Source organism: Malaya genurostris, chromosome 3 (assembly GCF_030247185.1).
Source record: "Malaya genurostris strain Urasoe2022 chromosome 3, Malgen_1.1, whole genome shotgun sequence".
Classification (NCBI taxonomy): Eukaryota; Metazoa; Arthropoda; class Insecta; order Diptera; family Culicidae; genus Malaya; species Malaya genurostris.
In genome coordinates, this window is record NC_080572.1 from 58,697,676 (window position 1) to 58,769,764 (window position 72,089).

Genomic DNA, 72,089 nt, shown 5'->3' on the forward strand with positions numbered 1-72,089 from the left:
TGCGACGAGAATGGCTGAAACGAGCCAAAAATTAACGATTTCCTGAGATCGCAACGAGGTGAAAAAGAAACATCATCGAATCGTGCACAATGTTGCGTGGCTCACTTTCAAGCATAAATGGCGTAAACGAGAGCATAAAGAACGCAATTTATGGTGACGGCAATGATGCGTAAGGTGTTAGTAGAGCGTATTACGGAACACACACACACACACATACACACACCAAGTAGCCAGTTTTCACGGTCGTGCAAGAAAAAAAGGGGGTTGTATTGTCTTTCACTTCTCCGGCCAAAATGTGCATCAAAGCAAATGGCAATTTTCACGGTAGAAATGTTTCCTACTTTATAGCATTGTGCCAACGGAGACAAAGGGGAAACTCGTTGATAGTAGCATTTTTTATGTGCCGTAAATTTCATATACCTAACGAAACTCCCGAAGAGACGATGGTCCTTCCAGAGGAGGCGAATGTCACGGAGCTCAACAACACCGGCATCAATTATCGCAAATTTCGCTTCGGGTGTGAGATCGGCACCGTGGAAGGTAGCGACTCCGGCAGAAGTTGACTCACGGCACCAGCACTGCAAGTAGAGCCCAATTTTAGATACGAGCAAACAATCCGCTTCCAAATATTTGCCGATATCTTATTGCATTAGCGTGGCCACCCCGGCACCAAGGTAAAAGGATTTTCCGCGCGGAAAATTGGATGTCTGCCGTGGTGTGGCTGTTTGGCTTCGACCCAAAATGCCAATACAGACAAGGCACTTCACTGCGATGAGAGTAAGTACCTCTGGAGCAACACTCTCGGAATCATAACTAATGCATCGTGTGAGAATCGACCTGTCTGGGGGATTTACATAATTAAATAAAAGGCCAAAGCATCACCGGCCGAACCATGCACTCAACCCGATGCATTTAGCTCTGAGGGTGAAGCGTTTTAACAGATTTGTGATTTTTTTTACAGTCATTGTATAAGTACACCGTAATGGAATTTGTAACTGAATCGAACGGAATTATTTTAATCTTGTTAAGGGTAAAATAGCCTAATCCAATGCACTTATCTAAATGTAACTGAACGCCTCTGTTGGAATATTTGCTACGGTAGTCGATTAATTCATTTTGTACCAAAAATACGGCATCAGTTTGTAACGTATCGAATGAAAATAGCATTTAAACGAATTCACTTTCTCAAAATAGAGCCTCGTCATGAATAGTTGTAATAATTTCTACTTAGGTCCTAAGGTAATGTGATAAACAGCAATACTAGATTTTTGCAGAGACGATAATGGTTGTTATTAACAACAACAAAAACAACAATAACAACAATAACAACAATAACAACAATAACAACAATAACAACAATAACAACAATAACAACAATAACAACAATAACAACAATAACAACAATAACAACAATAACAACAATAACAACAATAACAACAATAACAACAATAACAACAATAACAACAATAACAACAATAACAACAATAACAACAATAACAACAATAACAACAATAACAACAATAACAACAATAACAACAATAACAACAATAACAACAATAACAACAATAACAACAATAACAACAATAACAACAATAACAACAATAACAACAATAACAACAATAACAACAATAACAACAATAACAAAAATAACAACAATAACAACAATAACAACAATAACAACAATAACAACAATAACAACAATAACAACAATAACAACAATAACAACAATAACAACAATAACAACAATAACAACAATAACAACAATAACAACAATAACAACAATAACAACAATAACAACAATAACAACAATAACAACAATAACAACAATAACAACAATAACAACAATAACAACAATAACAACAATAACAACAATAACAACAATAACAACAATAACAACAATAACAACAATAACAACAATAACAACAATAACAACAATAACAACAATAACAACAAAAACAACAATAACAACAATAACAACAATAACAACAATAACAACAATAACAACAATAACAACAATAACAACAATAACAACAATAACAACAATAACAACAATAACAACAATAACAACAATAACAACAATAACAACAATAACAACAATAACAACAATAACAACAATAACAACAATAACAACAATAACAACAATAACAACAATAACAACAATAACAACAATAACAACAATAACAACAATAACAACAATAACAACAATAACAACAATAACAACAATAACAACAATAACAACAATAACAACAATAACAACAATAACAACAATAACAACAATAACAACAATAACAACAATAACAACAATAACAACAATAACAACAATAACAACAATAACAACAAGAACAACAATAACAACAAGAACAACAAGAACAACAAGAACAACAATAACAACAATAACAACAATAACAACAATAACAACAATAACAACAATAACAACAATAACAACAATAACAACAATAACAACAATAACAACAATAACAACAATAACAACAACAACAACAATAACAACAATAACAACATTAACAACAATAACAACAATAACAACAATAACAACAATAACAACAATAACAACAATAACAACAATAACAACAATAACAACAATAACAACAATAACAACAATAACAACAATAACAACAATAACAACAATAACAACAATAACAACAATAACAACAATAACAACAATAACAACAATAACAACAATAACAACAATAACAACAATAACAACAATAACAACAATAACAACAATAACAACAATAACAACAATAACAACAATAACAACAATAACAACAATAACAACAATAACAACAATAACAACAATAACAACAATAACAACAATAACAACAATAACAACAATAACAACAATAACAACAATAACAACAATAACAACAATAACAACAATAACAACAATAACAACAATAACAACAATAACAACAATAACAACAATAACAACAATAACAACAATAACAACAATAACAACAATAACAACAATAACAACAATAACAACAATAACAACAATAACAACAATAACAACAATAACAACAATAACAACAATAACAACAATAACAACAATAACAACAATAACAACAATAACAACAATAACAACAATAACAACAATAACAACAATAACAACAATAACAACAATAACAACAATAACAACAATAACAACAATAACAACAATAACAACAAGAACAACAATAACAACAAGAACAACAAGAACAACAAGAACAACAATAACAACAATAACAACAATAACAACAATAACAACAATAACAACAATAACAACAATAACAACAATAACAACAATAACAACAATAACAACAATAACAACAACAACAACAATAACAACAATAACAACATTAACAACAATAACAACAATAACAACAATAACAACAATAACAACAATAACAACAATAACAACAATAACAACAATAACAACAATAACAACAATAACAACAATAACAACAATAACAACAATAACAACAATAACAACAATAACAACAATAACAACAATAACAACAATAACAACAATAACAACAATAACAACAATAACAACAATAACAACAATAACAACAATAACAACAATAACAACAATAACAACAATAACAACAATAACAACAACAACAACAATAACAACAATAACAACATTAACAACAATAACAACAATAACAACAATAACAACAATAACAACAATAACAACAATAACAACAATAACAACAATAACAACAATAACAACAATAACAACAATAACAACAATAACAACAATAACAACAATAACAACAATAACAACAATAACAACAATAACAACAATAACAACAATAACAACAATAACAACAATAACAACAATAACAACAATAACAACAATAACAACAATAACAACAATAACAACAATAACAACAATAACAACAATAACAACAATAACAACAATAACAACAATAACAACAATAACAACAATAAGAACAATAACAACAATAACAACAATAACAACAATAACAACAATAACAACAATAACAACAATAACAACAATAACAACAATAACAACAATAACAACAATAACAACAATAACAACAATAACAACAATAACAACAATAACAACAATAACAACAATAATAATGCTCATCGCAAAATAAACTAAACTGAAAGTCATTAACATCCCAGATTCCAACGAAACTCAATTTGTGAGAAAATTACACCGACTACTTTATTACTCTAGTTTCCCGATATTAGCAGAACGTATCAGTGTGAGTTTGATTCTACTCGTACATACTGCGAATCGTTCTACCTGTTTCACATATAAATAGCTATGCATCGTAGAACAGATAACAGTTTATAACAAATCTCTTTCGAAACAGTTACAATACTAGAATATGGAATTCTTAAAGTGTTGTAAACCTTTTCCTAGTTTTGTGTGTTCCGGAAAATTTTTCCAATTAACAAAAACCATAATTGGAATATTAGAAGCTCAAAAGTGCAAGGTTAAATTGAATACCACGTTAAGCATTTGTGATCGCTGTCGTAGGCGGGCTTATAAGGAAATTCATACGTCGGAAACAGAAGGGCAGTCAACAACGGAACCACAACCATCCACATCGCAATTTAGAGGTAGAGGTACCTTCAGCAGCTTCAATCAACTCAGCATCTTCTGAAGCATCAGTCGCGGCGGAGTATTCAAGAGCACACAACATTGAACTCTTCAATAAGGGCATCGCAGGAATCAACGTGTTTCCGATATCAACGAAGAAACCCCGGAATGTTAATTATCCTCGAGAAAAATATGTGGATACTTCAAGAAGTATAAAAAAGCAAATATTCGGGTTCCCGGCGGATGAAGAAGATCCAGCATTACTCAAAACGAAAGCAGCAGAGTTGGATGAAGTGATTACTAAAATGATAGAGCAGTTTGCTAAGCCTAATTCCACTAGGAATGAAAAAGTGCGTTTGTTGTCAGTCTTGCCAAACTCGTGGTCAAAGGAGAAAATAGCCACCCAATTCAAGGCGAACAAATACATTGTGTCGGAGGCAAGAGAATTAACGGACGAAAAACAAAGCCAAGAAATAAACGGGACGCAGCCGGAACGAAACGATAGAAAACGAGGTGCTTCAATATTTCAACAGCGATGACGATAGCAGAGTAATGCCGGGATCACGAGATCAATTTTTTTTCAGTGTATATTTTTTTGGAGTGCCCTATTGATTCCCTACAACTTCTTCTTGGACGTCATTTTTGTACGATTAACGGTTTCCGAATTACAATGATTTGAAAAAGACAATTTTGGTGAAATGCATAAATACATACGCCCTCTTTAAAAATGCGTCGTTAGTCGAATTGCCTCTCCATCGGTTTAAAACTTATGGTTTGCCATACTGAAGCCATGTGAATAGTTTTATCCAAAACGGAGAAGGTCGATTCTGATTTTGTCACTGTTTCGTCTACTCATTCCTGGAATTGCACATGTAAAATATTAAACCTCAACGTTTTCCTTTTCGTTGTTTGTTACTTTGGGGGGTTTTTACAGCTATAAAATTAAACAATCACCAAAAGTTATAAAAATTTAAAAAAAAATCAAACAGAAACGTTTGAGTCTAGAAAAACGTCTACTCTTTATATGCTGCGTTGATTTATTGACTTCTGATTAGTCTGCGTGGACGCCGCAAATCATGATTTTTAAGATGCGTTCTCAAAAATACCTCTTCATCGACCGATTTCTCAATATTCTTCCACGAAAAAACTACAAAATGTTGTTCGAATGATGCTGTGAATTTTGCAAAACGTTTGAATTTATTTTGTTGAACGACGATGTCGAATTATACACAGAACGACCGAAATCAGCATTTTCGCGAAAAATTTAGTTGATTTGCTGATTTTAGTTAGTTATTTTTTGAGACAACTAAAGAATTCTTACTTTTGCTAATTTAGATATTTATTCTCATTCCCTTAATAATAATAAAATATTTGTTGAAATGACTATTTTTTTTAGTTGAATTCACATTTTAAACGTGCTGTCATTTCTTAGCTAAGGCACATTTCATTTCCATTCAACTAATTTTTTAGTTGAATCAAAGAAATAAAATGTTGTTTTCAACCAATATGAATGGTTGAATTGGCTTCTGCAATCTGCAGCCATATGGCGCCCTGTCAACGAAACGGTAGCACCGTAATGGCTACTAGCCACTAGATGGCACACTACTGCCGAAAAATTTTCAGACGCGGTTGTCTTTTCCATATTTCCATTTTCCGATGTTGTATTGGAGAAAAAGACATAAACGAAACATAAACATCTTTTTGAATTTTTTTTCTTCTAAATCACTTTTTTCTTCATTCTCACTGAAAACTTTGAGCACTCGGAAAACAAAAACCGAATGTAAGTAGTACACCGGACGGCGCAGCTCGGAAGGTTTGAAGATACAAAAAAACTTCATCACAATTAGAGTGAAACATTCGAAATTCACTTCACTGTTCCGCGTAAAAACATTATTACGCACAATCGCTTCAAGTGCGCACAAATTCTGAATAAATACGATTTCCACTAACAGTTTACGACATTTTTACATATCGGTTTAGAAATTTAAATAAAGATATATCGAACACATGCGAAAAACATCAAAACAATTTTCAAGCAGTTTCAATAAGACTGTCCTTTTTAGCTTTTTAATGGATTGTTTTGCTTTGGCACTTCTCATGAGTTTTTGGTTAATAAACTTGTTAATAATACCCATTTCAGTTTTGTTTTCTTTGTGCTGTCCTTCAGTAATGATGGTGATAGATAAATAGAAACAAATTTTCTGATTTTAATAACAAAATTAGTTGTCAATGAGAATTTCGTGTTGTATTGAAATATTGCTGGTTTGTGTCCAGAATATTCACCAACTAAACACATTCTCTAAAAATAAGAGTTTTTTCAGCAAAGTACATTCTCAATTTTAACTAATTTTATAGTTATTTTGGAAATTTTGTTGTTAAAATCAACTAATTCAAAAACAGTAATACGAATTAGGCGCAGAGCTAATTTCGGTCGTTCCGTGTATAAAGATGTGTTACACATCAATACTTTGATTTTTTCATTGTGTGTGAGCGTTTTCCGTCGTAATTGAATGTGTTAGTGACGGCGCAAACTTTTTTCAACTTCCATTTTGAAGAATCCGTTGCTTTTGGAAGGAAGTGAATATTATGTTCCTACCAGCTCTTTATTCTGATGTACTCACCATTTAATACTATATTCAGCAGGTGGAATATGGGTCACCAATAGGATAGGGGTTGTCGGAGAAGTCGAAAAGATCAAACTGCATGGTTCAACGTTCTAAGTAGGAATACCAGCTTCCTATCGATACTTTACTTATTGAATCTCATTTGACAGATCTCGTCCTACACTGAATGAAATCAGTATTCCAAAACTAACATTTTTTATACATTACAGTGGAGAAAACTCAACTAGTTCTTAAGGCCGTCGTCCAAGTACCATGCGGGCGGGTGGTTTTAGGAAATTTTCGATGGAAATTTTGAAAAATTGGCCAAAATCAAAAACATACAAAAGTACGACAAAGGTTGAGGTTGACGATCATTTCAAGATCAAAACATTGAAAGGCATTGAAACACGAAAGGCATTGTGGTGCGATGCGCAAAATCTTCAAAACTGGTACGATTGGTTATCAAGCTTACGTCATCGATTGTCTTTCAATACGGTTTCTACCATTCATCCAAAGGCTCACGAGTTATGTATTGTTTTGGCCTGATTTGGCGTCTTGCTATTAAAAGAAAGTGGCTCAGAAGTGGTAGACAGGAAACAACATCAATATTGTTCCAAAGGACAGCAATTCTAAGAACACCCCAGAACTTTGTCTAGTAGAAAGGTATTGGAGCATAGGAAAATAATGTGAAAACATAATGTGTGGAATCAAACGTAAAACTAAAACGTATGGATATAATTAGTTAGAATAATGATATTTTTCTGTTGATGAGTTACTTAGAAGTATAGTTACGAATAACCGGTCTACGCTAAGGGCACATAATCATTAATTAGTGCCAGCACCGTTCAGGCTCAAACTTAGATTGATTGAGGACTGCGAAGAAATATTAGTCCAACATATATTAGTACTGCACACTCTGCAAGTGTCACGACTCATCATTACTTAATATTCAAATCATGATCGATTTTGGATGCTCAGTCAACTAGAAACAGATTGAATTTCCAAATGTACTCCTCCGTAGCTTCAATAGTCTTATCCCTAAGACACTGAATGAAAGTTCAAAGGGAAATTGGAACCTTTCAAATGTGTGCTTACTCTAACAGTGTTAAAAGCTAAACGGCCAGAACTCATAAGGCTAAGAAATTTTCTTCAATCTAAAACAAACAAAAACGTGGTCCTACACAATAATATTCCATCGTGTAATGTATTTCGCTCCATCGCAATCACAAATGCTAACCGGCAATGTATTTTCGGTGGGTTGCCCTTATCCACGAGAGGCGAGGTAGCAAAAATTAAAGGTAAATTAAGCATCACAAACCAAATTAAACCGCGCGAAAACAATTCCGACTAAAAGCACAACAAGCCACACTCCACGTGGTAATGAGGGATGAAGGAAATGAAAAATGGAACGAGGGTGGAAATCGTTTCCAGGTATCTGCTCCCTCTAGAGGAGCAAATATATACACGAGACACGACAGCGAGGAAAAGTTTTCGGGGCCGAAATAAATCACTCAAGTGAACTGAAAGATAATTGAGCTTCTTATCAGCATTCGGAACAAAACGGGATGGCTCCTGCTGCTACTTTTGTCATGTCTGGCACGGATGGAGTCTCACACTTGAATCGCCCACAGGCAGTAGTCTAGGAACTGTTTCTTGGGGCCGTCACGTCGGGACCGATTCGGTTGTCAGGAGTACCAGCGAAGGACGAAGAAAGAAAGATGGAAGATCGAGTGGGACCGGTAACGGTTGGGGTAGACACTCGGTTCGAGGATGCCAACGGAAACGGGGGCACCCGAAAGCAATTTTTCATCTGCGCCCGCGTGTTTTATGAAGTGTTTCCGGCACACGATCCGTGTGCCGTATCCACTACCAGGACCAGGCTCTACAGTTTGAATCATTTTTTTTTTTGGCAAGATTATTTTTTTCTTGACTTTCCCCTCGCGTGAAATGTGACGTGAAGATAAAGTTTTCCTTTAATGGGAAACAACAGTCATCATAAAACTCGGAACCGTTTAATTTCTTTTACAAAGCAGGCTAGTTCTTATTTTTTTATTAGGACCAAGTTGGGAAGATATCCAGTTATGTCCAATGATATATAGTGCACCATTTTTGTGAGTAGGTACCTGTTGTGATATATATTCATGCAAATTATTCATGAAAATACTTTCCAAAACTCTAGTTTCCGACAAGATTAGCTCTGAATATTTATGATATATTGAATATGATTAAACGAAACTGGTTTTGCTTTTTTTATATCATATACCATTCGATTAAGTTTTTCGAGATTATTAAATCTGTGTATGTTACAAAAATATGTAGTCGCTTCTCTCGAAGTTGGCTAAAGGAATTTTTATAAACTTAGATTCAAATGTAAGATCTCTTTGTCCTATAGCCTGCTGTTGAATTTCATCTGCATCAATCTTCTCAATTTTCTCAGATACCGCTAATCCGATTAGATTTAAATGAAACTTCTATATTCTGATATTGAATTTTATCCGGATCCGACTTGTGGTTCTTGAGTAAAAGGATAAAATGCGCAAAATGTAAAAAAATAAACTCAATTTTCTCAAGAATCACTCGACCAATTTCCATAAGTTCAGGTTAAAATGGTTGATCTTACAATTCCAAAGAAAGCTATCGATCTCATCCGGACACATCTCCGGGATAACAGGCTGATAAGGATGAACAATTTAATTTCAACAACGTGTTTTTCCGTTTTTATAAACATAAAAAATTGGTATAAAATTCGCTAAAGCTTTAGAAAAATTTTCCGGGGCCTGGAGAGCTGAGTGTCATGTACCGATCGATTCAGCTTGATGAACTGAGAAAGTGTCCGTGTGTGTGTATGTGTAAGTGTGTTAACAAAGAGATCGAGATCTCAGAAAGGACTGGACCGATGTTGATCAAACTAGTCGCAAATGATATCAAACAAGCCATAGCTTGTTCGAATCCGTCCAATTTCCGTTTTCCAGCAGAAGGAATTTTTGCGCGTTGTATGATAAAGCGATGTTTGGAAATCATGACACTCTTACTTGTTTTGATTTTGACATGGTTCGTTTTTAGCAACAAAATCCTTCGAATTTGTTATATATATTAGAAAAATGGCAGTAGTTTAAAATGAAAAACAATTTATATTGACTAAAAATGCTAACAGCAATACTTGGTGAAAGAACATAACTTCTTACACCTATATACCTTTCGAATTAGTTCGTCGAGATCAGTAAATGTGTGTGATAAATAATTTCACTCAATATTCTCGGAGATGGCATAACCGAATTGCTTCATTAAAAATACAAATGAAAAGTCTTAAGATCCCTTATAAATTTCTCGTTTTTTAATCAGATTTATTCAGATTTCGGTAACGGTAAAGATGATTGGTGATTGGTGTAAAAATGTCAATTTTACATTAAATAATAAGGTTTATCGTGTTTGCAAATTTTGATAGTCGATGACCTAATAAATTTATTTCAGTTTTACCGGTATTCGGTTTTCGATCCCGGAAGGTACCCAAACATTTTATTTTGAACGCACTACGATTTTCTAAAATTTCGAATCAAATGAATTGGTTTATACAATCCCTTAGATGAAAAGATCCCGAAACTGAGTATCGGAAACTAATTTCATAAACAAATATCAAAGACTTATGGTCCCATACAAAATTGGTGAATTTTGTCCGATTACGACTTCCAATTACGGAATTACAGGGTGATGAGATTTTAAGTTCAAACCGTAGTAGCAGAAGACGATACATAAAAATCTTCAAAGCTGACAAAGTTGAAGATCGCATCATTGTATATGAAATCTGATATGTAACCAAAATGTTTTCCTTACTGCGTGAAAATGATAACCGTTAAAATAACGTAATACTTATTTTATCTGCTTTCCTTTAATTTAATAATATCAGTTTAAAGACACACTGCTTAAGCGCTAAGATGCCGAGGGATTTTATTTACTTAGTTCACTACTGATCGGAATCGATCATTGATTCAAACAATTAAAGAAATCTAAACACTCATCGAACCACAGAAAGTGCAAGAGATACAACGAAACAATTTTAAAACTGCTATACTTGTACCAGATGTGCCAGTTAAGGGCTGAGGCCAGTATGTTTTAGGGTGATTTAGAGGGCTATTTTCACGCTTCAAATCTGATTTGCTCAGAAATGGTGACGAATTTCAAAAAACCCAACTGACAATCTCTTAGAAAATTAGTTTAGATTATTTTGTGAAAATTTCAGAATGATCCATTGACTTTAGCGGTCGGGAAAGTCTTTTTCTGAAGGAAGATTTGCATAGCTGAAAACGCCGTCTTTCAACTTGTTCATTGAATATCTTGCCTTCAAAGACATGGATCAAAAATGTACCCTGACAATGTCTAGATAATTTAATTTAGATGCGATTAGTGCATAAAAACATAGGGGTTGTCACGATAAAAATGAAGTGAAAGTTATTTTTGTGAAGGTAAGTCGATTTCTATGGCGGTGCCATTGTTTTCTGCTCTTGTTTCCTAGTAACGTGACGAAACATGAGAGAGAAATGAAATCTGCTCAAAAAAGCTGCCAAACAAGCGGTAGCTTTATTGGATTTTATCTGATGTAGTCAATCTTGTAACCGAAAATATCAAAACTTTCTTGGCCAGTAGGTCGCGTTAAACCACGTGACTCGGTGTGCGTATTACATTTCTCTCCATGCTCTCTCAAATGTGCAAAATGGCTCTCGATGTGGCCGGGTGTGTGATTTTGTTAGACGTTGAAAAAGCGTTTGACAATGTCTGGCACGATGGCCTAATTCATAAAATGTATCATCAATGTTCAACTTCTGAACATGCCATTATCAGAGCGCTTTACAGCTAGAGTTAGGTTAGGTTAGTTCAGGTTAAGTAGATAAAAATATACAATTTCAAAGATATAAATCCAAACATGAAATAAAAGTCGCTAACAATGTAGGACTGAAACAATAATAAATAAAGTTAAACATAGACTAAGCAGATAATACCATAGATGTAAAGTAATGAACAGTATCATTAAAATATTGTAGCCACTGTATATAAATATTGACAAAAAATGGATAATAAATAAATATTTAATGTCAAAAAAATGGTCGCAGCTCTCATTCGCTTTTAGGACTTCGTTGCAATAAGTCGTCTCTAACTGACAGAAGTAATAGATTGATAATCGCTTTCGATTTCTTATAACTGGATTTTGGATTTAATTTTGGGTTTCGAATTTAGTTTCGGATTTCAGTTTTAGAACTTAATTCTAGAATACAGGTTTAGAATTTAGAGCCTGCATGCAGGAACTGGATTCCGGAACTGAAATCAGTTTCGAAAATATAGTTCTAGATCTAAATTGCAATTGAACTCAGAGTCTGTTCTAAGTTCTTATTTCAGTTCTTGAATTCAGGTCCAGTTCCTAATTCTTCAAATCGGTTCTTTTGATGTTGAAAACATTTTTGTTTTCTACATAAGGGAACACATTAGAACCTCAAAAAACTACAAGGATCAGCCACATGGGGTTGTTCGAGCCATTGATGTGGAACAAGGGAACCAAAATTTCTAATGATCTACAATCAAAAAGTTGAATCAATCCGAACCCACACCGAACATCATTTGTCTTGATTTGCATTTGTTTTATAACCGACGAAATTACACCATTATCCCAAATGCATACAATTATATCTTTGTACATACTTGCGATTTCGATAATTAAGCTTCTCTTCGCCAAGCTTGTGTTCAAGTTTTTTATGCAAGCAGTTTTTTTAGCGTTAAGTTTCTCTACCATTCTGCGATTTCGGTTGAAGCGATAAACTTTTTCTCATTATCAATCGAGATCATCTAATATAAATTAGAAATTATTTTTAAGCATTCAAAATTTATCCAGGGGTAGTTGTCAATTTATCATGGGGAAACGACATAACATGGAATTTCGAGCTTGCATGACACAAGATCAGAGCATACCAATTAAGGGCTGAGGCCAGTGTGTTTTAGGGCGTTTTTTTTTTTTTTTTTGGATCAAAAATCTATCCTGACAATGTCTAGATAATTTAGTTTAGATGCGATTAGTGCATAAAAACATATATGCTGTCGCGATAAAAATTAAGTGAATGTTATTTTTGTAATGGTAAATCCATTTCAATGGCGGCTCCATTTTTTTCTGCTCTTGTATTCTGGTAACGTAACGAAACATGAGAGAGAAATAAAATCGGCTCATCAAGGCTGCCAAACAAGCGGTAGCTTTATTGGATTTTATGTGATGTAGTCAAACTTGTAACCGAAAATATCAAAACTTTCTTGGCCACCCGGCCACATCGAGAGTCATTTTACACATTTACGAGAGAGCATGAAGAGAAATGTAATACGCACAGCGAGCGACACGGTTTTACGCTGACAACTGGCATCAGCCCTTAAAGCTTCAAATCGTTTTATGGCACGTTTTTGTCTTGCTGTCTAGCAGCAACCTACCTCTAGCATGCTAGGAGTAGGACTGAAACGTTAGCTTTAATTTCGCTTCTATTTATAGATTCGTGTGCTTCCAACAGCTTCGCTTTTGCATCAATTGACCAATCAGAGCGATGCTCTCTCTTTGATTCATCGCTTACTCCTTCAAAACCGTCGTCTATGGCAGGGAAATCCAGTATGCCGGAGATTTTTAGCAGACAAAATAGGACACTGCTCGCTACTATTCAAAATTTCAAATATATGTAAATGAAAATACGTGGGTTGATAAATTCAAATCGAAACGTAGAAATATTTCCTATCAAATGATGAAATAATATTAATAATTGATACACAATAGACTGTAGTTTTCATTAAGTTTCGTGTGGCTCGCTGTGCGTATTACATTACTGATTTGCACCACTATATAGAAAATAAAGATGTGTTCCACATCAAAAGTGATAACCACAGAAAAAAGATCAGATTTTGAACACTTACAGTTCAGTCAATATTGTTTCGATTTGTAAGTTTTTTTTTGGTTTCGATTATAGAGGTTTTATCCCTATGGTAATTCATCTCTTCGGGCCAGAAAATGTTCTGACCCTATGTGAGGGGATGGTAATCGAACCCAGGCGGGCTGCGTGAAAGGCATCGACTTACCCATCACGCTACTCCCGTCCCCCCCATTTGTAAAGTTATTTTACCTAATGAAAAATTTGATCAATAGCGAACAGTGTGATATTTTACCTGCTGAACATCTAAGACACAATGTTGGTTTACTGGCTTTCCCTAACGGAGACGATGGTTTTGAATGAGTAAGCGACAAATCAGTTTTTTTTATTTAAAAGATATTTTTATTCAGTCCTATTTGCGTACAAGCTTTACGTGGCTGATTGAGCTGAGTTTCTAGATATTTCTTTTGTATTGGATCTCGTTGTCACCCTTTTTCTAGGGGGAGATGAGCTTCCATTTCCATCTAACGAGGATCGAGGGTCACTTTGTCCGTGGCTTATCTCATCATCCATTGCTTCGTCGTCGGTGTTATGTAGGATTTCCGTTTTCTTTACGATTACCTTGTTGATCGTAGCGTTGGGCTCGTTGAGAGTTGCTGTAGATGCGCCTTGTTGTACATTGGTTGCAGTTGCTGGTTGGTTGGAAGGTAAGTTGTTAACTGCAGCTGGTGTACTTCGTTCTATAGGATGGTTTCGTTGAAGGTGATGCTTCATTGTTGTTGGTGGCTGTCACAGGTGTACTGGGGTTGCTTGAAGTTGGTGTGAAGGAAGCACCGTTGTTCTTTGGTGTAGTTGTCTCCTTGACCAGTTAATCACAGGGCTTACCGTAGTGAACAGCTTTATGGCAATATTGACATGTGGTCATCTGATCGTCATAGGTAACAGGTGATTTGCACGGAATTCTTGTATCCTGACCGAATGTCACATAAGAAGGTATATGCCTCTTCAAGCGCATGCGTAACAAACGTACACCATTTATAATACCGGGAAAAAGTTCTTCCACTTTTATTTTTAGATAGAGAGAATTTCTCCGTATTGGGACACGGTTTTGCGAATATAAGGATCGACGACACGTGAGGGAAGATCATGCACACGCACTTATATAGCACTATCTTCCATATATACTGGAATGTTGTACTTAATAATTTCGTGCTCCACTTTGTGCACATTGTTATTGTCTTTTGCGAATTGAATTGCAACCAACTCTTTATAATACTGGATGTAAACAACATTATTTGTCTTATTGCATTGAAGTAAATGTACATGTTTAATGTCAAAATGCATTTACTCTTTAAGCAAACCTTCACGTTCTCGTATCGAAGGTCGAATTTTGCACTGCTTGAAGTCAACAATAATTGTATTCTTTCGTGTCATCGGTAGCTTTTGTTCGTTTGGTTCACTCATTTCGAGGTCGTTCTATTGTTCACTACACAATACTGTACTTGGTTTCTTCCGTCCCGAACGTAAGCGGTTTTGTTTTATCGACTGACTTGGATGAGATGTGAAAGCGAATTGACAAATCAGTTGTGAAGCATCGCTCTGATTGGTCGTTCAATGCCAAAGCGATACTGTGAAAGCACACGAATCTAAGCGAAATCATTGGTAATGCTCCAATCTCACTCGAAACATGCCAGGAGAAGGTTAATACCAAGCAGTGAACGTCACGAGACGTAAGACAAAACGATTGCATGCTCTGGCAGGCAGGCTTGCTTTGATTAAATGTAATTCGCATGTTTGCTAAAAAGTTTGGAAATCGTATGCATTACAAAATAGCTCTTAAATGCTTACGATTAACCTTAATTAACGAAACTGTGCAAAACGGTGCGGTAGTTGGTCATGCATAACGCATAGCCATAATAGAACAGCTACTGAATGGACTGTGAAATGTGAAGCAGCAATCAAAACCGACGGCCACGTCCGATGAATCAAGGGGATGACGGCATTATGACATGCTCGTAGAAGCATAGGTCAATTCAAACCGATTTTTCAATAGTGTACTATTAAAATATTGACATGACGTTTCAAAGGTTAAATGTTTGTAACTCAATTAGCAGCTAAATTATGTAAATTCATCCACATATGCGTTCAAAATTACGACAGAAAATCTAACGCAGCTAGTTTTGAATTTTTCAAATGACACCCAGCTCCGTTTAGTGAAAAGTAAAGCAAATTTTGATACCCAATATCTTTCTGTATGGCTTTAACATAATTTCATTTTGATCATGATGTTATCATTCTCGATGACATGTTGTAAAAAAAGTTATAGTTTTTGAGTTATTTTATCATAGTAGAGTGCAACATGGTCGTCAAATGGTGAGATAACTAAGTCCTCACAAGTCCCTATCTCATGCCTCCCCGAGCGTCTATGATGACATTTGGTCAATAGAACGGCGTCGACTGGGTGCTATCGCCTTCTGCGTTAGTAGCAGAATGAGAGGGTGCGAAATGGCTTGAAGGTTGAAGCCCATCCTAAAGTGCAATGTTTATCATAGTATATTACAACATATAATTCTGTTGTTTATTACATCATGTATTATTATTATTATTTTTATTATTATTATTATTATTATTATTATTAGAAGAGCGTAACTTAAACTGCGACATTAACTGTTATATTGTATCATAGCATATTATTTCATATATTATCGTCTTACACTATTTTATGTTATTATATAATATGTTGTATGGTATTATACTGCATTGCATTATATCATATTATATTGTATTATATTATATTATATTTTATTATATATATTATATTATATTATATTGTATTCTATTATATTATGTTATATTGTATTGCATTATGTTGTATTATATTATATCATAGGGTTTATTATGAGTAGTACTACGTACCTCTGCGCAAAATATAAATTTGTTTTCCTTATAAGTTATCATTTTTAAAGTAATCTTTTAACTAAATATAAAGGTCGTCACAAGGTGAGCTTGGCCCTCACTGGTTCCTGTTTCATGCCTACACGTGTGTCTGTAGTGACAATTGGTCGATGAAATGCGTTGATGGCAGAATGAGATGATGAGAAATGACTTATAAATTCAAGTAATATAATATCATAGCATATCGCAACATATCATTTCATTCATTCTATTATTTATTATATATTTTATTGTACTATATTATATTGTTTTTTATTATTTTATTCATTACTATATTTATTGTTATTATTATTAATTTGTCATCAATAATAATAACATATATTATTTTCATAGATGTGGATATTATTATTGTTATTAGAAGAGAAATATTCTACTTCCTGCAGTATTGCGAATGTAGAAGAGCATAACTGACACTCTACATAAACTGTTATTTTATATATTGTTTTATAATATATTATATTATATTATTTTGAAATGTATTATATCATTTTATGTTATATTAATTTCATTACACTATGTTTCATTGTATTTATCAATATAAAACATTTATCACGGGGACGTAAAGGGGAGGGAGCATCAGGGCATCGGACGAATTGATGACTGGACGAGGGATTGTGGATAGCCAGCCCAAGTCACTTGAAGGAAACTAGTTTCCTTCTGAAGGTTTGAAATGAGTCTGACGCGCCCTTCTCAAACAAACCATCAGGTGGGTTCAAGCATGTATAGCGATATGCTTCATCCATGCACTGGATATTATGGTTGGAAGAGCATCTTTTATTCCCGCGGAATACGAGTAAGTGACTCTACTTACATATCCGCCCAACCCTTTTTGTTCGCTTTTCGGTAACAGCTATAGTAAGAAGGTGAATTGATGAGTCATATCGGGGCTACTGTAAGTCTACCCGCATCCACTGGCAAGTCCTTGAACTGATGGTGGCTTCACTTCACACACATCACACACATTTATCATAGTAGAGTGCAACATGCCTGGTTCACATTTAAGTTATTTCTTCCGTTTCGAATGCATTGAAATATTCGGCCAATGTTTCAAATGGTTGCAAAATCAGTAATATACACTTCTATTACAGTAGCAGTCCGAAGTTACCTTTTTTTTATTCAATATTATAATATAATTTTTAGGCACACTGCTTAAGCTCTAAGATGCCAATGGTATTTACTAATCTCAATTACGACTAACTTAAAACTAAAATAGTATCATTATGTAATGTAGTATCGGGGTAGCGGATTCTCGAGTATTCAGCTTTCAGCAGGCGACTATCCCTGTTGGCCGCATCCTTCGGTCCGTGTGGGTCCGCGAGAAACACCCCCAGGCTACGAAGGCCCGGCGGGTGGCCCGCATGCTGGTTTTCGACTGGAGCGGTCTTCCGTGGACGATGATGGTGATGTTGCGGAAGAGAATGAGAAAAAAAAGTAAATATTGTGCAAACGGGGTAAAAAGGGAATGTGGGAAAAAATGTCTGAAAACGATAGAGATCTAATTAGTTGCCATCGAGATGGTGAAGAGACAGGGAAGGGGGAACGAAAAAGTTAGTGACAAAAAAAGATCTTGTTAGTTCCAATGAAGATGGTGGACAGGGACGGGGATCGAGAGAATCGGGCGGATGTTAGTGTCGAACCTGTATGTGGAGTTCATACTTTCTGAGCGAGGAATAACACATTACACTTGTATATCAATGTGTTTAAGGTACTGGTATATGAGAAGTATATATAAACTATCCCGCCTCGCCAACACATCCCGAACCGGAACCTCAGGCGGTCTACCTCGGGCCCTAAGGGATTCCAGTAACTTCGACCTGGCGTCACAATACTCTACGCACGACCACACGACATGCTCGATGTCCTGATAACCGTCGCCACAGGTGCAGAGACCGCTCTCCGCAAGCCCAACACGCCGGAGATGTGCGTTGAAAGTGTAGTGATTTGACATGAGCCGCGACATAACACGAATGAAATCGAGACTCACGTTCATCTCCCTGAACCAAGGTTTCGTCGAATCCTTAGAGATAATGGAGTGTAGCCATCGTCCCAGTTCGCCATTGCTCCATGAAGTTTGCCAACTTTCGAGAGTTTTCTGACGAGAGATACTGAAAAATTCATTGAAGCAGATTGGTCTTTCATAAATATGACCTTCCAATGCACCCACTTTAGCCAATGAGTCTGCCTTTTCATTGCCCGGAATGGAACAATGCGAATGGACCCAGACTAACGATATTAAATAAGACCGTTCAGATAAAGTTCGCAAGTGTTCCCGTATTTTCCTCAGGAAATATGGGGGATACTTTCGTGGCTTCATTGCCCAGAGAGCTTCTATTGAGCTTAGACTATCCGTGACAATGAAGTAATGGTCTTTGGGCAAGGTTTCAATGATCTCGAGGGTGTACTGAATAGCAGCTAATTCTGCGACGTAAACTGAAGCCGGATCATTGAGTTTGTGAGAAGCGGTGATGTTTTGATTGAAGATGCCGAAGCCTGTGGACCTGTTGATGTTTGAACCTTCAGTGTAGAACACCTTTTCACAGTTGACTGTTCTAAATTTGTTATAAAAATAATTTGGGGCCACTCGAGGGCGTACGTGATCCGGAATTCCACGAATCTCTTCTTTCATGGATGTGTCGAAAAATACAGTAGAATTAGAAGTATCCAAGAAATGAGCACGGTTGGAAACAAACGAAGAAGGATTAATATTCTGAGCCATGTAATCAAAATACAAGGACATAAAACGGGTCTGAGAATTGAGCTCGACAAGCCTTTCGAATTTTTCAATCACCATCGGATTCAAGATGTCGCATCGGATTAGCAATCGATATGAGAGATCCCAGAATCGATTTTTCAACGGTAAGACGCCCGCGAGCACTTCGAGACTCATCGTATGAGTCGACTGCATGCAACCTAAGGCAATACGCAAACAACGATACTGAATTCTTTCCAGTTTAATGAAATGGGTGTTCGCGGCGGATCGGAAGCAGAAGCATCCATATTCCATTACGGACAATATCGTTGTTTGGTAAAGCCTGATCAGGTCTCCTGGGTGGGCACCCCACCATGTTCCGGTTATTGTGCTGGCAGTTTTGTTTCAGATACCTAATGTGACATCCCCAGGTGCCTTCGGAGTCGAACCAGACCCCGAGATATTTAAATGTGAAGGCCTGAGCTATGGTTTCACCCCTTAGTTGAAGCTGTAATTGTGCTGGTTCTCGCTTCCTTGAAAATACAACCAGCTCAGGCCTTCCACGTGCAGTCCAACCGTAGCGATGTCGAGCAAAGGGATAAATCCAGCGCACTTGGTCTTGCTGGTGGTGCAGAAGTTCGTGTCTTTTCTCCCGTATTCAATATTGTCATATTGAAGTAGTCGCAAATATCATGGGTCATAGTTGATCTGTTATCGTCGTGAAGACAGCCTCATCCCGTACCGTGTGAGTTCAAGTCTCCTAAAACCAACGTCGGTGCGGGAAGGAGCTCTATGATATCACAGAGCTGCCGATGCCCAACCGAGGCTCTTGGGGGAATGTAGATGGAAGCAATGCAAAGGTCCTTGCCTTTGAGTGTAACATGACATGCGACAACTTAAATACCTGGTATCGAGGGGAGGTTAATGCGATAGAAAGAATAGCACTTTTTGATCCATAAAAGTACTTCTCCATAGGGATCATTTCGATCCAGACGAATAATGTTAAAATCGTGGAAGTTCAAGGGTATTTCAGAAGTTAGCCAAGTTTCGCACAATGCAAATGCGTCACATTTCAGATTATTTACTAGAAATTTGAAAGGATCTATTTTTGGGATGATACTTCTACAATTCCACTGTATAACAGTGATTGTATCCGTGACCTCGGTGGGTGACTTAGCCATCGAAGGATACGATCGCTGAAAGAAGGGGCCATTTTGCAGTCAACTGCTTCAAGAATGTTTTAACTGATGGAATAAAAGCCATTATCTGGCTTTTAAGAGGTTCAGAAATATTGAAAGTAGACATTATCCAGTCCACAATATCAGAGAATTTAACAAATCCAGTATCTGGTAAATTCTCTGACTGATCTTTAGGGACTTTCGGGGGTTTTGAAGTCCCAGGAAGTGATGGAAATTCTTGCTCGGAATTTAATTTTCCAAGGCCTGGAGCTTTTTTCTCTGTTTTTTCGCTATCACTACCAGTTGTTGTAATTTTTCGAGACCCATCAGAGGAACTTACTAGGGAGCTTTTGAGAAGATTTATTTCTTCTCTTTCTGATTGATGAGCTATGAGGGACAGCCGAAGATGTACCTTTATATCGGTCATCATATTCGCTCTCGTCAGTTGACAAGTAAGCGTAAGGATTTTCGGTAGGTGGCGTTGCACATTTCAACATTTCCGCAAATGAGCGTTTGGAATGTGGCTTGAGTGAACGCTTCATTTTATCCTTAAGCAATTTGTACACGGGACAATCAGAGAGGTCATGCGGCCCCTCCTTACAGTAGAGACACTTTTCATTGTCTCCACAGCAGGAGTAATCCGCATGGCTCCCTCCACACTTTATACACCGGGATTTATTGCAACAATGGGATGCTGTATGTCCCAATTGTTTGCAATTGGTTCAGTTCATGACCCGCGGCACAAAAAGGCGAACAGGTAAACGAACCCGGTCCAGGAGGACGTAATTAGGCAAAGCCGAGCCAGCGAAAGTCACCCGATACGAGTCCGATGGGAAATAGGACTTAGTCCCATCCTCAGCGGTCGATACTGAACGCAATTGCTTGCAGTCCAGTATCTTAACGTTCTTGAGTAGGGGATTTTTAAAACCGCCTGCCCCATGCTTAAGAACGTCCTCGCAAGTCAGACTCGGATCGGTGATCACGCCGTCTATCTCGACTTCGCGAGCTGGTACGTATACGCGATACTCCCGCGTGAAATGCTCACTTTGAACGATCTCATTAGCCTGTTTTGCACTGGCTAACAAGACCCTAAGCTTATCCGGGCGTACATTTTCAATTTTTTGTACTGTAGAATATCGCGAGGTCAGGTCTTTTGATAGTCTAAGGAGGTTTAATTTTTTTCCATTGGCTTTGGTCCGGATGTAAACCGCAAATGGTCCAGCCGGGAGTGCAAGCCCATCGGGATAGCTTCTCATGCGAGATTTATTGCCATCAGAAGCATCCATTTGATCGTCTAGGGGAAGGTCAGGCAATTCTGTGCCTTTTGTCATGGCACGGAAATGTGTCCGTGCGGGTAAATATTGGGGGCAATAAAATCTAGTGGTACTGAACAACAGGGAAAAAGAGAGAAAAATACTTAGCTTTAGCTCTCAAAGGGTGAACGGCTGACAAGGACCGGTTCTAGGCAACTGGTGAATATTCCTGTTCAATAAAGTGCAAAAAACCTCTTCTAGGAAAAAGCCCTTTTTTTAGTTTCCCACTACACTGTCCAATGAAACGTTTCTCTTTTTATCAGCAGTGCTGCTTTACACAAGCTCACAGTCGGCCTTGAGAACGGATTAATTGGAACTATCACTCGACCGCACTGATGCAAACAATAGAATACGGAATGACCTTGATAACGGAATAAAACAATTCACCACGCGATTGGAGAAAGCCGAATTTACGTCCGATCGATCCGATAGTCACGGCACGAATGCGAAGTTATCTTTTGAATGATCAGAAAATATATGAATAATGGAGTCTATTTGACCCCGATGAGGCATTCCAAAAAATGATAAATATTTTCGTTAAGCGTAAAATTTACTCTGCAGAAATACCAAATAGTAATGAAACATTTAATTGAAATACTCGAAATACTCGAGTTACTCGAAATGCAAAATACTTGTTAACTACTGTACTGAAATCATACTGATTCTGTAACCAAATACATTTTGTCTTAACGCGAATAGTTCAATTTGACACGGACTGATTACGAGTTATTATCCCGGGACTATTTCGACAGTCCGAAAACAACAAACACGCCAATTACAGTGACAACAGATTAGTTGTTTCATCTCAACATGTCTCACTTCAGGTCCAGCACAGATTTCGGAACAGTCCATTCTAATTGTCCGTAATACTTACCGGCCTAAGCCGACAAATGGCAACCGAGTACAAACATTTATGTGGTTATGGGGGAGAGGGAAAGTGGGAAAAGTGCTTTGGAACAGCAACTCATGAGTAATGGAGACATTTAATTCTTCGCTTCTCATTTTCTGTGATGCTGTTTTCCCGAACCTTCTTGGTTTGCGATTTCGGCTGCAGTAGGGCGGCGGTCCATCCCTCGACGATTCGCCGAAAGACACAGAAACCAGACAAAGCAGTGTCCCTAAATGAACATTAAGTATATTGTGTGCAGATAGGAAAAATAAGATAAAATTTTCATAATAACAAATTAACCCAGGGGAGACGATCTGTTCGTTCATTGGACACTCGCAATGTTAGTTATTAATGCGTCACAGTTCTTATCTTTTGATGGTGCTTGCTTAAACTATATGCCAGTATGGGTTGGTATTTAAGGCATTTAATAACAACGCTGTTAACAAAATTTGAAAGAACAATAGACTCACTTATTGTTACTGTTTCCATTAAACGCAATCCCAAAGGTGAGTTTTATTATTATAATCTAGAGTAGATTTTCTCCTGCAATATTCACATAGTCGCAAGTACTGAAATTTACGGTACAAGTTTTATTCGTTTGACATACGTATGTACTTTTGTGTGCTTCGTTTCAATTTGATAAGAGCAATACAAACTGGCGATTGTAATTAAATTAGAATCACAGCTCCGTGGAAAAGAAATTATCTAACTCAATGTAGACATAGTTCAACATGAAATAATCCTTTGCATCAGAAGTTCCGTTCGATAATAACCGTAACCTGTGCGGCTAACCAAATAGTAAAATCAAGAATTATCATTCCCACGCTTCTGCATGAAGCGGAAGCCGCAAAGCTTGGCGTTTAATCCTCTGCCCTGGTTGCCTTGACATAGCGATTCATTAGCAGGACGAATAATGCTTCGGGTACGAGAAGGTCGTTTGCAAACCATCATCCAAGTCGGGAAATGCGAATGCAGATTCATGAGGCGTCTCCTCGATATAATTCATTTAGTTATCATTTTAAAAAGTTTACCGAAGAATGGGGAATTCGCGTATGATGATAGCCCAAGCAGACAATGGCAGCCGGTAAGCATTTACAAATAATCGGTACTGGGTGGAAAACCGAACGCCTATAGTTCAAGTATTCTCCTTTCTTTCCCAAGAGGAAAACTGTTTGCCCACTTCAATGTAGATTTCTATAAAAGAGGATTAGGGAAAAATCGCGAGCAAAGTGCACATAAAATAAAAAATAAGCTCTTCATGATTGTACCAATCGGAGGATGGGGCGATCCTAGAAGAAAAGTGCGAAACAAAATCTTGTAAAAAGAAACAATATAAACAGCCAAACCAAGCCAGCAAAACTGATAACGACGGAGAACGAGCTCGGAGGAGAGTTGTTGTAATCTTGGCTGTAATTGTTTCCAGAATTGGATTACTCCTCCCGCCTCCCGGTCGGTCGGTTCACCGTCATCTGAGGGTCTCCTGTTTAGTGATTATGTTTTGCTCTCTTCCAGCAGAATGCCATTGCATCGCCGCATCGTTGTTTGCCCGCAGTGTCGGCTTCGGGAACAGATTGTTGTCTTTCGAAGGGCAAACGAATGAGCATTCGCGGAATCATTCCGATGGAGATCTGAAATTGTACAACAGAAGTTTTATTTTTCAAGTCAAACTTGATTGAGCCACAGGAACAAGTTTCGATAAAAAAACGGTTGTTATGTAACGGGAAAATTAAGATCTAGGTAAACATATTTGGCTCGATGCTAGATTATTATTAATATGTCGTTTATTTTAGCTTGGATTATCTTGTCATCAAACAAAAACAAATGTAATTTACTTTTCTTTACGCTTTGTCTTACACTCGTGCTTAGTGCAAACTTAAACAGTTCGACTTGAACCGCTAAGCAGACGTAAAGTTAATGCTACTTGCAAAACACTTATATTATTTATTTGGTACCGAAGTACCACACGTCTTTTTTAACGTGTCGAACAAAAACGTTGTTTTCGGCTTATACTGAGCGGTTCGTGTTGAACAATGGAGGCTAGGCTTCGAACCGTTTGTCGATGTTACACTATCTGTAAAGATGTATTTTATTGAACGATCAGTATTGCTTGTTCAACTCCCGCCCAACTAAAAAAATCATGGGGGGAGGGAGCGTAGCAAGCGTCCTTAACAAAGGTGGTCATTAAAAATATTATCTAATTTGATGAGAATCGGTACTTTTTGAAGACACTTTTTGCACAACTTCGATAAGATTATAAGGATATTCTGGGAGGAGAGGGTGTAGTGAGTACCTCTAAAAAAGGAGTGTAATGTTTGTAACGGCATAACTAAGGAGCTAATGAACTATTTGCTATAAAATTTGGTACAGTTATTTATTGCTCTTCAGAAATAGCCCTAAACGTATTTTTATAGGGGAGGAAGCGTAGCAAGTATCATTAACAGGAAAGGCCTTGAAAAATAATTAATAAAATTTGACAAGAATCGTAATTTTTGAAGATCATGCAAACATTTTCCATACCTTAGATATGATATACATGGGGGGTGGATATAGCAAGTGCATTTAAAAAGAGGGATGTAACGGCATAGCTCCGACACTACTGAACGGATTGCTATCACACTTGGCATAGCTGCTTTTCGCTCTTCAGAGATAGTTGTAAGGGTATTTTTATGGGGGAGAGAGCGTAGCAACTATCCTTAACAGGGGTCATGAAAAAAATTATTTAATTTGACGAGAATCGACACTTTTTGAAGACTACAGATACTTTTTGCGCAATTTAGGGTATTCGTGTAGGGTGGATGTAGTACGTCCCTCTACAAATATAAATGTTTGTGACGGCGCAACTCCGGAACTACTGAACGGATTGCTATCAAATTTGGCACAAAGAAGTTCTTCAGAAATGATCATTAGGACATTTTCAGGGGGGAAAGTGTGTAGGAAGTGTCCTTAACATGGGGGAGAGGGTCGATGACGAACTTTGAAGAGAATCGACATTTAGACTGGAAGGAGGGGTTTTTGAAATAAATTTTAATCTCCCATTTTTTATAAAACAAGAGAGTGGCAAGAATTTCAAGGTCGTATTTATCTTTAAATAATTTCAAAAGATCTGGTTCCATTTTGCCGGGGTATTCAAAGAACTAAAGAAAAATCATCTTTGTCTGCTTATGAACGTGAGTGTATTCGAGTCTCAGCATAACTACAAAACAACTAAACGAATCGCCATCAAGTTTGGCACATGTACCAAAGGTGGGAATCGATATTTTTTGAAAAGCACAGATACTTTCTACACTACTCAGGGTAATCATGAAGGAGATCTGTAGTAAGTTTACTGACAAAAAGGAAGTTAAATCGAAATAGATTATAAGGTTATTTAGAGAGTGAGAGAGTGGAGTAAGTGCCTCGAACATGGAAAGTAAAAGGGAAAATTGATCGGGTTTTACGAAGAATTGGTACTTCTTTACGAGTACAGCATATTTCTAGCAACTAAGTGAGGTTTGTCGAGAATACCATGAAAATTATGATTATTGTGAGATCTAAGATGGGGCACTGATCATTCGCAATCTGAACATGAACGGAATATTGTTCGATCGGGTTTCCGTCTAAGCTATGTTTCACTGCAAGAGTATTTCACTAAGCAGGACAACTTTGAGAAGTTTTTTCGGTCTTCCCTTCACGAAATATTTAGGGGAAACGCCGGGTAATTCAGCTAGTGGTCTATAAACTTCTTAATATCACTACATTTCACCAATTGGACTTATCACAAATCAGGAAATCAATCTATAATACTGAAAGATTTTAATGATTCGAAGTGTGAATCATTTTTGTCATGCAGATTTTTTTTCAGTAAATCATAAGTAAGAAAATAGTTCTACGAGTAATCTAAAAAAAGGTAAAAGGTGCGTTGATTTTTAAGTGATTCCGGTCAGACCCGTACCCAGGATTTCGTTTCGGGAGGGGCGATTAGATAAAAAAAAATTATGTTACTGAAGATTACTTACGAACCTAATTCTCGGTATGCCTTTTACCGTCGTTTTTAACAGGCACTTTAAAATTTTCCACTGGAACTGTCATTATGGAGTATTCAATTAAAATTTTTGACTGTGTCCGAGAGAAGGTTATTGTATTACATTTTACTGTCATATTATTTCTGTAACACATGTCTAAAACCTAGAAATTGTACCCTAAACCATTGATTTTTACCGTGGTAGCAATGGTCATGTGCTTTATGCAAGGCCATTTCACAACGATTACGGTCTTCAATCGCTTCATTAATGCACGCTAGTGCTGATTTTTTTCTGATTTGAGATAGTCCTCCAAAAGTATACTATGCCAATCCCAGAAGACCGACACTATGAACTTTCCGTCCCATTGAGACACCCTTTGAAACACTCGTGCTGACTTCAGTCTACTGTCGGGTAATCATTCTGTTCTCTGCCTAATAATAATGGATTCAGGAAAACATGTACTCGAAGTACCTATAACATACAAAAGAGTAACGCATGTGATGCTTCATAATGCCTTAAACTTATTCAAGGTAACGAATGTAATGTTTAGAAACGTCAAAAACTAATACAGAGTAACACATGTCGTGTTTCATAACGCCTGTAACTTACAAAAAGTAACACTTTGTAACGCTTGTAACTTACAAGAGGTAACGTTTCATAACGCTTATAACGTACAGAAAAGTAACGCATGTAACGCTTCATAACGTTCCTATCTAACAAAAGAGTAGCGCTTCGAAACGCTTTGTAACGCCTGTAGCTTACAAAAAAGTAGCTCATGTAACGCTCCGTAACGCCTATGACTAACAAACAAGTAACTCATGCAACGCTTCGTAACTTACAAAACAGTAACATTTGTAACGCTTTGTAACGCCTATATCTTAATAAAAACAGTAATGCATGTAACGCTTCGTAGCGCATGTAACTTACTAAGAAGTAACGCACGTAACACTTCGTAACGCCAATAATTTACAAAAAAATAACACATTTACCGCGTCGTAACGCCTTGAACTTATTAAGAAGTAACGCTTCGTATTGTTTATAACTTTTTGAAAACTAAAGCATGTAAAGAATCATATCGCCTAGAAGTTACAAAAAAGTAACGCTTCATAACACCTATAACTCTCAAAAAAGTAACGCATTCAACGCTTCGTAACGCCTATAACTAATAAAACAGTAACGCGTTGTAGCGCCTATCATTTACACAAAAGTAACGCATGTATAGCTTCGTAACGCCTAGAACTTACTAAAAAGTAACGCATATAACGATTCGCAATGTCTATAGCTTACAAAAAAGTAACGCTTCTTAAGGCCTATGACTCACAATGAAGTAACACATGTAACGCTTCGTAACGCCTATAACTTACAAAAAAGAACGCATGTAACGCTTCGTAACACCTATAACTTACAAAAGAGCGACGTATGTAACATTTCGTAACATCTACAACTTCCTTAAAAATAGCGCATCATAACTCGTTTACCGCAAGAATCAATTTAACCCTTATAAGGGCATATTCAGGAGTGTTCTAGTTCTAGATGCATAATTTATGTCAGTTTTAAAATTGAAATCTAGAAATTATAACAAAATAAACTGGCAGCCCCAGCAGCGTTTTATCTGCGTTTCAAATATAGAAAAAATAGAACGGCAATGTATACCAGTTTTAAATTTGACAGTAGAACTGGTCGAATAAATAAAACTAAAACGGATTGCTGGAGACACGTTTGTTCCAGTTTCATTTACATTATAGACCACCCATATGAATTTTGCAGCTGCTGAATTTGCTCTAACGGTTTTAACATTCATAATTTCCACAAAACAACACATAGGACTTGTAATCCTCAATTTAATAAAATTATTGTATGCAACGCTTTCTGGCTTCTTTAACTTAACGTACCGCTTCCCATCTTACGATAATTTCTAGTGAAATGCTTCGTCAAATGAAAGGGGGGCCCTCCCCCCTCCTCTTACCCAGACTAATTGATTATTTCCGGTAAACATAAGAATAAAAAATTAAACAATTGTTTTCTAATGTTAAATTTTTGTTTTACAAATATAGTTAGGATGCTTTCCTGGCAAGCATCATCAGCACAAATAAAATTTCGGATAATTATATAATTTACTGAAATGGGAAAACTATTAACAATCGTCTATATCTGATTACATTTCATGTTTTGAACAGTAAGTTTAAAGTTTCTTCCAGCACACTTAAATAATTCGATTTTGTGTGACAAAAGATGATATTTTACAGGGGTTTTCAACCTAATCGACCCAAACAGCAGTAATATTCTACATCTTATTAATCTCGTGTTTTTTAAATTTGTTTGTAATTATTCCCAAACTTCAATATGGAGTAATAAATAATCCAGTATAAAATTATGAAGATTTGAGTCTTAGCTCAACTCTACTGAAGAGACTTTTTACTGATCTTATTGTTGAGCTGTTCGAAAGTCAGCAACATCACAGCCACTGTGGGCTAAGTCGCCACTCCAGCGTTTCTCAGTTATGGTAAGCTCTACAATTTAGTAGGAGATCAGGTCGGTAGCCATGAACCTGACCTAACCTTACATTTATCCGTATAACGGTGTCAATGCAGTTGAAATTATTTGTGTATCTGAGATTTCATTTTCTTCGAGTTTCCTGAAGTAGCTATAGATATTAGAGAAGGTCGACTCGAATTCGAACCCGACGGGTACGGGTACAGAAAGAGAATTGTTTTTCGAATACGGATAACGACTTTTTCATTTTAAACGGGTATGGGTCGAGTTTTGGGTATTTTAACTCGACTACCAAAGTTTTTTCGGGTTTGGGTCAGGTACGGGTAGAGATTATAATTTTTAGCGGTAGCGGGTTCGTGTTTGGATGAAAATTTATTTTCGGGTTCTGATTTTTTTTTTTTCATTTTCTATCGGGTACAGGTCGGGTACGGGTAAAAGAAATTACTTACCCGACCATCTCTAATAGGCAGGGCCGCCGAGAGAAAAAACCGGGCCCGGGGGAATTTTAATACGGGCTTCTTCGTTTAGTGAGCAAAAACAAATAACCTTACTCTATTTTGGAGGATTGAATGAGCAAAAAAAAATGGTTGATGGTTAAAAAAAATATCTCAACCAAGAAGAATCATACGCTTCTCAAAATATGTTTGATGAATAATTCGTGCGTGGTTTTAGTTTTTGTCGAACTTAAAATTGCCCTAGAAAGGAAATGAGAATAAATCATTTTATGATTATTTGCTTTTAACGATTTGTCTTGTTAAGGCGTAGAGCCGTATTGAGCTAGTTTACAACTGTGTTAAGAAAACCACAAAAAAACGCTACCGCAGAAACGAGACTCGAACTCGTAGCACGTTCCTATTCGGGAAAATCGTTTTGCTAATTAAGCTACTCTGCATGTGAAACACTCGAAAAACAGACTAATTGGTGGCATGAACAACTGGCGGAGAGGTTGCTATAGAGAAATGATTACAAATGAACGCCGTGGCGTCCGAGCACAGCCAAACGTGCTTAGTTCTTTTATTCAGTTAGACTCTTTCTTCGTGTGTTTCACATGCAGGATAGTTTATTTGCAAAACGATTTACCCGGATAGGAGCTAACTACGTGTTCGAGTCCAGAATCTGCGGTGGCTTCTTCGTGGTTTTCATTACATAGTTGTATTCGCATGTCATTTTTTCCATCTGTTTTTCTCGTAAGATGCTGATCAAATTTATTTGCTTTGGTTTTTATTCACTATTATTAGAAAACAAGCGTACTGTAAAATGTACTGTTTTTTTTTGAAGTCGATGTACTGTGTTTTCGTGATTTTAACGCCAAATGTACTGTTTTTTGTCAAAAAAATATGCGAACGTTAGGTATAATCGATTTTTTATTCAATTTTGTGTTTCGTGAGCAAAAGCATGAAAAGTGTAAAAAATCGTAGTGGTCCTAAGTCACCACCACTCTTCGGGTGGCCCTTAGTCGCACCTGCTTTTCTCATTCAAGCAAAGCCTTGGTACATTCCTGTAGCGGAATTTGACCTTCTGTTTCAACAGACTTCGCAGCCGATTCAGAGTGTACAGAACCATTACATAGCTAGTGCTACGATTCTACTGACACTACGAATCCTTCCAGGTCGTAAGACCAGCGTCGTGGTTTGCAAGACCAGCGCCCCACTGTTTTGGCCGGATTTAGCGTCAGCTCACTATGCCAAAATCACTCAATTGGCTTGCAGAAAAGGGTATAAATTTCGTTGAGAAAAATACTAAGCTTTTCAGAGACCGTCCAAACCTCTATAAACCGCTCCAAGTGACCTAGAATCGTAAGCAAAGGTTTTTCTAACGTGATTCAATCTCAGAAAACCCTGTTAATTATTTTTCGTGAGACATGGACCTCACTAGGGCGGTATAGGACCACCCTCCCTACCCTCACTCGATCGAATACTAAATGAAATTTGTTTGTTAAATTGATACATTAATTGTCATTAATACTCTATAAATGCAGAAGAGGGTAGCTGGACATTTGATTTTATTATTTTATCTTCATTCATATTACGATTTGAATTATTTTACACGGATTAATATGTCATTTCGGAACTAGCCTTTCAATTTTTATACGGAGTTATTAATAAACGATCACACCATCACAAAACTATCATTCGCCCACTACTTTCGGGGCTTCCGGAACTAGTAAATTCAAACGGAATTTACTGGTCCATTAATTAACAAGTCCCGAAAAGAGGAGCTAAGCGAACTGCTTTGAACGCTATAAGTCTCTCGGTCCTGTACATTTTTCTACTACAGCGAGCTACATTTTTTTTTTGAACAGTAGCGCGAACAAGGAAGGACACAGTAAAATGTAGAAAGAATTACTACCTGCTTCAAGCGGCTGTCCCGGGTTGGCGGTTCAATGCATAGGACCCTGGTCTTACAAGCTAGTTGTCGTATGTTCGAACCCCAACCTGAAAGGATTCTTAGTGTCAGTAGGATCCATAGTACTAGCCATGCAATGATTCTGTACACTGCACGGGTTCAATTCTCCGGGCATCCAGGTGCAGATATTGCCTCAAAATTCATAAATTTTCGAAAAGGTGAAACAATCAACCCTTACAAAGGAACAAGAAGTATTCAAAACAACACTACTCCGGTCTTAGGAAGTAATTACATCGAAGCTGCACCATCCACTAACTATGTGAACACATCTTCTATATCACAGAACATAAATACATCTACAGTATCACAGGACATGAGTACAGACAGCCAATTCGAAATTGATCCAATGCGTCCCCCAATTGTACGTCTTACTTCACAATCTGCAAATGGCGACGAACGCTTCTTGAAAGCAAGGCTTCGTGACCCGAAAATAATGCACGTCGTCCGTCTATATTTGTCATACATGAAAAATCAACAACCTACAGTATGCATCGAGGGTATTACACCAACTAGTATAAAAATGCTATTAGCATCAGAAGGCCTTCCAACAACACCTGACCACCTCCTACGAATCTTCATCGAAGTGCATCGGGAATATGGAATGAAACCTAAGGAAGCGCTGGTCGACCTGGACTCTTATGGGAAATTTTTGACAAGTGAACGTACCCGCCGACTCCAACTAATCCGGGAAGCCGAACACAATTTTACAAGGCCGAATTTTCGGAAATAACGACGCCCTTTGACGAAGGAATAGAAACAGGAATTAGTAATGTAAGTATTCCAGAATTCTCAAAAACTTCTTCGCTTCATAGACAAAATGTGACTGAAATTTTGGTCTATTGCCAAAATTTCAACCGCATGAAAAGCCCGGCCAAAATGAAAGAAATTCATCAAAATTTAATAACCTCCTCTTTAGACGTAATCCTTGGAACTGAAAGCAGCTGGGATGAAAGTGTTAGAAGCGAAGAAGTTTTTGGAAATAATTTTAACGTATTCCGGCACGACCGAAATTTATCTCTCTGTCAGAAAAAATCTGGAGGTGGAGCCCTCATAGCCATAAACTCTTGCCTTACTTCTGAAGAAATTATTACTCCTAAATATAAAGAATTTAAGCATGTATGGGCCAAAGTCTCAATATTGGGAGAAGAACATATTTACTGCTCTGTCTACTTCCCACCCGAAAATGCGAACAAATTCTCCTTTGAATTATTCTTTCAATCTTTAGACACAATTATTTCGAATATGGAACCTGAAGTAAAGCTTCATATTTTGGGCGACTTCAATCAACGTAATGCGGACTTCATTTCTGACATTGAAAATGAATCAATCTTACTTCCAGTCGTAGGAGAAAACGAAACATTGCACTACTTTTTCGACAAAATTTCTAATTTTGGCCTACATCAAGTAAACTCCGTAAAAAATCAACAAAACGCATATTTAGACCTTCTTTTCACAAATTGCACAGAAGACTTTTGTGTGAATGCATCAAACCTGCCATTATGGAAAAATGAAGCATTTCACACCGCAATTGAATATTCATTATTTACACACAATGCATCCCTTCCCTACGACTTGGAATATGAGGAAGTGCCGGAATACAATAAAATTGACTTTGAAGTAGTCAAGTGTAGACTAAGTATAATAAATTGGCGGAACATACTGAGTACAGAAGGAAATGTCGACGTCGAAGTAAACAAATTTTATCATATTATAAACAACATATTAGCCGAAACTTTGCCTATGAAAAGAAGAAGAAAAAATCATAACAGCAAATTACCTGTATGGTTCAATTCACAACTAAAACATTTGAAAAATAGGAAACAAAAAGCACACAAAACTTACAAACAAGAAAAAAGTGACGCTCATCTTCAAAATTACTTAAATCTATGCAATCAACTTAAAATAGCCATTAACACAGCACATGAAGAATATAACCGCAAAATTGAAAACGAAATAAAGACTTGCCCTAAGAACTTTTTTAACTACACAAAAACTAAACTAAAAAGCAACAATTTTCCATCTCAAATGCACCTCGACGAACATGTAGGGAAAAATACTACAGAAATCTGCAATCACTTTGCAAATTTTTTCCAAGAAGTATATACAACTTATTCAGAAACTGACCGTGACCGTGAATACTTCTCTTTCATACCTGCATTTTCCAACTCCATCTTTGTAAACTATCTATCAGAACATGACATTTCGACAGCACTGAAAAACTTAGACGCCTCAAAAGGGCCTGGACCTGACAGTATACCACCAATATTTTTAAAAAATCTTGCTGAAGAACTTACACTACCACTACAACTACTTTTTAACCTATCACTTAATAAATGTACTTTTCCTAAAGCATGGAAATCTTCCTTTCTTGTACCAATATTTAAATCTGGTGCAAAATCTAACATTCGGAACTACCGTGGAATAGCCATTATCTCATGCATTCCAAAATTATTTGAAAAAATTGTAAATGAAAAACTTTTTCATCAACTTAAAAATGTAATAACAAACAAACAACATGGCTTTTTTAGAGGCCGCTCAACTACAACAAATCTCTTAGAATTTATGACATTCACTCTGAATGCAATGGACGCCGGAAACTACGTAGAAACTCTTTACACTGACTTTAGCAAAGCCTTCGACCGTATTGACATACCTTTACTTCTATACAAACTACAAAAATATGGCAAAAATACTCTTCTGGAATGGCTCAAATCATACTTAACGAATCGTGTACAGGTAGTCCGCTTCCAAAACATTCTGTCTGAACCAATTAATGTAACTTCTGGCGTACCTCAGGGTTCTCACTTAGGGCCTCTCCTTTTTATTTTACATATAAACGACATTTCCTTCATACTCAAAAATCTGAAAGTGCTTATATATGCAGACGACATGAAACTCTTCATGGAAATTAAAAATATCAACGACGCTGTAATATTCCAGAACGAAATCAATCTATTCCACATTTGGTGCTGCAAAAGTCTACTGTAAAACTCAATGTAAAAAAATGTAACTCAATTACTTTCAGTAGGAAAAATGAAACTATACCTATAAACATACATCTAGGAAATCAACTTGTAGAAAAATGTAAAATTGTAAGAGATTTAGGCGTAATCTTAGACTCCAAGCTCACTTTTGTGGAACACTACAATACCATAATCAATAAAGCTAATAGCATGCTGGGCTTTATTAAACGCTTCAGTCATAACTTTCAGGACCCATACACAATTAAATTATTATACACTACATATGTCAGACCTATTTTGGAATATTGCAGCCTAGTATGGAATCCATACAATATTATTCACGAAGAACGCATCGAATCTATTCAAAAACAATTTCTTTTATATGCACTTCGTAAATTGAACTGGACAGCATTTTCTCTACCATCATATGAAGCACACTGCATGCTCATCAATATACAAACACTTAAAGAACGCCGCGACTTTGCAATGCTTTATTTTATCAGCGACATTATTTCTCAACGCATTCAATCAGCTCCATTATTATTGCAATTAAATTTTTATATACCTAGCCGTCAATTACGTTCCAGGGAATTATTTTTAGAAAAACAAGCTAGAACAAATTATGCAAAATACAGTCCAATCAATCGAATAATGCGTCATTACAATGAATACTGCGAACATCTTGACCTTACTATGTCAAAAAATCAAATCAAATCTCAGCTTTGTCGTAGAAATAATGCGTAGTATGTAAGTGAACATTGTAAACAATTTATATGTAGTCTACATTTGCTTGACGAAATAAATAAAAATTAAATTAAAAATTAAGAATCGGCTGCGAAGTCTGTTGAAACAGAAAGGCCACATTCCACCAAAGGAATGTAACGCCAAGACTTTGACTTTTCAAGCGGCTATGGTTTTGACTGTAGTTTTTTAACGCGAAACTGCTTTGCATGGCTGCTGTAATAGAATTGTAGTTTGGATACAGCAGCGCTAATAGAAAATGTAAATGTAGGTAAGCAGACTACAGTAATAAAAAAGGTAGGCAGTTTTCATCCCTGCGTCAAGGCATCCAACATTTCCAAAGAATTGAAAAAGATGTCGCCTAGCTACTAATAAGTTTATATGGAACTCAAAGGAAAACTGCTGCCTAAATAATCAAAATAAATTTCACCAGTGATTTTGGAAATAGTTGTGTAGTCCTACATCAACCACCCCAAAGAGCTTTCGGTTAACATGTTTCATGGACATATACGGCTTCGATGATTTACACAAAACAAATTTTGTACATGTTTGAATGTTACGGGTTTTTCGTTCTCGATTGTCGTATTTCATTATATGACCCCTGATTTTAGCAGATGTGTCTCAGTTAAAATGTTGACTATAAATAGCATTATATTTAACGGTAACCCAAGACATGTGAAATTATGGACTTTACAATGTGGTGCCTAATCAAACTTATCAAATTTTCGCTCCCTAATCAGAAAACTGAATGAAAACAGATATTATACTTAACAAATTGAACGTCTAACAGTTAGTAGAACATCTAAAAGTACTCCTCTGGTAGATTCGAAAGTAATTTCCTCGTATAACACTTCATCTTGGTTCGATTCTATTTGCTCCTAGGGGAATTGACAGCAAACTCAAATTAGAGAACATTTCAGTTTGCCCATTTATTGTTCCGAACTTACGATGCATTCAACAAATCCGAGCCGATCGGGTGACGAATTCGAATGATCAATGGTTTCGTATTAATTTTACTACATCCGATTAAAAGATCCGCCATCTGATTGTTTGCCTTTGGCTTCAATGTTCAGCCTTCTCTACTTCAATCATGGGTTCCGCCGAAGATTGATTGTGGCTTCCTTGTGTACACATCTACAGTAATCAGCGTGCCACACGTTTACCAACAGCACACAACGAATCGAATTTGAAGCCACCCCAGGAAGCTCCTACGTCCCTGCCAGGCACCAACGATTGATACAAACAATTCTTCTTCTTTGTTATCTTCACTCGACAACGCAACGGCACAACCGGAACTCCCCCGTATGCACAACACACGCACGCATACATACGCGCACGACCAATCCACCGACCCACCCTCCCACGCGTTGCGTAATGATGTGTCTCCCATGAGATGTGATATTTCATTACGATTATCGGGATATTTTTTATCAGGTTTCCACTGGTGCCGCCTGGAAACTTGTCGGGGACAATGAAACGAGACATCGATACGTGGTGGAATCCGAGGGCGAACAACGTATGGCGAGATGGTTTGTTGAAACCATGCTTCGACAGATTTTCCGTCGATTTCCATGAAAGTAAACATTACCTGCAGAAGTGAGCCACGTTTGTTTTTTTTTTCTCTGTACAACTGGTGTAATGATTCGCAGGCTTGTACGTTTTAACGAATGAAAGCTGCTGCTAACGATTTTACTGTGGGTGGGAAATTGTTTAAAGTTGTTAGTGAAAATTATTATTATATGATTGAATTATTCTCCACTTGTTTAACTTTTGTTCCAAAGATTCACAGTTTTATAAATTGTTTTATAATCAGGCTGAAAACTAAAATTTACCTTTACGTAAGAATATTTCTAAGATGCACTATTTCTATTAATTGTTTGATTTGTAAGCAACAAAGTGTGGTGGTGTAATGATGCTTTTTTCATATTACTCATACCATCATAAATATTTCTGTGGAAATCTGAAAACAACTGTTCATTGAAAGGAAACAGAAAAGTTTGTTCGAACGTTATTTAGTAAAATCTACAAATCAAAACACCCTATAGTTCCGGAACTGGACGTATTATCCACAACGAAACGAAGAGACTTTCTTCTTAAAACGTTCATTTGTTTTTAGAAATGTTATAGCATTCCACGAAGAAAATACAAGAGCGACTGATTATATATACTATATACCAGGGGTGGAAATAAGTAAATTTTTTGATTCACAGTAGATAAAAATATCTACAATAAATATGTGATATGAAAAGATAATATTTTTCATATCACATATTTATTTTCAGATATTATAATGAATTTTGAAATGAACGATTTTTGAGAAAATAAAGGGTGTAGCCGAGTTTTCATATAAAAACTGCCCCCAAACAGAACAAAAATTGATATGAGCTGTTTAAAAGGGTTTATATTGGAGATGATTTTTCCAAAGTTTTAACCCTTTAACTGCCATATTGGTGGAGTTAGGGTGGTTCTTCTGATTTTCATTATATTTAAATTTTTCAAAAACTCTTTAGCAAAAAAATTCAGGAATATTTTAAGAATTATGGGAAACCTTTCTGATTTTTTTTAGAATTTTTCAAAATGTATTTCATGTGAAAATAAATGTTCAAAATTTTCGAATTTTTTTAATCGCACTTACAATTTTGGTACCACTCTAAACTTTACATCAAAAAAATTATTTATGAGTACATTACGCTGTATTTTTGTCAGATTAAAAAAAAATGTGGACGGGTATAATATCACACTTAAAAAAAATAAATCATTTGGAAAACCATGCGTCTCCATCAAATTGTCATCATCCGATGGAGACGCATAGTATTTAGTTCTAAAATCATATATCAAATGCCCGTAGAACTAAATATAATGCATTTCCATCTACAACTTGAGCTCGGGGCTTGAGTATTGACGTAATTAATAATGATTAAAGAATTTTATTCCTTATGTTATTTACACACGCCCGCACGCCTGGCTTGATTTACCAAGTAATGATGTAGGAAATGCATTAGTGAACATGTGTGCTAGCGGACGGTTGTAATTCGTTCCTAACTTCAACATCTTGCGGGATAGTCTGGAGGTTTCGAGGTTGGCTGGTCCTAAGAAATACTATAAACCAGATGGAAATCAAGCCGAAGCGCCTGCAGCAAGTCCCGAAGACCCAAAAGGAACGTATTAATTCGCATCGTCAATTTTCTATACAAACCACATGTTATTTTTTCTTTTTTTTTATTAAACAGTTTCAGAAAATCGTATTGTTTTATTGCTTCAATCGGAATATATATTAACTAAGAATGAATGAGAAACTGAGCTATGTATAAAAATTGAATTTCAAACGCTTTCGCAAATATATTTCATCGAATTTACTTGCACTTAGTGGTCTTTTTCTGGTGTTTCGTGGAGTACTTTTCTCACGTATCAGCTCAAGACCGTTTATTACGTATTTAGAAGTCGTCTCCATATAGCTCAGACTATGACCACTCTTTGCCTCCATTTGATCTATCCACCTTGCTCGCTATGCTTTTCGTTTTTCTTGAGTCTGCCGAATCACATTCAAGAACCATTTTCTAATGTTTGCCGTCAGCTTCAGCTGGACGTATGATAGGTGGATCTCCAAGCTGCTGTTGAAAACCGTGGTTTATACGCCGTTGATTAATTTCTTATGGTGACATATTACTTTTCTTGTATCTTTATCCGCGGTCATAAATGAATGAAAACACGAATTCATGAGCCAACACGATATCGTCGCCACGCACCATTATACGAGTGAGAAGGTGTTATATTTTATAACCATTTCCTCTAATACATTTTGTTTCGACGGATATAGTGTCAGTCCGATCCTAGTTTGATTATTCCATCTTTGTGAGCTTAAGCCGTTTGACTTTAGCTGCCTTGTTGATCAATTTCAGGCAACTTGGTTATTCATACTATGTGATACAGAACGTCGACGAACATTTTACCTTAAAACTGATAGTTTTTGCCTTTCTCTATAGAAAGGTATTAGAATTGCTGGAAAAACCGACTTTTGAACGGAGCCTCGGAGACCCATAGTGGATATACCATTCGACTCAGTTCGACGAGATCGGAAAATGTCTGTGTGTATGTATGTATGTGTGTGTATGTGTGTGCACTTCTCGAAGATATTTGAACGCGCTCAATTTCCTCAGAGATGGCTGAACCGATTTTAACAAACTTGGGCTCGTTTAAACGCTACTATCGGCCCATTGATCAAGTTCGAAGATCAAATGGTTGTGACTTTTGATTCCGGAGATATGATTGTATAAGTGACGTAACCGACAAAAAGCGTTCTATTTAAATGCGCTCAATTTTCTCATAGATGGCTGAACCGATTTTAACAAACTTGGGATCGTTCCAAAGCTACTGTCGGGCCATTGACCAAGTTTGAAGATCAAATAGCTGTGACTTTTGGTTCCGGAGATATGATTGTATAAGTGACGTAACCGACAAAAAGCGTTGTATTTTTAAGCGCTCAATTTTCTTGGAGATGACTGAACCGATTTTGACAACTTGTGCTCATTTGAAAGCTACTGTCGGGTCATTGATCAAGCTCGAAAATCAAATGGTTGTGACTTTTGGTTCCAGATATATGATGGTATATGTGACGTAACCGACAAAACACGTTAATTTTTACCGCTCTTATATATATAAGGGTGCCAAAATTTTGGGATCACGTCTATTTTCGTTAAGCTCTAGTGCTCAAAAGTTTAAGCACCTCGAAAAAAGCCTTCATGCAAAATTTGAGCTAAATCGGACATGCGTAAGGGGTGCTGCCCGGTGGTAAAGGTTTGACAATTTTCGATCTTGAAAACGCACCATAGGGGGGAGTACATGAAATTTCCAAAATCGAAAATTTTTTTTGATGCCGAATCTCTTAAAACTGCATGAAACATCAAAATTTAGTGTCATCTCAAAAAAAATTTTTTTTGAAAAAATCAACTTTCTGGGAAATTTTTATATTTTTTCTAAGTCCCAAAAAGTCGACTTTTTCAAAAAATTTTTTTTTCGAGATGACACTAAATCTCGACGTTTCATGCAATTCTAAGCCTTTTGGCATCAAAAATTTTTTTTCGATTTCGAAAATTTCATGTACTCCCCCCTATGGTGATTTTTCAAGATATATGAAAATTCTACTAAGTGGACTAAGAAGGCTTTTTGCCTTTCTCTATAGAAAGATATTAGAATTTCTGGAAAAACCGACTTTCGAACGGAGCTCAGTTCGACGAGATCGGAAAATGTCTGTGTGTATGTTTTTAGATTAGCATCACTGTTCTTATACAAATAGGCAACGCAAATGTCAAGCACTAGTTTGGAAAAATGATGCTGACTGAATGACATAAACACTGAAGCATGCTTTTGTGAACTACTCGAATCAATCTTAATCAATTGGTGTCAAAATTAGTATCCAAAATTATTTAATAAAAGTATGAAACATATTTTCATGAGACTGTTATGAAAGAAGAGAAAGGCATTATCACACCAATAGGTGGATTAAGATGGGTTTTTTAGATTTCGCTTGGTTTCGAGTTTTCCTTGATTTTGCGTTTGGTATCTAGGAATACTTTTTTCTGCAAAAGAACTATAATTTAATTGTCCTTTAGAATATTTACTAAATATGGTTATTATTTGATTTGAATATAATATATGTAAAATAAATGTGAAATGACTTATCAGTTCATGAATAAAAACATTAAACCGTATATTAAAACCTAAATGTATGTCAATTCATTAGTTCTGATTCATGTTTCTCTCACCGATCATTCCTTATGAAAATTCTTTCTAAAGCCCTAAACTCAAGTTGTAGATGGAAACGCATGGTATTTAGTTCTAAGGGCATGTGTTATATGATTTTAGAACTAAATACCATGCGTCTCCATCGGATGATGACAATTATACCCGTCCACATGTTTTAAAAAACTGAAAAAAATACAGCGTAATGCACTCATCAATGATTTATTTTTGATGTAAAATCTAGAGCGGCACCAAAATTGTAAGTGCGAATAAAAATTTTTAACATTTTTTTCACATGAAATACATTTTAAAAAATTTTGGAAAAAAATCTGAAAGGTTTCTCATAATTCCTTAAGTATTCCTTTTTTTGCTAAAGAGGTTTTTAAAAAATTTAAATATAATGAAAATTCGAAGAACAACCCTAACTCCACCAATATGGCAGTTAAAGAGTTAAAATGTTGGGAAAACCCTTTCAAACAGCGTATATCATTTTTTTTCTGTTAGGGGGCAGTTTTTATATGAAAACCCGGCTACACCCTTTTGGTTTTACTTAGAATTTGAAAAGGTCAATTTCATTTTCCACAATTTAAAACATAATCGCACTTTTAGTTTTGCTACCTAATTTTTTAATTCACGGTGTTCGGTTTTTTGATTCACAATCGGAAATCTTGATTCACATGTTCATGCGCAAAATGGGCTTATTTCCACCTCTGCTATATACTGATAGGAAACTCAATAAAAGCGAGTTCATCAACTATTCTTTTGCCTGATTTGTACTTTTTATCACATTTTCAAAGGTCAAGAGCATGTTAAACTTCTACTATTTGCTGAAAATCTGCGACCGTATATTAATACCTTTCATTGAAATCGATGACTTCTATAACATTAGATAAGCAAAGAGAACTATCGTTCTTTTATACCGAACTCCTCTTCACTCATTGTTCAAGAAGAACTAGTTCTTTTGAAACGTTCTCGAATGGGTTCCCGAGTAGAATGTGAGATTAAATAGGAAACTCAATTTGATGTTGTGCTGTTCGTATATATCGATTACATAATTTGCTATCGTTTTGGTCGTTTTAACGGTTAAAAGATCAAAATTGAAAGCAAAAAAAAATGATGTGTGACATCAAACTGGAAACTAGTTTTGCTCTCAGTGAAAGCACATTGAAAATTTAATATGATGTAGATTTTCTCGAAATGACACGTCACAAGCATAATCTAAAAATAGAACAGCCATAAAAGGTCCGCGATAGTATACATTTAGGCGATATTACTCGCAAGCAAGAAAAAAGATTTTATGCAATCTCTATATTAGTCGCAAGCAAGAAAAAAGATTTCATGCAATCTCCTCCACACTACCGCGGAGAGAATCCGGTTTCGAACTTAGGTGCTTTGGAATGTGAACTTTTGGCAATTGCTATGGACTGTAAGCGCTAGCTATCAGGAGTTGAAAAATGTTCGGTTATATGACAAGCAGTGTTGTGTCACAAAGTTGTATGCAGGTAGTTTCTGTCAGTGCCCACTCGTTGCGTCGCTTCCATCCCGCATCCACCATGAATAGCAGTGTGGCTGTTTGAGTACAGTATAAAAATATTCTCATTGTCCTTCTCATATCCAAAGATGTAGCATTCAAACATTATAACATTAAATTGAGTTATCTACTTGATCTTAAACAACTCGCACATGTAATCACTTTCAAATACGAATTTAGAGACTCTGAAGACCGAACGTTTTACAGGGAAGTCTTCTACAACACAGGGAACGTGAATTAGGAATCCGGCAATAAGGTATCTCAGATCATTTGTTTTTTCGCCTAATTGGGACAATGAACGATTATTTCGCTTCTGACCATAGATAGAACCAGCATCTCTTCAGTAAATTTTTAGTTCTTGTGTAAACTTATAATTTACGATCATTTGATGCAGAATTAGTTCTGTGACTCAAAATTATGAAGATTTAGTTAGTCGGGTTCTTTAGAAAAGTGTATTAAAGTTTCAAGATCTATTAGATGATTGATAAAATACTTCTCATAGCATCTAGCGTTAGTGAGAATATGAAGTTTTAAGCATTTATAACTAATAATAAGAATTGTTTTGAAGAGGTTCTTGGACACAGTTTGTGGACTACTTAGGAATATACAAATTAAACATATATTTTCTTGGTGGTTCCTCTAAGCCACTAAAGTATTATTAAGAATTAGCTCTAGGTTCTGAAATCTGAGACATTCAATATTCGATGTTCGAACTTCATTAACAATGAATTTTTCCATACTGTTGGATATAAAGTTGTGAACATTTTCCAAACGGGTTTGGCGAGTAGATTATTTTCGCCATCCAGGTCCCCGATTTCTGGAATGAACTTCGCAACGTCGTATGATTACAAATATCGAAACATTTTTTAAAACTGAACGCAAAAATTGTTACAGGATCGGATACTTAACGTATCTAGAAGAAAATAGATGACGTCAAATATATTTCTCATATCAAATTAAGAAATAAACTACTTCTACGGCAGACGATCAACGAGATGGGAATGCCAAAGCCACTATTCAGACTGACCTGCTTCAGACAAACGTGGTACCGATGATCGCCAATTTATCTAATGCCTCACAGACGTGTGGTTTTACACCAATATTCTCGTGGTTAAAAAGAAAGAGCATTATTTGCGTAAAAGTTGAACAAATGTTGAAAAAATCGTTTCTTCGCGGTTATGGTTGCGGTCAACTGCAGGATCTCGGCAGGATGTCAAAGCATTTTTGTAATAGGCAACAAAGGATTGAAGGAATAATTCTTCCATTGAAACTTAACATTGTATTTTTGTGCTGCCATTTGAAATTTGCTCAATTTCAATGGATTCACTAAGTTGTTGATATTATTATTTTCATTTTTTGAGTTTCGAAAAACTTTTGCCTTTAAACAGCAAAATGATAACACAATGTGATATTAATTTAAAATTTGATGAGTCGATATCATATTAGGATTTCAATCTGATGTTGCTATCATAATCAAATATCAATTTGTTCTAATTTTGATGTTAGACTTTACTCGGGTTGCCCATCTCTAGTGTGGTGTTTACAATTCTGTGGAATTATTCCTTCCTCGTGCTGCGTTCCTGAGCGTCTTTAATTATGTAACACAGCTGAAATAAGAGCAATGGAAAACGGGTAGTCAAATGTTGATAAATTATTGAAAACTGTTGAAAAGTTTGCAGAGATAGCTAACAATTCGGACTATACTACGGGGGTTTCATTGATGTTAAAGCACTATTCCTTACAATAATTACATTCATTTTGTTTCAAGAACATCTTTCTTGCAGTGATCTTGATAATGTTACTTTAGATGGTCCATAGAGACAAAATTCTCTACTTTGCGAAATGGTAGTCAGAACAAATTGGCTCAAATGGCACGTTCCCCTTGATATTTGGAGATTTGTGCCTGTGAATTGAATATCACGGGCAAACGGGATTATCACAGGTTTGTGTGCCGTTCGACCTCGCTTTTACTCGATTGGACCCAAAGAGCAAAACAAACTATGTTTGAGTGAACCGGGCAAACAAGTGGATCACAGGTTTGCATGCGAAAGGCCGCCGTATTCGATGGCTGGTCGGCAGTCAACTCGGGCTCGGGCCAACACCATTTCTTTTGATACACTATTTCTTTCTGCTACCAACTTTCCCACAATTCAACCTTCTGTCGTGTTCGGCCATCGGTAGTAGACGACCATACGTTGTATTCGTCGTTTAGTTATATTCGACCTTTTGTCGTATTCGCCTTCTTGGTATCTCGACTACTCAGTACTTAGACCTTTTTTACATTCCACCTTCAGTTTCACTCGACCTTTTGATACATTCGACGATTTGTAGCTCATTTTTCTACATGTTTCGTCACCTCCTCCTTAAGCAATTTCAGATGAAATTCAGTAGAAAAAGTACAGCTGGGTAATGTCAGAGACATAACTGGATGTCGTGAATCCGAATAAAACTGACACTCTTCAGTTTTTGCAATGACTGAGCGTAAACGTATATTAGAGAAGCCAAACGAATGAAAAACTAACAGAAAAGATGATTTATTGGAAAAAGATACGCTCAGAGAAGGACTCGAACCTGCGTTCTTATGTATGTATAACCAGTATATTTTTTTCTGATAAAATAATGGTACTTCTGAAAAGAACCTTTTATGAAGGCATTCAGTTGGATACCACTGACTTCCGTCATCTATTTCCAGGCTGACCTGTTGTCCGTGGGTGCAATACTGATATGTGTTCTCTCAGATGGGCCAAATTGTATAATTCTCTAAGATATTAAACACTGATTGGATAAACATGATTTTAAACACTGTTGCGAATTAAGCTCTGTGAAAATTGCAAAATGACTAATCAAATTTTTCTTAGTTTTGCACTACACTGCTAATTTTATTTTTAGATTCCCAAAGAAGCAATCTTTATAGTTCTTTAGGTAACATTTAGAGCCATTAGAACGGCTGATTTTATATAATGTTGTCCACTTTTCGTTTTCTTTCTCTCTAATGCAAACGACCAGAAGCTCTGTTGCATGAAGCTTTGCGAATCAACCGCAACACATCCGCTCGCAGTGCCAAATGATGCCAAACTGGTTTTATGCGTCTCCTCGCCCTTTTAAGGTGCGCTCTTCGATGCTACTGTTTGAATGCGTCTTCTCGCCCCGACGTCTGCTTCCATCCAACGCACAAGAAGAAATGATCGACTTTCGACCACGGTTCCCCTTTAATAACGTTCATTTGAAGATATGTGCCTGACTATTTCAATTTCCACGAATACTGATAACCAGTAAAGGCTGCAACTTGAACATTTGACGTTTTATTTGTGAAAAAGTGCCTTTTCTCTGAATCATCGATCTAGACTCAGTCTCATGCGTCCCGGTAAAATAGGACCGTAACTATGATCAAACTAATTTCATATTCTCCAATCAATCAATTATCTAGTTCGTCCGTGGAAGTGATTGAGCTCTAATAAAAAGGTACCAACGAATTGTTATTCAAGATTCATCACCCAAGACATTATAAGTAATGCAAAATTAAATATAGTCGTTATTCAAAACACGAACCTCCTAACTAGCAGACTAGAAGTGTACGCGACAGGTGACTTTGTCCACTTTAAAAACTGCTTTGTTGGTGTCATCCAGTACATTCGTCATCATCGCTAACGGTTGTTGTGACAAGCATTAATAACTGTTGAATGTTAATGCCGCTTCTGAAACTAAACCGAACGTGACGGTGCGAGACAGAACAAACGAAACGGCACCTACTTCGAATTCAACCCGGTTCATACACTTCAGTAAGCCGAACACAAAAGCCAGCAACAGGAACAATTCTTACCTCCATTTCGCCAATTGTTACCCCACAAGAGAACGTAGAACAGCGTGTTGTTTTTTTTTTATTTCTCATCCCAAAGGCTTTCTAACACTTTTCCACTTTTCATCGCGCTTCACGCCAGGATGGCTTTAAGGGTTGAAAATCACACCTGCTACTGCGGCCGACGCCCCACACCCAGAGTTGTCAAAGGTGCGGCGAAGTCATGGGGATGTGGGAGCCCATTCATTCGCTGCCTATCCTTGCCCAGTAGGTATGTGTACCAGCATTCAGTACGATTAAGAGTTTCGGCTGGGGAAGGGTTCTCTTCGTGGGCATGCAGACAGGAGTGACAACGGGTTTGCTTTTGTTTGATCCCTGCGAAATCAAAAAGGGTCAGGGTTAAACATGCAAATTGAAGAGCAACCAAAAGTGATTGGATAAGACAACCGTTCCCATCAAGTGGATTAGTAATCGATGGAGCTGAATGAGGTCTGGGAATTTGGAAAATTGAGCTAGCAATCCAAGCATTGGATGCAACACGAGAGAAAAAAAAAACCGACGAAGAAGATTTGATTTGATTTGAGCAAAGTTTTGGTGGAATGACGAGCTATACTTTCTGAGGAAAACTGGAAATTAAACACGAAGTAAATCTTTGCAAGCCAAAATTTCTAAACATAAAACAAATTTGTTTCCCTTCCTCGATGTTGAGTACAGCTAGGTTAGCTGTAAAACGAATCACACGATGTAATTTGGCTTGTAAAATGCAAATGAACTGAGACTGGTACAGAATAACGAAGACAACAGAAACAATTTCCTGTTATTCACTGACGAGTCGAAGACGAAAGATAAAGTACATAAAACGTTATGTACCCTATGCATAAAAAAGTTGTTGTTGTTGTCGTTTATTAGCGGCTTTAACCACGTTTGGGTCGTTCACCGCACTTGAATTAAATATTTACATTTATAATTAAATTAGCTTAACTAATATAGTATAAAACATTTATATATAACAAAGTTATTGATGTTGTAATAAGGTGTGACTTTGCAGCATCTGAGTATCATAAGCTGGGTCCATTGAGTAAGACGGATGTCGAAAGGGGATATCCTCATTTGTTCCATAATGTGTGTAGAGTCATCATAAGCCACGTGAAGACTCAGCATAACCACATAATCGGATTGTGTCAGGTAAGATGGCTTTCGTTGGGCCGCGGAGAACATCCCCGACGCTTGTTTAAAGCGTGGCGGATGGCCCGTGATAGAGTGCTAGAAATGAGAAATTAAAAGAGAAAAAAAAACAGTCGTCTAAGTTAGATTTATAGACTACATACATATTAGTGATGGGCAGAACCGTTCATTAAAAAAAACGGTTCAGCCACTGTAGCACTTCTCCTATGTAGTGACTGAGTGCCAAACAGGTCACAACTTGACAGGACCATTGTAAAGATTAATGTAGTGATGGGCAAAACCGTTCATTTTGAAAGAACCGTGCAGAACTAAACAGTTAATTCAAAGAACTAGTTCTTTCGTTCTTTCGCTAGTTCTTTTGATTTAACTGTTTAGTTCTGAACGGTTCTTTCAAAATGAACGGTTTTGCCCATCACTACATTAATCCTTACAATGGTCCTGTCAAGTTGTGACCTGTTTGGCATTCAGTCACTACATAGGAGAAGTGCTACAGTGGCTGAACGGGTTTTTTAAATTAACGGTTCTGCCCATCACTAATACATATACACGTACATATATATAAAAATTAAACGTACAAGAAATCCCGCAGCTACAAAGCATCGTAAAGATCTGCATCTTTAAGGAAGGATATTAAAACTTACTCGCGGACAGGATCGTTGGAAAGAACATCTCTAATAGATAGTGGAATATTATGTTGACAATGTAGATCTGAATAAAGTTGACAATTAACCAAAATGTGTTCAACGGTGTTTCTAGTGCCACATGTTGAGCAACGCGGGAGATGGGTTTGGGATATGCAATGGGCGTGTGAAGCCTTCGTGTGTCCCACTCTTAAACGTGAGAGAGTTCTCTGTTCGATTCAGGAGTTCCGATCAACCCAACCCAACCTGAACTGTTTCTCCACTACTCAGAAAATTTGTTTGTGATGCATCTTGAGAAGTTTTTTATGATATCCGCAGCCGGGATGTCGTTCATGAAACTGTGCTGTACATTTCGCCCGAGGGCTGCTAAACGGTCGGACTCTTCATTCCCTCGAATTCCTAAGTGGCCCGGTATCCAACAGATGGTGACGAGTGGGTCGCATGAGTTTTCAATTTTTTGTATGAACGGATGGGAAGATTCATCGGACTCTATGGTTTGGAGAACTGACAAAGAGTCGGAAAAAATAACCAACGCAACGTCTTTCGGTCTACGGGACAAAGCTAAACACATGGCAGCTGCTTCAGCCGAAAATACGGAGTATATTGACGGGACACTTAGAGAGATGCCATTTCCGATACCATGAATTCCGATTCCTACTGCATCACCGAGTTTTGATCCATCCGTGAATAGTTTGACGTGATTGGAGAACCGTCGTTTTACGAGTTGGGTATAGGCGGATTGTGCCATGCTGGGGACGGCTCCTGCCTTTAAAGTATTTGACAGTGATATATCAATGTTTTGGGGTCCTATGTACCATGGACGGCGACAGGTGGAAAGCAGGTCTGCCACCTCAGGTAGCGGAGAATCTGCAAATTCGCGGTGTATGGAGTCGACGATTTCATGAAGAACACCACCCTCTCCCTCTGTCTTTCAAAGAAAACTGAGGATTCTCCTTATTACCACTAGGGCAACCGCCCAGCGGAAAGGTAGTAATCCGGCTTCAACACATGCGCTTTCAGCAGGTGTACTGGGTAGGTGGTTTGATGCAAGACGAATTCAACCGTGATATAGTGGGGCTAGTACAACGTTAAGACTGTTTAGGCTGGTGCAAGTTATTTCGATTCCGTAATAGTTTCGGCTAAATATGATCGATTTGCATATGTAGATAGCTAGCTGTATATTGCACTTTGGGTGACGGGAGCATTAGCCCGTACCAATCATTTGCGACTTTCTAGTTTGAGCTTGCGAAGGTGGGGGAGGAATGTCAGCTTTCGATCGAAGGTGATTTGTCGGAGTACGCCCTCTCTCCACATAGTATTGTAGGCCTTTTCGATGTCAAGAGCGGCAATATCAATATGAAGACCATTTCTCATGGCCTGGCCCAAAGTTTCATTCAGTGAACCAAAATATGAACCGGTTCCCATGCCCTGGCGAAAGGCATGCTGTCGCCAATCCAGTAGGTTGCAACCCTCTAAAAAGGTTATTAATCTTCGATTTACCATCCGTTCCATTGTTTTGGCGATGCAGTTCAATAAACTAATAGGGCGGAAATCGTTCACCGTTCTATTTCCTTATGTACGTTTGGGAATTGGGACTTAGATCTCCCGCATTGCAACATATGAGGTGGAGTTTCCTCGTATAAAGGTAGTTCTACCGTCGTTCAATATCATAGCGAGGTTGCTTTCTATGACGTTGACAATTTCATTGCCCCGGCGACTATCCCATTTGGATCCCCATGTTCTGTGATGCGCATTAAAATCTCCCAAGATCAGGAATGGTCCACTAATCATCGCAATCAGTTTGTGTAGTTTATTTCCCAGTAGGTGGGTATTTTTAAAAGGTTCGTGGGGAACTGAGTAACGTTGATTTGGATTACGAGGTGTCTCGTGCTCGGACGAGCGTTGGAGGTCGGGAGGAGACAAGACTACATCAATAAGTTGACCGGGAAGCGGACTGTACTGGGGTATTGTATGTTGAGGGATGGCATTACGAAGCTCGTTCTGATCGCGGCCGTGTGCTATAATGGAGGATTGCTCGGTTGGTGAGTGACGGTGACTCAACGGGACCTGATTGGTATGAATCGGCCCCGTGCCAATATTTGATGACTTTGGATCGAAGATGATATGCTTGGTGGTTTGATATCCATTACCGCTGAGACAGTGGGCGGGGAACTCAAGTCAGACTCGCGATTTGGTCCGTGGTAAAGTTAGATGATTTGGGATCGAAGATGATGTGCTGGGGGGATTTGAGAGTTGCTCTTTTATTACAGTTGAAGCAATGGAATAGAGGGGTACTCTACTCGGACGACTCGGGGTACTCTACTCGGAGGTCGGTTTTGGGCTTGGTTGAAACAGATCCAAGGTTAGGATGCTTCGGTGGTGGGGAGCCTTCGCTACTACTGCTGGCGTTGGAAGGTTCCTGCATGCTGGTTTCTGGATTAATATTTGAAGATTGCAGGGCAAGAATTTGTGCTCGCATTGTGGCAATTTCCTTGGTGGCATTTTCTAGTGCACCCTTAAGGAGTTGGATCACGTTGCTTTCATCACTGGTCGATTTTTTCTCTTTTTCGGTACGGAGTTTCTCGTTTTCCTGCTTCAGTAGAGCAATTATTCTATCCTTCTCCTCAGATTGAGGAATAAGACGATTCTGAACCTGACTGGCGTAAGTTGGACTTTTCTGGTTACTTTTTACGATTGCGCGGGCTTCCGGGAACGAAACATCTTGATCTATTCCAATTTTTGTGATACTTTCCTCTTCCTTATACTTGGCACACTGCCGAGAGCATGTAGCGTGATTTCCGTTGCAGTTTATGCAATGAGGAGGAAGAATACAGGGTATTTCCGGATTTAGTCCGTGGTCCTGGCCGCAATTGAGGCATAATGGTTTACCGGGGCACGAGCGGCTTCCGTGACCGAAACGGCCACACTGGTAGCATATCATGGGTGTCGGAAAGTACGGGCGGACCGCCGTTCGGACCAGACCCACATTGACATTCTCCGGTCGGTGAGAGCCAGCGAAGGATAGGATAAGAAGAGGAGTATTGGTAACATTGCCGTCTTTGCGTTTAGTAATGCGACGGACGCCGCAAATATTTTGGGGCCGAAGCTCCGAAAGTAGCTCTTCGGTTCCCATATTGATCGGCTTTCGTCCGGGAGGCTGAGCCCGAGCCTGACTGCTTCAACGGCGGATCACTGAATGATGCACGTGTTTTTGAACCGGGTGATGAGAAACACTAGAAAAATCACTATATAGTCGAAAAAACTTCCGACGAACAATATTTTTGATGAATGTTCGATTAATTTAATGCACAGATGCTGGAAAAACTGGAAAGGTTATTCACTGCACGAAGCTATATTCGTTGAACAGAATTCGTATGGAGCCGATAAATCGGTTGCTACGAGTGTTCGGTACTAACTGGATAAAAAATTTAACCCCTAAACGACTACTTTATGGTTATTAATATCGAATTTATGGGACACGTTTAGTGTACGGGAACTAGGGGCAAAGTGGGACTAGAGGTAACCCATATTAAATGAAAGTTTCGTAGTATTTCATAGTGCTCTTCTTTGCGCTTCTATAATATCTTATGTATCCGAGCGTGTTTCTTGCGAGTCAGAATGAAAAAATGGCAAAAAATCATCTAATTTCATCTAAAAATAATAGAGTGTGCAGATCATATCAGGTGAAGGCCGTTCCTACAATAGTTGAACTCACTTCACTCTTCTCAGAGATAGGTAATACAAATTGATGAACCAATAAACTTTTTCGTGTTCTTTCAAAAATCGAAGTAAATTAGTCTGAAGAATACCACAATATTATAAAGAGGAACAGAAGTGATACCAGTTCGCTTTCACATGTCATCCAAGTCAGTCGATATAACAAAACCGCTTACGTTCGGGACGGAAGAAATCAAGTACAGTATTGTGTAGTGAATAATAGAACGGTCTCGAGTGAACCAAACGAACAAAAGCTACTGCCGACACGGAAGAATACAATTGTTGTTGACTTCAGTCGGTGCAAATTTCGACCTTCGATACGAGAACTTAAAGGTTTGCTTAAGGAGCAAATGCATCTAGACATTAAACGTGTGCATTTACAAATAATTTTGTTTACATCCAGTTTTCCCTCAAGCGTCATCGATCTTCCCTCAAGCGTCATCGATCCTTATATTCGCAAAACCATGCTCCAATGCGAAGAGATTCTCTCTATCGAAAAAGAAAATTGGAAGAACTTTTTCCCCGGTATTCTAAATGGCGTACATTTGTTACGCATGCGCTTGAAGAGGCCTATACCTTCTTATGTGACATTCGGTCAGGATACAAGAATTTCGTGCAAATCAGATGGCCACATGTCAATATTGCCGAAAAGCTGTTCACTACGGTAAGCCATGTGATAAACTGAACAAGGAGACATCTACACCAAAGGACAACGGTGCTTCCTACACACCAACCCCAAGCAACCCCAGTACACCTGTGACAGCCACCAACAACAATGAAGCATCCCCTTCAACGAAACCATCAGTATCCCCTGTAAAACAAAGTACACCAGCTGCAGTTAACAACTGTAACCAATGTACAACAAGGCGCATCTACAGCAACTCTCAACGAGCGCAAGACCAACGGTTTCCAACAAGCCACAAAGGTGTCAAGCAATCCAGGATTACTCTAATTTTTACAAGTAATCTAGTAATCGGTGGATTACATTAGGAATCAAAAAGTAATCATTAGTAATTCTAAGTAGTCCAGGTAATCTCTTATTTTTTCCCAAATAATCCAAGTAATCAGGAAAAATCTCAAAATTATCTAGTAATCATGAAGTAATCCGTTTTGGCTTTCTCTATAAAAAGGTAACAGAATTGCTGGAAAGCCAAATTTTTGATCGGAGCTTCGGAGACACCCTAATTGAGATGGCTGAGCCGATTTCATTGTTCATTGTTCAAATTTGAAAAGTAAATTGCTATCACTTCCGATTCCGAAAATATAATCTCAGAATAATGATACTTTGAATGACAAGAAAACACACTAGGTGGATTAAGAAGTGTTTTTTGTTTTGTTTTTGGAGCTGTCTTAAAAACAAACGGTCGATACCTTTTTTGTGACGCTAGGTATTGAAAACACAAAACCTGTCCAACTATTAGGTTTTTAAACTTCCAAAATGCACACGATTCACCAATAGTTATTGAATTGAAGATACCTGTTTCTAATATAACTTCGAAGCCTATCAGTAAGTTATTCTGACGACAATACATTCTCATTTTGATCATTTCATGCCCATTTAATTCGATGTAGAAATAGGGTAACAGAGATATTTTGGCACACTTTTGGAATTGTTTTTATTTTAGCCCACTTTGTAAAAATATCCATCAAATGTTGTAATATCTTTGAAAACCCCTTCCGCAATAGGTAATTTAATGTCATTAGTTTCAAATTGATGCAACATGGGTTACTTAACATCGATTAAATCCATAAAGTGTGTTAGGTGGGCCAAAATACCTCTGTTACACTATGACTCGTTTGCGACGATAGAATCGGTAACGGCCAAACTCACATCTACTAGCCAATCATAACAAAACCTGAGGAAATATAGGGCATACCATATACCATGTTTTTCCAACGCATCGTACACTTTTGAATGGATTAGCTTTTAAACTATTTTGAAATTCATACGATCTTCGTTTGTTGTCTCACCAATGCATATTTCGTAATTGGGCAGTTGTTGACAAGAATTAAGAGAAGTCCTGTCAGGAATATAATTTGCAGAAGGCTCAACAAACCTATTGTAATCAACCTAGTGGTGTTTATATATCTTTTTAGTATGATTCATATCTCCGTGAATTTTACTGAAGAACTCTTCGAAAAACGTTCGTTGAATAAAAACAATCTAGTTCATTTGGTTAGAAACTATTATAACCTATTCAATTTGTGAACAGATTAGAGTCAAATTTGGAAGATTGTTTCTATTTTTTTTTAATGAAACTCAAACACGCTTAATTATACAAATCAGGAACCGGATGTTGGATACGAAAAAAAATTCAATAGCAGATTGATAGACCGTAAGACCTTTCATTTGAGTATATTCCCTTACATCGCGATGTTTGAATTCCCGATAATGTCATTTCAAATAAATTTCAATTCATTGAAATCCGTTCAGTCTTACGGCCTCACCTCTCGTATTTCCCGGATTTTTCATATCCACAGTACCGTGCTCAACCAAAATCACTCACCGGTAACAATCATTCGTACCTGCACCGTAATTCTGTTTTTCAACACGTGCACATGCGTGCTCGATGCCAATGAACTCGGTTGAGGTTTCGAATCTGAGCTTCGGTTTTCGTTTCCTTTACCGCGTGCATAAAATCGACCACGGCTTGCTGTGTGCATTGTTCGAATAAGCGGTGTTGTGTTTTCTTCATCGGCACGAGCACATGGTCGTACAGGTGCGCTTTATATGACGGTAATTCGGCTGCTGGAGCTCTTATTTCGATGAAATCAAGGAATTTCGTATGAGATCATGAAACCTTTCGTTTAAACCTAAGTCTTTGAAAATAGTTCTAGCTAATATTTGCAACATTGCTAAAAACCGAAACACCCTATAGTTCCGGAGCCGGAACTACCTAGGCAACAAATTCAGGAATTCCGAATAAAACCGTTACACTTTTCTTTTGAATCTATAAGTTTGTGAAAATCGATTTGGTCATCTAGAAGAAAGGTGAGTGAGAGCCACTTGCAGTTTTTGGCCACTATATCCAATACTCCTAAAATAACGATAAAAGGTGATATTACTCAGTCCTCACAAGTGCCTATCTCATGTCTCCCCGTGTGTCCATGATGACATTTGGTCAATAGAACGGCGTCAACTGGGTGCTATAACCTTATGTATTAGTAGTAAAATAAGAGAGTGCGACATGGCTTTTGTTATCATCAATAATATTATTTCATATTATATTATACGAGGTCTGTTCAAAAAGTACCCGGAATTCTCATTTTTCTAAAAAAATATTTATTTATTCATCTACATCTATATGGTCCCCTTCAAAGTAATCCCCCCTAGATATAATACACTTATGCCAGCGTTTTTTCCAGTCTTCGAAACACCCCTGATAGTCACTTTTTGTAATGCTCTGTAGCACTCTCAGCGATTCTGCCATTATCTCTTCAATCGATGAAAAACGCTGTCCTTTCATGGGTCTCTTCAACTTTGGGAACAGGAAAAAATCACACGGAGCGATATCTGGTGAATAAGGAGGTTGGGGCATGATTTTAAAGTCTTGTTTTGCGTTTGTTTTTTTGATCAAAATTCAGCAGTTTTGGAACGAATTTTGTTGCCACTCGTTTCATGCCCAAAACATTTGAAAAAATATGATGGCATGAGCCAACTGATATGCCAACTTCATTAGCAACTTCTCTAATAGTGATTCGGCGATCATCCATAATCATTTTTTCCACTTTTCCCACATTTTCATCGACTATTGACGTGCTGGGTCGACCGGAGCGTTCGTCGTCTTCAACGTCTTCGCGGCCATCTTGGAAACGCTTATACCACTCGTAAACATTTGTTTTTTTCATAGCAGACTCACCGTAGGCTCTCTGTAACATTTCGCACACTTGGTTACACTTTATTTCATTTTTCACGCAAAATTTAATACAAATTCTTTCACTCTTCAATTCTTCCATTGTTTAAACTAACAAAAATCGCCGAGCTCAAAAAAACACGTCTACACCAGCCGCTACAAGACAGAATGTAAACAATGAATACAGCTGAAAATTTCCCCATACATTAGGGACATATGTACCAACACTATAAAAAAAAAATTGACCACCGGACTCTCCAGACGCGCGCAATTAAAAAATTCCGGGAACTTTTTGAACAGACCTCGTATTTTATTATATTATATTATATTATATTATAATATATTATATTTTATTATACTACATTACATTATGTTATATTTGATTAAATTGTATTATATTATATTATTTTGTATTATATAATATTACCCAAGTAGCAAACATTGTTCTAGTATTGAATTTATGTACTCTTCTCGCAACGATTCTGCATTTGAAAAAGCGCACTTTTCTTGTATGATGTGCAACAAGCTGCTTGTTTCATATGTTTCACAACAGTAATATTTGCTAAGTGGAAACCGGAATTTAAACTGCTCAAATGATCTTGTCGTACAAACCGGATGTGCATCTTGAGTTGGTTTCACAGGTTACTGAGGCGAGTTTGGCCTACAGACCTTCTGAAGAGTGGGGTTGGCTGTTTCAGAGATCCTGCTCTTCAGAATGTAAAAAATACTTGACTGCAAGCAGTTGCGTTCAGTGAAAATTGAAGAAGATAAGACAAAAACTTATTCTTCATCAGACTCATTTCGGGTGACTTTCGCTGGATCTGCTCTTCCCAATTACGTCGTTCTGGGCAAGGTTCGCTTACCTGTACGCTTATTTGTCCCGAGGGTAATGAATTACCAATTGCAACCAGCTGGGTCACACAGCCACCTTCAATGTTACTGATCCTCTCAAGAGTCTGTTGATGACATTGATGCCAACAATTAGAACATTTTTGAAGCAGTTGACTGCAAAATGGTCCCTTCTTTCAGAGATTGTATTCCTTCGGCTAATACATCGAACGAGGTTAAGTATGCAATCACTGTACTACAGTGGAATACCAGAAGTATGCTCTCGAAAATTGATTCATTCAAATTTCGATCGGGCATCGGCAGCTAAGCGATATCATTGAGCTCCATCCCGCACCAACGTTAGTTTTAGGAGACTTCAACTCGCATGGTACGGGATGGGGTTGTCTTCAACCGTGATCTATGATCTTTGCGATAACTTCAATATGACAATTCTTAATACGGGAGAAATGACACGGATCCCTGCACCACCAGCAAGACCAAGTGCGCTGGATTTATCCCTTGGCTCGACGTCAATAAGACTGGATTGCAAGTGGAAGGTGATCCCTGATCCCCACGGTAGCGATCATTTACCTATCGTAATTTCAATCACCTGCGGATTATGACCATCGGAGACAATCAACGTTTCGTATGACCTCACACGAAATATTGATTGGAAAGAAAACGCTAATTCGATGTCTAAGACACTCAAAACAACACAAGAACTTTTTCCAGAGGAAGAGTACATGTTTTTGGCTGGCTTGATTCTCGACTCCGCGATTCATGATCAGACGAAACGTGGTCATGTTCCCCTCCACCGCGGTGGGACAAAGAGTGCTCATCACTGAACGCCGGAAAGATCTTTAGCATTCAAAAAGTTACGAAAATATGGAACACCTGATAATTATCGCAATTACGCGGCTCTAGATTAGCAAATGAAGAACTTAGTTAAAGCAAAGAAACTAGGTTACTGGCGTTAAAGCAAAGAAACCAGGTTACTGTTGATGGATTATCAAAAGAAACATCGATGAACACTCTTTGGAACACAGCCCGACGTATGGGAAACAAAAACACCACGAACAAAAGCGAGGAATATTTGAACCGCTGGATATTCGATTCGCTAAAAAAGTATGTCCTGACTTTGTTCCGTAACAGACGATCATGTGCGTCGCCTCATCAAACAGAAACGAAACACCTGTTTCGATGGTAGAGTTCTCACTTGCGCTCTTGTCGTGTAACAATAAAGCTCCGGGGTTAGACAAAATCAAATTCAACTTGTTGAAAAATTTGCCAGACTCTGCTAAAAGACGCTTATTGAATTTATTTAATAAGCTTATTGAGGATAATATTGTCCCCCATGACTGGAGACAAGTAAGTGTTATCGTAATTAAAAAAAACAGGGAAACCAGCCTCCAATCACTATTCGTATCGGCCGATTGCTATGCTTTCCTGTTTCCGGAAATTGTTCGAAAAAATGATTCTGTTTCGTCTAGACAATTGGGACAATAGCTTACTTTCAGATACACAATTTGGTTTCCGCAGGGGTAAAGGAACGAAAGATTGTCTTGCGTTGCTCTCAACCGAAATTCAAATGGCATTTGCTCATAAATAACAAATGGCATCAGTTTTCTTAGACATCAAGGGGGCTTTTGACTCAGTTTCCATAAACATCCTATCTGAGAAGTTGCGTCAGCATGGTCTTTCACCAATTTTGAATAACTTTTTTTATAATCTATTGTCCGAGAAATACATGTATTTCGCGCATGGTGAATTGTCCACAATACGATTCAGTTACATGGGTCTTCCTCAGGGCTCATACTTAAGCCTCCTATTATACAATTTTTACGTAAACAACATTGATGAATGTATCAACACATCTTGCTCGCTAAGACAACTTGCCGTCGACAGCGTTGTGTCTATTATAGGACCCAAAACTGCCGATCTCCAAGGACCACTGCAAGATACCCTCGACAATTTGTCGACATGGGCTCTTCAAATGGGTATTGATATCTCCACGGAGAAAACTAGGCTGAAACAGAAATGCCAGCAGAGAATAAACTTTCTTCGTACAATAACTGGAACTTGGTGGAGTGCCCACCCAGGAGACCTGATCAGGCTGTACCAAACAACGATATTGTCCGTGATGGAATATGGATGCTTCTGCATCCGATCCGCCGCGAACACCCATTTCATTAAACTGGAAAGAATTCAGTATCGTTGTTTGCGTATTGCCTTAGGTTGCATGCAGTCGACTCATACGATGAGTCTCAAAGTGCTCGCGGGCGTCTTACCATTGAAAAATCGATTCTGGGATCTCTCATATCGATTGCTTATCCGATGCGATATCTTGAATCCAATGGTGATTGAAAACTTCGAAAGGCTTGTCGAGCCCAATTCTCAGACCCGTTTTATGTCCTTGTATTTTGTTTGCATGGCTCAAAATAATAATCCTTCATCGTACGTTCCTAACCGTGTTCATTTTTCGGATACTTCTGATTCTGCTATGTTTTTCGACACATCCATGAGAGAAGATATTCGTGGAATTCCGGATCACATACACCCTCGAGTGGCCCCTAATATTTTTCATAATAAATTTAGAACAGTCGACTGAGAAAAGATGTGTTACACTGATGGATCAAATCTCAACAGGTCCACAGGCTTCAGTATCTTCAATAATAACATCACCGTTTCGTACAATCTCAATGATCCGGCTTCAGTTTACGTCGCAGAATTAGCTGCTATCCAGTATACCCTTGGGATCATTGAAACCTTGCCCAAAGACCATTACTTCATTGTCACGGACAGCCAAAGTAGAATAGAGGCTCTTCGGACAATGAAGCCAGGGAAGCATCCCCCATATTTTCTGGGGAAAATACGGGAACACTTGAGGACTTTATCTGGTCGGTCTTATTTAATATCCTTAGTCTGGGTCCCATCACATTGTTCCATTCCAGGCAATGAAGAGGTAGACGCGTTGGCTAAGGTGGGCGTATTAGAAGGTGAAATTTACGAAAGACCAATTTGCTTCAACGAATTTCTCAGTGTATCTCGTCAAAGGACGCTCGAAAGTTGGCAAACTTCATGGAGTAATAGGAGACGATGGTTACACTCCATTATCACGAAAGTATCGATGAAACCTTGGTTCAGAGAGATGAATGTGGGTCGGGATTTCATTCGTGTGATGTCCCGGCTCATGTCTAATCATAACACCTTGGATGCGCACCTCCGGCGTATCGGGCTTGTGGAGAGTGGTCTTTGTACATGCGATAAGGGTTATCAAGACATTGTATATGTTGTCTGGGTATGTACCAAGTATTGTGGCGCCAGATCACAGCTAATTGACTCCCTTCGGGCCCTAGGTATATCACCCAGGGTCCCGAGACGTGTTGGCCCATCGAAACCTTCCCTGTATGCTGCTCTTATATCAGTTCATAAATAACATTAACTTACAAGTCTGACCTGCTGAAGGGTTCCACAACAATATTCCATTCCATTCCAGGTGGAAAATTAAGCTAACTAAATAAAAGCAAAACAATTTTTTTCAACAACATAAACTACACCTTTTTCAACAACATAAACTTCTCTCTGTTTCTTTCCTTCTCTTCCGCAAAAATTCACCACCACGGAGAGCCGCTCAAGTCGATGATCATGCGGGCCATCAGCCGGCTTCTCGTAGTCGGGGGTGTTTCCCGCTGACCCACACGAACGAAAATATGCGACCACCAGTGATGCCTACCAACGTCGTGTCAGGTTAATCCAGCGTACAAGATCCAACCAGCCACTGCCGAACAACCCGTTGAAGACTAGATCTCCCAAAGCTGATCTTCTCGATCAAAATCATATGGTGTGAAAATAAAAAAATGCCTAGAAATTGGAACAGTTTTGAAGCTACTCTCTTAGAAAAAAAATGAAACTTAAGCTTGACGTAAATTCAAGCATGCCGTAAGTTCTTCGGTGATGACACAATATTACATCTACTAACATGTTCAATAATTTTTAACGTCTGTATCAATGTAAGTTTCAGCTAAATTAACTATGAAATTATTGATATGACTTATATTTACATGCTTTGAGTTGTTAATGTAAGTAAATAGCCACAAAACTTTTATGTGCATCTATTAAGATGATGATTTTTCTAAGTGTGTACACATCTAGAAAAAATTTACGTAATTTTACGTCTTCTGAGACCGAAATATACAAACGTCAAAAACGACTCATTTTTAGAGTAGATCTAGAACATATTTAATGCATTTTTTCATATTCTCATGTGCTGCAGCATGTAAACTTACACGACTGCTTTAAAAGTATTGTATGTTCGACTCATATATAGATAATTCTTGTAAAATTCAGTCATTTTACGAATTACGTTCTTATGATTTGAGTCATATGCTTGATCACTATAGGGAGGCGGTATGAAATTTTCAACGCTCAACCTAGTAGTTCTGAAATTGAAAGCCGGATCCTTATGAAATTCAGGAATTTTTTATGGGACCATTAGGCTCCATCTACTTGAATATAAGTTCATGAAAATCGGTCAAACCATTTCGGAGAAATTTTCCATTTTGACAAATTTGAACACTCTTTTCGGTGCTTCCGGAATCGAAAATCGGGAACCAGAATAATCGGAGTTAATTTGGAGCCTACTAACAATGACTAACGATTGGAATAGTTTCAAGTCCAGCTAAGATTTTTTTTTTGCTTCACCGCTTTAAACACCTTGAATGACGGTATACAATTTTTAACACTCTTCACACCAACCCGACGAAAAACGAAGGGCTGCAAATTTTGCAAACTTTTTATACTCTACTAGCATAATTGTAACGGTACAATTCTAAGGCGGAACACACGAGAGCAAACAATTACGGGGCTGTGTAGGGAACAAGACCGATTAAATCCAAAAAACAATATTCGAATTTATTCATGAATTGAAAAATCCACAACAAATAGTTTCTAGCCGTTTAGGATTTCTAATTTTAAATTTGGAATTATTATGGTATTTATTTCTTAATAATTTCTTGTCTCGAAAATACAAATTGTATTGCGATTTGAAAGAATATCTAAAAACTGATAGCTGTCGTCTTCGATTTTCAGAATTTCAAAACTAAGAACTATTGATATTTACTCGTCAAGCGTGGACAAGGCGTAACGGGTGGCAACTAAAATTTTGGAATATTTTTGAGGCCTGTATGCTGAACAACAAACGAGCTCAAAAAGAACTGAAAGTGTGTATGTGTTAGCTGTCTTTCTCCTCTTTCTGCTAGTATTTTCTGTTTTGTTCATGCTTGCTCAGTTTTGCAATGGTCAATGGTTCGATAGTAGCTTTCAAACGAGCATAAATTTGTTAAAGTCGGTTCAGCCATCTCTGAGAAAATTGAGCGCGATCAAATATCTTCGAAAAGTGCACACGCATGCACACATACACACACACACACACATTTTCCGATCTCATCGAACTGAGTCGAATGGTATATAACACTATGGGTCTCCGAGGCTCCGTTCGAAAGTCGGTTTTTCCTGCAATTCTAATACCTTTCTATAGAGATAGGCGAAACCCTTCTTAGTCCTCTTAGTGGAATTTTCATAGATCTTGAAAAATCACCATACATGAAATTTCCGAAATCTAAAAAAAAAATTGATGCCATAAGGCTTAGAATTGCATGAAACGTCGAGATTTAGTGTCATCTCGAAAAAAAATTTCTGAAAAAATCAACTTTTTGGGACTTAAAATAAGATATCAAAATTTTTTTTCTAAGTCCAAGAAAGTTGATTTTTTCAAAATTTTTTTTCTGAGATGACACTAAATCTTGACGTTTCATGCAGTTTTAAGAGTTTCGGTATCAAAAAAAAAAATTCGATTTTGGAAATTCTATGGTGCTTTTTCAAGATCGAAAATTTTCAAACCTTAACCGCCGGACAGCACCCCTTACGCATGTCCTATTTAGCTCCAATTTTGCATGAGGACATTTTTCGAGGTGCTTAAACTTTTGAGCACTAGCGCTTTACGAAATTAGAGGTGATTATATTATATGATATATATATATATAAATTATGCCGTGTACTATCGCGGTTTGAATAAAAAAAACTTTATTTCACTTAATTTTCGGTTACATGGATTCGCTTACGTATCTCACTCAAGACTGACTAAAAATTCCTATCGCTAAACCTTTTGTTAATTTGGATTTGACAATTCAGCAAAGTTCGATATCGTCGATCGGCCACGTTGTCTTCGACGTTGTGTGGTTGGCGGCTGGAACGGTTGCTATGCCGGGTTTACCCCGTGTCAGCATTTTCCTTGCTGCGTTGGTCGGCGGACTCTCGGCTGTCGCTATGTTAAACTATGGGTTCTTTACTGTTGACGTTGCTGTTCCGGATCCGGTATTTCGTAACACCTCCCCTCTAAGAGCGTCGATCGTCCTCGGTCGACTGTTTGGAAGCTGTATTGTTGGAAGCTTTTTGAAATGTATCGTCTTCGGTTCGCATTTTTGTAGTTGTGGCAATATGTGGTTCTGTCTTTTAGCTGCAAATTGGATTTTTGTGCTGATTCTTGTTTGATTTATGCTGGTAGCCTGTAGTTCTAGTAGCTCGTAGGGGTTGTTGTCCAGTATTGGTATCTTTATCAGAATAACGATGTTGTCTTTGATGATTGTTGAACTTGCTGAACTGAATTGAAAAATCTCGTCTATGAATTTAAGGTTCCTGTCCTGCTGTACTAGTCTATGGAAGATGTATTCTTTCACTTCTAACGATAGTATATTTTTATTCAATAGATCTTGTTTAGAAAATTCAACTTGTTCTTCTATGTCTTCTAGTGTATGGATGAGAGAATCTATGCTGAATATTAAGTTAATGTGTTCTGTAATAGTATCTTCTCTAAGTGTGTTGTTTATTAATGTTATTTGAGAACTAATTTTCCTAATGATATTTGTGACATTATTTATTCTGTTTTGGAAACTAGTATTGATATTGATTTGTTTCATTTGGTTATTCACAATTTTTTTTTCATGATCCTGTAACATTTCTAGGCTTAGTTGTATGGTTTTTAAATCTTCTTCGTCGGGATTACCTGCTATGTATTTAACCATTGTTCCTAATGCTTTGATTAATCCGCGTTTCTGTCTGTGGGGCTTAAGGCTTTTAAGTTTCTCTCTAGCAATTTTAATTTTTCTTGAAAGTGTTTCGTGTAAGTGATCTCTAGTTTTGAGGGATAGGGTTATTTTCTCAATATGGTTGATGTTCAGTTCGATGTTGCCTAGATCGATTTTTTCAACGATTCGTTCGTATCCTAATCTAATTCTAACTGTGTCAAGTTTAAAGGCTATAAGTCCATTGTTATTTGTCACATCTTTGTAGATTGTAGACGATACGTAGTGAGTCAAGAAAATTCTGAAATTAGAGTAGTAGTGTGAGGTTACTTTTTCAGTCGGTTCTTGTGGATTTTTATATTGTTTGTGTCTCTGAAAGTGAGTAGATTGTCGGTCTTTGTTTTTACTAATTTGAATGGGTCTTTGTCCTTTGTCTGTCTCTGTGATATTCTAACGTATTTTGTTTCGTCAGGTTTAAGTTCGAGTGGTGTTTCCTTTTTTTCGTGTTTCTTTTCATGTCTTTGTTTGTTTTGTTGTAGTTGCGTTTTGACTGCCGATTGAATATTGTCTGCTGCCTCTTGTAATTCTTCTACGTTCGTGGAGTTTGAAACGTTGAAGATGATTTCTCTAGGCTTCCTTTTTGTAGCTGAATGTATAGTGTTATTGTAAATGTCGGTTAAAAGATTCATTACTTCAATAATTGGTTTGTTTGGAAATTTATGCTTTAATGTTCGATATAACTCAATTATTGTAGAATGAAATCTCTCGATTATTCCGTTTGATTGAGAGTTACTGGCATGGTGGATGGAAATGCCAAGATCGTTCAGAAACCCTGTAAAGTCTATGGATATGCATGCTGGTTCCTGGTCGCTGACGATAGTTAGTGGTCTGCCAAATATTCTGATATTTTCACTAAGTGCTCTTTTTAAGTCAACTATTGTTCTAGTTTCTAAAGGAATTATGTTAGCGAATTTTGAGAAGGAGTCCACTATCGTCACCCTATTTAGTCCTTTCATGAAAAAAACATCTATGTGAACTCGTTCGAAGGGTTTCTCCCCGAAAATGCTTTTCTGTATTAATTGTGGCGGGTTTCTATCGTATTTGCTTTTCTTGCAAACGCCGCAACTATCTATTAGGGCTCTAACCTTTCGATCGAGTTGGGGAAAATAATACCTTTGTAGTATTTGGGCTTTGTTTTCTTTTATGCCCCGATGTGCGTTTTCATGTGTAACTCTTACTAGTTTATCCTGCTCTGCTTCCAGCCTGACGTCCTCCAGTAAAATTTCTGAAATTAGAACTTTGTAGATGTGATTAGATTCGAAATGTTTCTTGTAAGTTTCCTGAACCAGTTGTCTCAATCCTATGGGTGCGCGTAAGCAATTTATTCCTCTGGGGTTGAGATATCTTTTGAATAATTGTACTATATCTATTTCGGTGTAATTTGGTTTGAGGATTGTGATACGTCGACGATTCGGAAATATTTGCTCTGACACTTCGGAATCAATGTTTGAAATTTTCAGGATGAGTTGTGTTAAAATGTGTTAATTGGTTTTTCTGTACACCAAATGTAGTAATCATCACTAGAGTCGGCGGAATGCAGGGTTGCTGAAATTCGCCTCACGCAACTCATTAACGCTCACCGCCTGCGAACGATTCAAGAACGGAGACAGCAAAGCATGTAATGCCGGACGAGGCAAAAGCTATGCTTAATATGTGACTGCCTGAGCGATTCGCAAGAGAGAAGAGATCTTGCTTTTTCATGCTGGTTGCTATTCCGCCGTGAGCTATTCTCTACCATTTCAAGAGCAGGTATCATCAGGCACGGATAGCGCTTACATTGAGACAATTTTTGACTCACTGCGAGTCAAAATGCCAGCAATCATGAATGCAAGTGTACGAAAAAAATTGAAGACAAAAATTAGCGATGCGATGGAAGCAATTTTTTTGTCTCGTAGATATTGCCCTGATAAAAAGTGTGCGTTGAACATCACAAATTAGTTTAGAACACTTTAAACGTAACATCATTACTTATCATTGGAAGATGGCGAAACGATTGGGTTGGATAAAAATTAAACTGATAAATAAAACTGATAGTCCGCTTCAAAACGTCGTTTAAATACGTATACTAATGTACATATAATGTACTTCCTACTGCAATAAAACTAATGAAACAGTTTATTCAGATTTCACCGAATACTATTCTCACGTTCGTACTCCGTGCTGTTGAAATTTTGCGGCAAGTAATGGCAGATAGATTTTAAAAAAGCTGGAGTTGAATCACCTGAGGACAATCACTTTTGTAAAGTGAAAATTTTGCAGTTTATATTCTCTTTCGGGTTGGTTTGATATTTATTTTATTTATGATTTTGAAAATGGACTGAAATATCTACAGTGATATTTTTTAAAATCACATATGATTATGAATGATCAAGTCCAATACGCAATATCAATATGCAATGCAAATAGAGTGACAAAAATATATTCTGAATGTTGATTATAGAGGCAAGTCTAATCTTTTAATTCCAGGGATGATTTATTTTCTCATGTTTTTATTATATTAAACACAATTTAACGCTTCTTCGCATAGATTTGATTTATAGAAGTAATAGGAGTGCAGGGTTTTCCACAACGTTTGAACCTACTGAGACGCCATGTAACTGCTTGCTCTGCAAAAATCAAAGCAATTAAGAAGAATGGCTAACAAAAAAATAGTCATTACTAACTAAATACTCATTCAGCATCTTTTACCATACATCTACGCAAATTATCGATTAGAATAACTGTACTACGATCAGGAAATTAAGACTTTTAAATTGAGAATCACGGTTGTGGTTCCGGCCAACTGCCACAGGATGTCGAAGCATTTTGTAAAACGCAACATAAAATTGGAGGAATAGATGTTCCATTGAAATTTACTTTTGCATTTTTGTATCGCCTTATTAACTTAGTCTTATTTTAATGCATTCATTAAATTTTTGCATTTAATATTATCATTTTTGGAGTTTCACAAAACTATTGCCTCGTAAGTTTTTTTTCCAAAAGCAAACAGCAAAATAATAACGTAATGTGATATCAGTTGAGAAATTGATGAGCTGAAATCAAATTAAGATTACAATCTGATATTGCTGTCAAAAATGTATTGAAAATAAAATGTTCTACAATTGACTCCCGAAGTGATCGGTTTAGCTTTTTTTAAAAAAGAACCTCCGCTAAAAGAAATTGTAAATTCAATTTCATAACATTTTACAATATTCATATTACAGAGGAAACGATTTCAATTTGAAAAATAACACAATCCGCATGGTTTATCGATTTGTCAGATAGTGCGATTTAAAATTTTTGTTACTCATATCACACATTCAGTTTTGAAACTACTCATTGCATTATTTACCTTAAAACTATGTTGAGCAACAAAATTTTTACGTGAATACTTAAAGGATCACATACAAAGAGTCCAAATGAAATATAATTCTGTTATCATATAATCAGGAGATAGTAGGAGAATATAGGATCAAGAAAAAAAATATGCATTTAATTCCACTTTATTTGACGTCACTAATGTCACGAGACAGATAATTTTGTTGTGTTTGATTGTATGATACTTGATTTTTAGATATTTATTTCGTTATTGGAAACTGCGGAAGGTCTTCATTGCACGATTATCCATGGCACAGTTTCCAACAAGTAACTGTAGAGAGTTTGTTTGTTTTTGATAATAATAGAAATATCATTCTTCAGTAAAATCTTATGTTGGCCTCCAAATTAGTGCCTTATACAAAATTATAGAAGTTCTATTTCGGTTTTAGTTTCTATTATATTGTAGCTCTAACGCCCTGTATATTGAATGTGACGGAATTATTTGGTGTTTATGGTTCTTCTAGTATTTGTACGAACTGATAGTGTTTATCATCAAAGTTGGTCTCAATCTTTTTGGTAGTTGACTTGGTTCGACACAACTTGTCTCGAAGTCAATACAAATACTATTAATTTATTATGAATGATTAACATGAAATTAAAAGCAATTATTAGTGTCATCACATATGTTTATAATTATTAAGTTAACGATCGTCGAATGTCTTTGTAATCGGTATATAAATAGTTTCACGATTATGAGAAACAATAATAATTGACAAAAATTTGGGACTATTACTTCTCAGGCATAATAAAAAATCCTACATTCGACCGAATGAAAAATACCAATTTGGCATTTCGAATTAGGTATAATTTGTTTGGAAAAATCGAACTCGATCGAAACACAAAATGAATTTATTATAGAACTACGGAATAGGAGTGAAAGTTACGTATTTACGACACACAAAAACGCTCCATTAATAACCCTTTACAGTTTGATGATCAATCAATAACATATTCTGGCAGGTATCAAAGTTGTCCCTAACGCTACAAATCACGATTGAAGTATAGCAAACACCGAAGAAATGTGCAGTGAAGACAATTCAAAAAGATTCGACATCTTTCTTATAAGCTTTATGCAGGAATAAAGTTTTATCCTGGGCGGTCATTCAGTTGTACCGCCATACGTCGCAGAGAACGAATCACCGTGAGTAGAAAATTTGACTCAATGCGAGTCATCAGCACCACCGAATAGCTTTCTACCTAAACGCTTCGAAACGAACTCACTGCGAGCGAACAGAGTGCATATATGATGCTTGCTTGCTTTGCCAAGCGGTACAATTCTCTGAGTGGAAGAAAAGAATGAATGAAGCAGACACGGAATATATACAAACTGCTCGCCGCACGGGTAGAGCATCGCCGCTGAAAAGAATAGTTCACGAGTAATGCTTCATTGATAGGATCAGCAACCTTGGCGGAATGTATGGTTGTTCCCTCACTCTCTGTTTTTTCATCACTGGTCTCGCGTTGTGGGTTCGCGTTAATCTCGTTTGTCTTTATTCTTGAAAGTGCATCCGCGACGACATTGTTTTTGCCTGGTTTATAAATTAACTCATAGTCGTATCCTTCAAGTTCTAGTTTACCTCTAAAAATGCGTTTGTTTGTGTTTGACAGAGAGTAAGTTAGCGGTTGGTGATCTGTAATTAGTTTGAATCTCCTCCCCCAGAGATAGTGTTCGAAATGTTTAACGGCCCAATACATTGCCAGGAACTCTTTTTCAGTTGTTGAATAGTTTTCTTCTGACCTGTTTAGAGTTCTTGACGCATAAGCTACTGGACGATCTTTTCCGATAGGTCCTTGAGAAAGTACGGCTCCTATCGCAAAGTCACTAGCGTCAGTAGTTAAGTTAAATTCTTTAGAGAAGTCCGGATGAATCAACACTGGGTCCCTCATTAAAATTTGCTTACATTTTTCGAAGCAGAGTTCTGTTTCTGGCCCAATGATAAAATCCTGGTCTTTACGTAGTAAGGTAGTAAGCGGTTTCACCAGTTTAGCAAAGTCTTTAATAAATCTCCTATAATATCCCAAAATTCCGAGAAATTGTCTCACTTCTTTTTCTGTTTTCGGTAGTGGCCAATTTTTAATTGTCTCGATTTTGTCCTGATTCGGTCTTACGCCATCTTCCGAAACTGTATGTCTTAGAAATTGGACCTCTTTGCGGAAAAAATCGCATTTATCAAGCTGTATTTTTAGATTAGCATCTTTAAATTTTCTCAAAATTTTGTCCAGGTCGATTTTATGTTGTTCTAGAGAGGGTGAAAATACAATGATGTCGTCCATATATACCAGACAACATTTCCCAATTTCTTCTCTCAATATGCAGTCCATTACGCGTTGAAAAGTCGCAGGGGCGTTTTTCAACCCGAATGGCATACGCGTAAACTCGTATTTACCAGAGTTTACTGAAAATGCCGTTTTTTCAGTGTCTTCGTCATCGAGCTGAATTTGGTGAAAGCCTGATGCGAGATCTATAGTAGAAAAATAATTTGTTCTTCCCAGCTTATCTAATATATCGGTAATCTCCGGTATAGGATATCTATCACTGATTGTTTTTTCGTTCAGTTTACGATAGTCTATTACCAGTCGTAATTTTTTTTTGTCCTGAAGAGTCTGCTTTCTTGGGTACTACCCAAACTGGTGACGTATATGGAGAGATAGATTCTCTTACAATACCGTCTTTCAAAAGTTTATCTACTTGATGTCTCACAATCTCTTCAAAAGCTTTGGGGTATCTGTAGGATTTGGTATGGATCGGTATGTTGTCGGTGGTTCTAATTTTGTGTTTTATTTTGTGGGTAAAAGTGAGGTTGTCGTCGTTGCAGTACAAAACTTCCTTGTTTTTATCAATTGCTTCTTTCAGAGCAATCTTTTCTATTTCGTTTAGGTGTTCGTCCCTTATTTCGTACTTGGTCGTCGTATGTTTTAGGGGGATTTTCTCAATTTCGTAGTAGTCCTTCCCTAGTTCGAGCTCATTAGAATTTATTTCGACAGATCTTTCGTCGGTGTTTTTCTGAATTGCCAAAATTGCCTTTCCGTTCATTTCTTCGTATAGTCCTGGTAGTATTGAAAAATGTTTGAGAACGATTTCCTGATCGATTATGAATGAACCATTTCGTCTCACGGGTATCTGGATGAATTGAAATTTGTGTTCAGTTAAGTTCAATTTTTGTTCTCCTGGGAACATTTTTTTCATTTTAATTAATTTCTTTCCTATTTTCAAGGTATTGGTGGATGTATTAAGTGTCGCTTTAATTTCGCGTAGAGATTCGTAACCAATAAGGCCATCAAAAAATTTATGGAAGTTGAAAACGTAAAATTTTAATTTTTTTTCTGATTTGGAAAATGTCTATTGAGGCTAATTTGTTAATCTTATATTCGCCCTTGATATTTGTTACTGTAGAAGGTGGTTCATCTTGACAATCTTCAATGTTGACGTGAGCCGGAGAGATATAGTTTTTGTTCGCTCCTGTGTCAACTAAAAACTTTAACTCTCCTTTAGAGGTCATGATTGAAATATATGGTATGAAGCTATTCTGGCTCATCATTTGTTTTGATTTCTTTCTTGGGCAAGCTGAAAATGTATCTCTTCTGAAATTAAATATTCGTCGTCTTCGGAATCGAGCGTAGTGTCTCTTGTGTTTTTGTTCTGACATTCTTGTTCTGGTTCGTCATCGGAGTCGGGTTCCGTGTCTATTTGTTTTTGTCCGTGGTTGTTAATATGCATTTTGGAAACATGAGTCCGCATAGATATGTCCTCGTCATTTTGTGAACGGTTTTTAAATTTACCTGATGGGGTCTTATCGTGCTGACGTGGGTTAGAATTCCCTGCATTTAGTTTTGTGTATTTATTTTGTCCGCTATTCTGTTGAGTGGATTAAGGTGTCGGATTATGTGCGGTTTTGTCGAGTCTAAATCTATATGCCGCATTAGAGTACTGTTGCGTAATTTCGAAAGCATGTTCAAATGTTTCAGGTCTGCAACTTCTCACGTGCATTGATTTTTCTTCGTTCAACCCGTCAATGAACCGTGTTAGTGTTATGAGGTTTATGAAAGAATTGATTGCTTTTGTGGATGATTTGTAGTCGTCCATATTGGCGGCTGCTGATTTAATAGCAGTATCTATTGCTCGGATTTTATTATAGTATTCAGACAAATTTTTCTTGCCCTGCTTGACATAAAAGAGTGACTGGATATAACTTGTTATATCGCGACGGTCACCGTACGCAGTTAGCAGCGCTTCTTTAATTTCCTCCCACGTTGTGGGGTTACCGGAAGCTATCAAGATTTCTCTTGCTTCTCCCGTGATTTTATTTTTTACACTACGGACTATTTGTCCATAACATATATCATTTTTGTATTGTTCAAAAAGTTGTAGCGTTTGTTCGGTGTCTTGCACCCAGGCTAAGACTTCCTTCTTGTTACCGCTAAAATTTGGAATATTCCTGATCGGGTCAGGTGTAGTGTAGCTAAAGAATGGGTCATTCTCTTTGCTCTTTAAAGAACTTATCGTTTGAATTAGTTGAGCTTGGTTTTCGGTCAGTCGCTTGACTTGTTCGACCAGCTCTTGCGTGTCAATTGGTTCCACCATAATTCTATTTGCGTCGAACCTTGCAC

General features: G+C 37.2%; 1 protein-coding gene across 1 annotated transcript; it reads left to right on the forward strand.

The window, feature by feature from the left end:
• Positions 1-1,477: 1,477 nt before the first annotated feature.
• LOC131433810 (probable cyclin-dependent serine/threonine-protein kinase DDB_G0292550) lies at positions 1,478-49,678 on the forward strand (the record flags this gene model as incomplete). Its single annotated transcript, XM_058600413.1, has 4 exons — positions 1,478-1,711; positions 2,015-3,635; positions 4,561-4,599; positions 49,554-49,678. Coding segments are annotated over 4 exons (2,019 nt in total), but the record flags the coding sequence as incomplete, so codon positions are not given.
• Between the last annotated feature and the right edge of the window lie 22,411 nt (positions 49,679-72,089).